We start from the raw sequence: 61,584 nt of genomic DNA, 5'->3' as shown, positions 1-61,584 counted from the left end.
TAGGATTTTACAAATATTAACTCATTTAGTAATCATAACCAACAACTATGTAGATACTGTTATCCTTCCCCACCTTTTTTCTTGAGATGGGGTCTTACTATGTTGTCCAGGCTGGTCACAAACTCCTGAGCTCAAGTGACCCTCCCACCTCAACCTCAGAAGTGCTGGGATTACAGGCTTATGCCACCATACCTGGCTGTATTTTTCTCATTTACAGATGAAGAAACTGAAATAAAGAAAAATTCAGTGACTTGTCCAAGGTCATTCAGCTAACAAGATTTTTTTAATTAAAGTCAAATTCATATAATATAAAATTAGCTACTTTAAAGTGTACAATTCAGTGGCATTTAGTACATTAACTACATTGTGCAAACACTACATCTAGTTACAAAATGTTTTACTCACCCCTAAAATGAAGTGATGAAGTGCCATACCTAGCTAGGCACAGTGGTGTACACCTGTAATCCCAGTTCCTCAGGAGGTTGAGGAAAGAGGATCACAAGTTTGAGGCCAGCCTCAGCAACTTAATGAGATACTATCTCAAAATTTAAAAAGAAAATAAAAATAAATGTCTGGGGATGTATTTCAATAGTGGACTACCCGTGGGTTTATCCCCAGTAACAAAAGAAAAAGAAGAAATCCCATACCTGCTAAACAATGGTTCCCCATTGCCCTCTTCCCAACCTCTGGCAATCACCTACCTGCTTTCTGTTTCTATGGATTTACCTCTTCTGGATATTTCATTTAAATAGAATCATATACTATGTGCCCTTTTGTGTCAGTCTTCTTTCACTTAACATAATGTTTTTGAGGTTCATTGATGTTGTAGCATGTATCAGTACTCCATTCTTTTTCATGGCTGAATAATATTCCATTGTATGGATGGACCACAGTTCTATCTATTCCTAGCCAGTAAGTTTCAAAATCAGAATTAGAATCCAGGGAGTCTGACTTCAGAGTCTGAGGCCTTAACCTCCTGTATTTGAAATACTTAGCTACTTAAGTATAATATTTCTCAAATAATAATTAATTATCCTTTTAAAATTTCATCAGATAGATATAAAACTGCCTCATAACTTCAGAACAGTCCAAGATTACCACATCGAGGTTATTTAATTCCAGCCAAAACAAAAAGAAAACACACACACACACACACACACACACACACTTGGTGTTGCTGCAGATTAATTTTATGAAATTATCTTTCACTTAATTTAGTGAATTATAAGAGAGATTTCATAGACTCTTCCAGAAATATTTATAGATTTGGAGATCCCAGTTTGGGATCCATTGACTGCAAATGTCTACAAGATAGCCAGTCAACAAAGAGAGATTTCAGGGGCTGGGGAGATAGCTCAGTTGGTAGAGTGCTCGCCTTACAAGCACAAGGCCCTGGGTTCAATCCCCAGCACCGCAAAAAAAAAAAAAAAAAAAAAAAAAAAAAGAGAGAGAGATTTCATCAAATTGCTCAGTAGACTGTACTAACAATCTAGAAAGTGGGCTCATGCATGTTAGAAAGATTTTCCATACCCAGTAGCTAAACAAAAGAGTTGATCTGAGTGCTGTGACACACTCCTGTAATCCCAGAGACTCAGAAGGCTGAAGCAGGAGGATCACAAGTTCAAGGCCAGCCTCAACAATTTAGCGAGGCCCTAAGCAACTTAGCAAGACCCTGCCTGTCTCAAAAGAAAAAATAAAAAGTACTGGGGATGTAGCTCAGTGGTTAAGTGCCCTTGGGTTCAATCCTCAACGCCAAAAAAAAAGGGGAGGGAGTCAGAGGTTAACCTTTAGTAATTAGAAGATTTTTAAATCCAGTAAGTCGGTTTGAGTGTTTTAGTTTAACTAGAACTTGACCATTAAGGATTTGCATGGCCATGTCCTGGGTGTCAATAAGACAACTCGTTGACTGCCCCCCTTTTTTGTGCTACTGTGGATTGGTCCCAGAAGTGCTTTACCTTTGAGCTACATCCCCACCCGTTTTTTTTTTTTTTTTTTTTGGTACTGGGGATTGAACCCAGAGGCACTTAATCACTGAGCCACACTCCAGCCCTTTTTATGCTTTCTTTTGAGACAGGGTTTTGCTAAGTTGCCTAGGGTCTTGCTAATTTGCCGAGGCTGGCTTTGAACTCTCAATCTTCCTGCCTCAGTTTCCCAAGTAGCTGGGATTACAGGCATGCGCAACCATGTCTGACCTTTGACACCCCTTGAAAGGTAGGCGACAGCCTATGCTAGACTTACCAGAGAGGCCTTCCAGACCTGAAGTGTTACTCTGATGGAGTTGAGGTGGGAACGCTATTCCAATACAACACCGATCGCATGATTTTTCTCCTGAATTCTCAAGGTTGTGGACAAAATAATAATAATAACAACAAAAACAAGAGGCGTGCATCTTTTCTAGACATTTGTGGTACCCACGGCCCGTGTCTGAGAGCCCCATTTGATGTTCTGAGTATTACCCTCTCCTGAGGGATCCCTTGTTAACCCATCAGAGACAGAACAATTGAGCTCTATCAAAACCATTAGCCTCAACTTTGTTCAGCAGAATAAACTGAACATCAAGCCAGGAGTGGTGGTACATTCCTTTTAATCCCCGCTACTCTGGAGACTGAGGCAGGAGGATTACAATTTCAAGGCTAGCCTGAGCAATTTAGGCCCTAAGTAACTTAACGAGGCTCTGCCTCAAAAATTAAAAATAAAGAGGACTGAGGATAAAGTGTCCCTGAGTTCAAACCCCAGTATGAAGGAGAAGGAGAAGGAGAAGAAGATCAAGGAGAGCACTGAAGGGGAAAAGATACCTCAAAACATGTCTCCCAAGATGTGAGAGGTGAATGTGAGGCAAAGGTTTCTTCATCTCTGTAGCCCCAAGGACTAGTAGGACTGGCATTGATGGCAAAGTGCTCAGTACATGTTTGTTGATTGAATGACTGATGGAAAGTGAGCCTTCTTCTTGGTCTGGAGTCATTATGGAGGCATTGTGGAGCTGCTCTGTGGGGACAGAGAACGGAGAGGGGTTGGCATGGGCCTGGAGGGCCCTGCCAGGACCTACACAGATCATGTTTTTCTCTGCCTGAAAATTTCTCCCAGGCAAAGTTCTCAAAGCCTGAAAGTTCAGAAGTAGATTCTTCCAAGTTCACTGTGTACTTTATTCTACTGAACTCAACTCAGAGAGACTTAACAGTGGCATAGTGTTGTGGGGAGAATCCAATGAGAGCACCTATATAAAAGCATGTTGAAAGAGATAGACGGGCTGGGTGTGCTGGTGCACACCTATAATCCCAGTGGCTCGGGAGGCTGAGGCAGGAGGATCACAAGTTCAAAGCCAACCTCAGCAACTTAGCAAGGCCATAAGCAACTCAGCGAGACCCTGTCTCTAAATAAAATACAAAATAGGGCTGGGGATGTGGCTCAGTGGTTAAGTGCCCCCTTCAATCCCTGCTACCAAAATGAGAGAGGAGGGGTGGGACAGAGTTCTGGTTAACTCAACCAGTATTGGCTTTGCATGTTTTAAATGATTCCTCATACATGCCATTTGGCCAGGTTGTGTTCTATCTATTGGCCTTAATAATAAACACACACATGTGCAGCAGATACTCATACACACACACATTTTATAATCCAAACTCTTCTGTTTGCCAAAATCCAAATAACCACAAACCCCAAAGAATCAGAATTCTCTCTCTTTTTTTTTTGGGGGGGGGGCGGTGCTGAGGATCGAACCCAGGGCCTTGTGCTTGCAAGGCAAGCACTCTACCAACTGAGCTATCTCCCCAGCCCTCTCTTTATTTTTGCAATATAATGCAATAATCTCTTACATTTATTTATATGTGACTTTGGATCACAAAATGCTTCCCCATCCATGACTCCCATATTTGTTGATTGATCACAATGGTCCCGAGGCTCCTGAAAGACCCTCTGAAGAATCAAAGAGCAGTGACATGTAGTGTGAGTGACCTTGACTGTGTGCTGGGCCTCTGAACACCAGGTCTCGTGTTGTGGCAGAGACTTCCAGAAGTATGGTGACTCTCAGGGATGCACCAGCACTTGGGGAACTGGGCTGTAGGACCCAACTCTTGAAGCTGAAAAGGCTCAAAGAAAAAGCGCATCTGCACAAAGTCAGTGTGGTAGCAGCAGAGGAGGCCAAGGATTGCTGTGCCCTTCCCAATTTCTTTCCATCAGTTATTCAGTCGACAAACACTGAGTGCTTGAGCTCCTTGCCCCAGCTTGTTCTGGGTGTTGCAGGTCAAACAACACAGGTTTCCTAGGTCCCTCTGGCTGTATGATTTGTGAGGTTTTCTCCCCCTCGAGTCTCTCCTTGTTCATTACCACCCTATTTTGCCAGGGGACAAATGTTGAGGGAAGGGGTTCCACCCAATCACCTCCTCCAATTTCTCTTTCTCACTTTCTCTTTCTCTTGTGCATGCACACACATACATATTGCTTCACTCAGGGTCCCCAAGTCCCAGGGCTCACCTGCTTCTGTCATTCTCCTCTATTAAGAAGAGTACTGAATAAACCAGATCTATGGGAGAAAATGAAAGTTTGCAATTCATAGTAATAATTATAACCCCTCAGTTCTGTACAGAACTTAGTAGTTTACAACACACTTCCATCCCTATTCCCTTGTTTGATCTTGTGTCCTATCATTGTCCTTCACATTCAAAGGCAACCTTCTGATTGTGATCTGCATCTGTGAGTGAAGCAAGACTAAGGTGGGACCAAGAGGCCCTCCTGCCCTCTGGTAACAGACATTAGGGTTTTTTTTCCCCCTTTGTTACCCTTTTCTTTCTTTTTAAATTTCTTTCTTGTGCCTCTTTCTCTTGCTGTGCTGTGCTGTTTGTAGTTACTTGTGACTCAGCTTCCCAGCCTCTGGGGGCCTTGGAACAACATTGTGGAAAAAGTTTGCTGGCTAGCTAGCCCCCCAAGCTTGAGTAAAAAGCCCTTGTCTCCTGTTGGGATGTGGCGATTGCAGAGGGAAGACCCTTTCCTTCTGGCAACTCTGAAGCAAGCCCTAGCTCACCTCAGCAAATTGGGTAGGCCAATTTGGGAGAAGGAAGCAGTTCCAATATAACAAGGAAGGGAGGGTGCCCTGAAATTTTTAGGAGCACATGAAATGAGGATCTGGCCACACACCTGTAATCCCAGCTACTTGGGAGGCTGAGGCAGAAGGATCACAAGTTGGAGGCCAGCCTCAGCAAATTAGTGAGACCCTGTCTCAAAATAAAATAAAAAGGGGTTGGGGAATGTGGCTCAGTGCCGGAGTGTTTGCCGACAATGCTCAAGGCCTTAGGTTCAAGTTCAATCCCCAATACTGAAAAAAAAAAAAAAAAGAAAGAATAAAAGGAAGAAAGAAATGAGTGTCTGAAGCTGGGAAGGCAGAGGTAAAGTTCAGGCTTTGCAGGGTGCAGACACACTCAAGGAACCTAGGCTTACAGAAGGTGCTTCTGAAAGGCAGAGGAGTCCCCATTGTATCCACTGGGCTTCTAGACTTTTCTTTTTAACCTAAATACTTCATTTATCCCCATTTCCTCACAGACTCACACCTTCTTTCATTGTCCAATTTCTTCATTGAGCTGCCTTCTACCTCTATTCCTCTAACATAGCCCGTTTTCTGAGCTAAAGATGCTTTCAGTGGATGCCCACCCCCAGAGAGTTGCAAACTATCTCAGCCAAACATTCTCAAACTCCACCAGCCATCCCTCCCTCTCCATGGTTCCTAGCCCATGGCTGTGGCCAGGCCAGTCCCACCCTCCACCTGGCCCACAGCCAGCCCCAGATGGGAAAGCCTAAGAAACAAGGGAGGAAGACGGATATATAAACCCACAGTGCCGTGATGGTTTGCAGTAGCAGAGGATCAAAGCCTGTCCCCTCCTAGTAGGAGGGATCAGAGCTGTCTGTCTTGGTAGTCTCTGAGAGCAGAGAACCCAAACAGCAGGGAGAAGCCCCTTTTAGCGAGTGATCAGGTTAAAAAGGGATGACGAGTGCCCAGTGACTGCTATGCTGGAGTAGCACAGAGACCCACGACCCCCTTCCTTCATCCTCGGATGTGACGATTTGTCAGTTGAGGCTTCCAGCCTCCCGCAGCCCTAGAAATTCCCTTCCCTTAGGAAAGGAGCTTCATTTCAGCCCAGGAACCCCCAACCAGGTCCTCTTCCAGCCCCTGCCTGGCGTTTGGGTCTGGCGGAGTTAGTATTGTCGCTCCGGTAGTGGCAGCCAGTGCGGGCCGGGAGTGTGTAATTGCAACCACTTCCTGCCCCAGCTTGCCCTAGGGCTGGCCCCGCCCCTAAGGACAGTCGGGGCGGGGCCCAGGTACAGTAAGAGAGTCCGGTTGGGGGTGGGGGGTGCTGCCTGGTAGAGCCAGCCCTCAAGGGAAATCAGCGGAGACTCACAAAAGGGAGAGGGGGGATGCCCTCAATTTTGAGCCCACCAGCACTGAAGAGGCCTGGGGCATTCTATTGACACAACCCTTCCCCGCAGGGAAGGATCTAGACCACAGTTCCTCTCCTATTAGTCTGTGACAAGTTCCAATATAAGTTTTATTCATGAGCTTTGAATACCCTAAACCCCAGAAGAGGGGAAGGAGGGATGAGCTCAGGTCTACAGGTAGACCTCTCTGCTCTCTGCTCAGATGCTGTCCCCCTGAGCAACTTAGGGCAGACCAGAGAGCTAAGGGGCGGGGATGCTAAAAAGACTCTGATGTGCAACACCATTAGTCTACCAGTGCCTCTGCTTTCATGGATTTTCCAGGATTCTCTGGCAGGTCGTATTCTCTGGCTGGCTGGCTACTCAGGCCTCAAAATACCCAGTGTGTACAGAGCCAGTCCTCCATCAGGCACCTGGGAGATACCAGAGAAGCAGAAAGACAGACAGCCCCCTCCTTTTGGGGAGCAGGACATCAACTGGGCATTAGAGTAGAGCAGTCAAAGCATGCACTTTGTAATCAAAGACGGAGACCACAGTCCTGCCCTACCCCCATGTATTAGTTGTGTGACCTTGGGCAGTTTCCTTATCATGTCTGAGCTTCAGTCTTCTGGTGGGTTAAATGAAGCTAGTAATACTTGCCTTACGAGGAGGTTGTGGTATAGGTGAAATAAGACATGTGCGGGAAAGCGATTTGAAAGCTGTAAAGCGCTATGGGAAGGCAAGGAGTAGATGGGGGTAGAAGTGGGACAGAACCCTAATGGGGAAACACCAGCGCGTGGGCATTAGTGATGGGGGTGCACTGAAGTGTCACACGAGTGCGCTGCAACAGGGCTATCAGAGATGGCCGGGCAGCAGGTCGGGTTAAGTCCACGTAGGTTTCCAGTTGGAGGTTGGTTTGAAAGAGATCCCCAAGAAAAGGGCTGACAGGCAAGGTGGAGAGAAAACCATAACCTCTTTCCTTTGGGGGAAAGGCTTGCCACCGTACTGGTTGCCTTAAACGTGCCCATGTGAAGAGACTGGCCATGGGTAATGAGTTCTGTAAGGGGGAGGGGGTGGCCTGTCAGCCCTCAAAGTGTAAGGCAGCAGCTGGAAGCACACCGCTTGCTCGCATACCACGCTTGCAGCATGCATGCGCTCGCTAGAATGAGCAGGGAATGTCTCCTCTCCTCGCCCTCTGCAGACAGAGGAGAGCTGAGCCGAGGGGAGCTGGAGGAGCTGAGCTTGTTAAATGACAGCTGCAAACCTGTAGGGTTTTTTATCCCCTTTGCACTCTGGCAAGGGGCTGCCTGGTCTGGCTGACCCCTGCTCTCCCTTCTCTGATCTGCAGGAGCCCTGCCTCCCCCCACTTGTAGATGGGACCATCCTCACTTGCTTTGGTGGGTATTGGGGGAAGGTGTGCCATATGTAGCAGTGGCACATATTCAGGATGCATGCTTGTCTGTGCATGTCAGAAGCCATGTGTGCAGGTCCAGGCAGGTGTTTGCACACAAATGTGTCATATATGTGCATGCTTCAAGTATGGAGAACACAGGATTGCCATTTGTGATCTTGCCTGACTTTGGACCAGGGACCTTCTCATCTGTAAAAGGAAGAGATTTATAACAGCATCTCAGAGGGCCCTTGCTGCTCAGATGTTCAGTGTTTCTATACATAGGGCTCTGGCTATTTAAAAAGTCAGGGCAGTGTGGGCGGGGGGGCCAGAATCAGCCAAACCAGTTGTGATGTTGCCTGTAGACACTTTAGATGTTTAGGTTTGGAGATTCAGCTTTCAAAAGGCCTGTTACTTGGCATCATGTAACATCTGCTTACTTTCCAAGGAGTGGTCTTAAACTGACATTGGGACTGTGGTCTGATGGCATTTGTGTATTTGCTCTGTGCATATATATGATTATGAGTGCAACCATGGATGCATGTTTAAGTTGCATCGCAGAATATGGGAACAGAACTAGATCCTGGAGGTTCCTTCCATTTCTACTTCATTTGTCCAGCAGTCGTTTTGTGAGCTAGGATCTGTGCAGGAAATTGCAGAGGTAAATAAGGTATAGTTTCTGCCCTCCAGGAGCTCACCTTCTATGGGGGAGAGAAACAAATAATTATAATACAAGGTAATAATAAATCCTGTGCTATGGGAGCACAGAGGAAAGACCAATTAATTCTGCCTGGGGGTGTCTGGCACAGAAACTATGCCCAGGACACAGTCTCACTGTACATTCATTCTACAGCCAATGAGTTTTTACCTTCACTTTTCCTACTTCCAAAACATTCGACCTTATTCTTCACCCTCACACACACACCTCCTCTCAGCAAATCAACGAAGATGCAGGGTGGAGGGTATCAAGAAGAACTTGGAAACCCCTAGTGAGCAGGGAGGGAAAAGTCCCTGGCTGGGAGTGTAAGGTTATGGGAAGAGTGTCCACACAAAGGGCCCTCTGCACAACCAGAAGAGAAGTGGCCAAATGGCATACTGGGATCAAAACAGCTCACTGAGAGCAACTGTGGCCCATACCCCTCTCAGCTATAGGCCTGGAGAGGCCCAAGTGGGGACAGTGGAAGTTGCCTGTGTCACTGGCTTGGCTAATGCTGAGGTAGGGGTGGGGACTGAGAGGAAGGCTAGGGAAGAACTGAGAATCCAGTCCTTCCTGCCTGTCCAACGGGTGTGAGGATGAAGATCACCTTCAACAGGGCATGTTTTTTGTGTTCTCTGCACTGGGGTTGGGAGTGCATGAGATATCTCCTCTCCTGGTGCCCCTGGTGAACAGCAGTGCACTGTTTGCTAGGTGATTGCTGAGGATAATGGGGCATCCCAAGTCTGTGTGGAGGGCAGATTAGAGGGAAGCCAACTGGCAGAGGGTAGGGAGGGACAGTGTCTGGACTCAGCACGAGTTTCTAACCATTACCCTACCCGCCCAAGAGATGGCCTTCGGAGGTGAATCTGCAGTCCCCACCCTCACCCCCACCGCAATCCAGTGTCTTTTCCCCCTTGGCCTCGCAGACTACCACCCCACCAGGACTGGAGCACGCCCTCCTCCTCCCACCCCTCGATCCCTAAAGCCAGGAGATGCTACCGCGAAGGGAACCCTGGGAGTGTGCCTTGAATGACCCCCAAACACATCTGGATTTTTGGAGTTCAGGCCAGCCCCCGAAACGGACCCCATGGAAGTGCGCCAGAGGGAGGGAGCGGGGGAAGGGAGAGGCAGCGCAGAGCGAAGGGCCTGCCTTTTAGGACTCCTGGCCCCACGACTAGGACCGTCCCAAACTTCCTGTTTCTTCCGGCCGCTCTGACCCCAGGGCTGCGGCTCCGAGATAGCTCAGGGCCTGGAAGTGCATGCTGGGTAAGCGCAGACGGACCGAGTAGGCGAGCTGCTCGCTGTCGCCCGGCGCAGGGCCGGTGTGGGCGCGCGCTGGGCTTCCTTCCCCGGCGGTCACGCTTTGCATGTGGGCTGGGCAGCGGGCAGGTGGCAGGGAGGCCCCCACGCTGAGGGCTCTGGGAGGAGCCTGAGCCTGGGCGGGGGCGGAGGGGGAAGGGGAGGAGGCGGCCCGAGGGGCGGGGGTGTAGGCTGGGAGTTTCTGCATTTTAAAGGGAAGCGGAGTTGCCTTCATCCGAGGCCGAAGTTCCAGCCGACCTCGCTGCGCTGAGTGCAGGAAATCCTGGAGGGGCAGCGCAGCCTGCTGGGCCCTGGCCCGGACCCGAGCTCTCGCGCCCCCCGGAAGCCCTAAAGGGGTAATTTAGAACAAGTAAAAGGAAGTCCTTCTTCACTCAGCGAGGAGAAAACTTAATGCAACTGGTAACCCCCTCCCCAGTGGTGGACCACGTTTGGGAATTTTTTTTTTTTAATGCAGGGAAATGCTCCACTCGACTTCAGAGAGAAACGGGGGCGATCCCCATGGTTGAGGGGTGGAGGTCGGAAAGGGCAGCCCATTGCTCAGTGCCTCGGTCCTCGATATGCACTGCATTAGGTGAGGGTGCCCTTGCTACTACTCAGCTCTCACTTGCACTGTAGGGGAGAGGAGGGGCTTTGGAAGGATGATTAAATGCATAAAGATGATGAGATCAGAATAGAAGTTTAACTCCCACCTCTACCCTCACCTTCCTTTGGGGACACACCCCCTTGATCCTAGTGACCAAATCTCACTTCCACTTCTACCATCTTTCAATTATCCGTCCTCTCCAACACGTTTGCTTGGTATCTTGAGGAAAATGGTTAGTAATGCCTTCACTCGGGGTACGATGTTGAATATAGGACCAGGCAAAGTGGGAGACAGGAGACACAAGACACACAAGGAACATTTTGAAAATGTCCCTGCAAAATGACAAACTGAGGTTGCCCAAAGAACTTTTAATTGTTTGCTGAGCTCACGCAGGGAGTTACTCATAGAGGTTAAACACAGCTTGGGAATGGGAGTGGGGTTGGTGCATAAGACTCCGATTAACAACCATATCTCTGGATCCCCACCTAACTACTTTAGCAATCCTCTCTAATCCTCTCTTGGATGGTGAATGGCACTATAGCTATTTGATTACGTTTCTGTCACCTGGGCTAGATTTTGAGTACCTCAATGGTGGAGATGGGGCCTTGATAGCTCAGTGCTTAATAAAGTGTCTGGCACATAGAAGACATTCAATACATGTTTTCTTTTTCTTAAATGACAGAAATTAAGTGTCCAGACTCCCAGGCATTTTCAAGTCAAAATGCTGCCTTATCTACCCATCCACCTACACACCTGGCTTAGAAGTACTCCCTTAGGGGCAAGATCTTTCTGTTGCCACATAGCCCTGGTGCTGGGCTTTGCACTTAGAGGGGTTTACAAAAACACACATAGAGGGTGAGGGGCCATATTTGGCTGACTAGTTAGCTCACTCAGCCAGGGGCAGGATCAAGCTGCCCAGTTACAAATCTGTTATGTATGTTCTGTGCCCTGATGCCCTTCTCCCAAACCAAAATATAGCAGGCACTGCAAACATTTATGCAAATGAGCCAAGAGTCCTGCTGCTTTCAAAAATAAATGATGGAGCCCATATCAGTAGTTGCAGTGTGTCTTGGCAGGGTTTGGAAGGGGCCCTGCCCACCCTTGCAAGTTCTCCCGGGAAGCCCAGCACAGTGAGGAGCAGTGTCCCCTACACTCCTCGTTTCCCCCTCCCCTACAAAACTACAAACAGCCACAAACCACATGGCCCACAAGCAACAGAGATTTGTGGCCTTTGGAACCTCCCAGGGCAGGGGTCAGTCAGGAGGTCAAAGGGGGTGTAGGCATCACACAGTCCAGAGTCATTACTCTAATGCCCTCTGGGAGAGTTTTGAATCAATGGGCCTATTTGTCCTCCCTCCAGGGAAGACTGGGGGTAGGGCAGTGGGGGTCCATTATCAAGCCCACCCCCACAACACTGCCTCGAAGAAGTTCACCCAAGGCCTGGCATTCTCCAAATCTTACCGCTATCCAGAAGAGACAGAAACCGGAAGTAGGATGTGGGGATAGGCAGATAGGATGTTTTCCCTGCTTTCTAGGTTAGGAATCTAGGAATCTGGGCTTTTATTAGGGAGTCTGCTGCATTTACAGAGCCAGCAGAATGACTTTGGGCCCCTGTTGACTCCTCCATATTTTGGCAGATAGCCAGTTTCCAGCAAGATTGTGCCCTAACCCATCATTGTTCCTTCTGGGAGAGGTTCAGAATCACTCCATATGGGACAGTGGTGGGATAGTATTGTGGTACAAGTCCTGAACTTGGGCACTGGCCCACTCTGGATTCCAAACCTAGCTAACTAGCTGTGTGACGTCTTCAAGAAGTTGCCTTCTCTGAGCCATAGCTTCCTTATTCTGAAAGGGGGATAATATAGTACCTCCCTATCATATGAAACTGTTACTGGGATTCAATATGGCATGTGTTCTGTACTTGGCACTTTGGCAAGCAAGACATTTTCTTGTTTTTCCTTTCACTACTGGGGATTGAACTGAGGGCCTTGCACATGTTAGGTAAGTGCTTTACCACTGAGCTATATCCCCAGCTCCTCCTTGGCACTTTGGAAGGGCTCCATAAATACTAGCCATGGTGGCTATTCTTAATAGTCTTTGTTGCAAACAAGCACTGTTCTGCCACATACCTGTCAGGTCTTAGCTCAAGTCCCTCCCAAGATCGTGGAGAGATGGAATTCCTTCTGGCCCCCGTCCCCTCCCAGCATTTGGGTCATTTGTTACTGGATTGGCCAGGGTCAGCTTAAGGTTCGGCAAGTGTGGCTGTGGCCAGAGGCAATATCCCTCCAGGGGACTTAGCTTTATTAACCAAAATGGTATTAAGCGGTCAGCTGGGGATCTCAGGGAAACAGTCACTCTATAGGCTCTAAAATGCATAATCATGGTATCTAGAGCCAGGTTAGTACCCTGGCTCTAGCCACCACTAGCTAAAGTGAATTTACAGAGAGGCAGCTTTGGAAATATTTTATCTGATTTGCTTGATAACTTTTCTCTTCAATGGCCTTTGTTTAAAAACATTTACTCTGGTACGGAATGAGGGGGAGTCTACTTTTAATTCCAAATTTTGGCGGGGGGCAGGGAGTTGGTAGGATGGGGACCGGCAGCTGGCTAAGTGCCGGCCAAGATGGCAGGGAAACAATCCGGTTCTGCCAGGCGTTCACGAATACGTAAGTCCAGCTCTGCTTTTGCAGGGCACTTTTCATCTCACTTTTGGATTCGCCCTTATTTATTGAATTTGGACTGCAAAGTGAAGAGAGACGGGCGGCTCCCATCAGACTCGGGGCTCCCCGAGGTCGGAGATCCCGTCACCCCACCGAGCTGGGAGCTTTCCGACGGCGGGGCCAGGGTCTCCTCCCTTAGGCTGGCCATTCTCCAGCCTGGGACCGAGGAAGCCACCTCCGCTCTCGGAGCGTCTCCCCGATCTGTGCCCGGTGCCTTCCTTGGTATCAGAAGTGCCTGGAGGTTCAGCACCCGCAGCGGAGCGATTGGCGCGAACCGCGCCGGAAAGGATGCCTCGGGGAGCCGAACTCCCCAGACCTCAGGCTAAGGAGGGGAGCCCGGAGCTGCCCGCAGCCGGAGCAGGGAGGGGCCACGTGGTGGGGAGCTGCAGAGGGGTGCCCCGAGTCTGTCCAGGCCTTTTGTTTGTCCCCCGCGCCGAAGCCCTCTCCCCAAAGAGGGCTGGCTGCTGGAGGTGGGGAGGGACGGCCAGCGCGGGGGAGGGGAGGGAGGGGAGAGGGCGCGAGCACTGTGGGGGCTGGGAGAGGCTGGAGGGGTGGGGGACCGCGGCCGAGCGAGCGCAGAGGAGCGGCCAGCGCCGCCCGAGAAGGCGCGGAGGAAGGAAACCCATCCTGCCCCCAACACCCGAGTGTCTCCTGTTACCAACCGAAAGGTGCTGCCTCAGGAAGAGGTGATCGGAGCCGTTGAGAGCAGACGGTCACGTGAACCGCGGAGAGAGAAAGGGAGAAGAGCGCCTAGAGCCAGCGCGACAGAAAGCCCACAGACAGACCCACAGACAAAGAGCCCAAGAGGGAGGCCGGCGTGGACCGCGAGAGAAAGGAGTAGCGGGAGGGAGGAGGAGAGCTTGGTCCCGGGCCTTCCCAGTCTCCTTCTCCTCCCCAGCCTCAACTCCCGGGTCTTATGCTTACGGAGCCCAATGACCGAATGGGGGCCGGGACCAGGAGGGCCTGTCCTCCCGCCTGTGAGCCCTCATTCCCTGCTATCTCATCGCACTAGCTTTGACGCTTCCCCACTCCTGAAACAACAAATGGGCTGTAATTGGGCCTGATAAATACTCATTTTTTAGCCTGCAAAATACAGGCAGTTCCCTGTTATCCGCAGGGGGACTTTCCCAGCACCCTTGCAATCTGAAATCTCCCGGACCTTAGAGTCCTTCTCAAGTCCGCTGGGACTTGGGACCCTGGGTAGACTGAGTCCGTTCCATCGGTCAACAATAAATGAGGCTTTGGTTAGGAGTCCACTGTGCCAGGGACTGTGCTAGGTCCAGAGGCCTGCTAAAATGGGCAAAACAGCTGAGCCTGCTTTCTAGAAGCTTTAATTCCAGAGGGAAAAGAGGTCACAGACTCAGAAAGGGCCAACTTTGAATGGGGCTATACTCAGGACTGGAGTGAGTATGGAGGAAGGAGAAATGACAGGAACAGGAAGGCTTCTTGGAGGAAGTAAGGTTTGAGCAAGACCTTGAAGGCTGAGGAGAGCTCTGGAGTCCAGGGGATGTAGGGGCAGGTGGAGGGATATGCTGACCAGAAGGGCTGGAGCACAGGCTAGCTCCATCTAGCCAGAGCCTGCACTGGTTCATAATTATAAAGGTAAATCTGTCGTTTTAAAGCAAATTGAATTGTAAGCATTGCTATTTTTCTTTATCTAATTGTAGGCCCTACTGCTGGCCCCTCTTGGTGCTGATTACTGGGAATTGGCTATAATTTTCCAAAGTGCTACCAATTCAATGAAAACTTCGCTTGACCTGCTTTTCCCATTGAGGAAGCATGGGCCAGGAGGAAATGAAGTCAGCATCCTGTCCCCTGTCCCCCTGCCCCATAAGGATAGGAGGTGGCCACCCACTCAGTGAGTATGACCCAGGGACACTGAGAGGTTTGCCTCAGCATTGCCCTCAGCTTGTACCACACTTAGCCTCACCATTGGAGTCAATGTGGTTGGACAGCAAGGGCAGAGTCTCTAAATCCAAATTCCAGGTCCCTATAAGTATGTCAGATGTTCCTTGGGCATCCTGGTCCTTTCTTATTGACATCTTTTTAAAATATATTTTTAGTCGTAGATGGACAAAATACCTTTATATTATTTATTTATTTTTATGTGGTGCTGAGGGCTGCACCCAGTGCCTCACACGTGTGAGGCAAGGACTCTACCACTGACCACAACCCCAGCCCTCTTATTGGCATCTTAATTGTGTGAATTGCTTTATCTGTTACCCCTTAGTTTAAAAAAAAAAAAAAAAACCTAAAAAACAGTCAATTCCCATTATCCACAGGGGGCTTCTCCCCACTCTTCCCTCTGACCTTAAACTCCTTCCTTTTCTGGGTGAGGCAAGGCGGGGCCTGAAAGTTGGTATTTCAGTGGAGGGAAGGACAACTACAAGCCTTGGGTGTCAGGCCCAGAACATGGGGACCCTGAAGTTGAAAAATGGGGACATCACTTGAAAAATGGTTTGCTCAGGACAAGGTGACCAAAGTCCAAAGAAGGCTGCAGATCTCACGGTAGCCATCTCAACATTCTAGTGAAAAGGCTCTGTCCTCACCAAACACCTTGAGTATACAAGGCATTAATAGCATCATAATCAACCTTTTTGTGATTATTACTCATTTATTCCTTCCTTCATTACTTTATTCCACAAATATCTATTCAGCATCACTGTGTGCCCAGCTATGCTCTGCACTAGGGACAGAGTCCCTCTCCACCAGGGTTTCTGCTCTACTGAAGAAGAGATCACAAATTCTAAGGAACAAGAGAGAATGCTTCCCTTTTTTCTTTTTTAAAATATTTTTTAGTTGTAGATGGACCCAATACCTTGATTTTATTTATTTATTTTTATGTGGTGCTGAGGATGGAACCCAGTGTCTCACGCATGCCAGGCAAGAACTCTACCACTGAACCACAACCCCAGCCCCTCCCTTTCTTCTTAATCCAAGAAGGCTTCATTAAATGAGGAAAGGTACAGCTGGGAAAAGGGAGAAAGTTCATGCTCATTGTCACAAATTTGGAAAATAGCTGGGCGCGATGGCACATGCCTGTTATCCCAATGACTCTGGTGACTGAGGCAGGAGGATCACTAGTTCAAAGCCAGCCTCAGCAAAAGTGAGGCCCTAGGCAACTCAGTGAGACCCTGTCTCTAAATAAAATACAAAAAAGGGCTGGGGATGTGACTCTGGTCGAGTGCCCCTGAGTTCAATCTCTGGTACCCAAAAAACATACAACCAAATTTGGAAAATGGAGATAAGCAGAAAAATATATTTTTTTTGTGGTGCTGGGGAGAAAAATAATTTTTAATCAATAATTTTACTTATGCCACTTCTTAGCTTTGTGGAATTTAGTTAGGAAGCCTCTGAGAACCTCAGTTTTCTCACCTGTAAAGTAGGAATAAATCATCTCACAGGGTCATTTATGTAAAGACAAGGTTATAATTTATGTAAAAACAATTGCCAAGAAGAGAATCTAGTTCTTAATGGCTCCTTACTATTTTGCAGGTATATTTGCTGCATTTCCTTCTAGTCTTTTTTTAAATACATATTTTAACCACATAGCTTGTTATTCAACTCAGCACGCAATTTTGTGACTTACTTTTTTTTTTTTTACTTAAAGTTATAACAAGAATTTCCTCATGTTATTAAAAAAGGTCTTTGTAAACATCGTTTTAGTGGTCACATAATAGTCCATTGTGTGGATTCCTGTTGCTTTTTAAAAGCTCCCAGGCCTACTGTCTCCTTTGTCCTTTACCCGTGACCATCCCAGCAATGCCCTTGAGGACAGGTCTTTGCCAAAGACAATTATGGAACCACCTATTCTCCATCCCCCACATTCAGATTCAATGGTTTCCCAAGACATTGATTGGGATCCTTACTTTCACTTAGGCATTTCTACAAGTGACTGTCCTTGCAGTTAGTGGCAGTTAAGACATTCTTGGGCTTCATGGTATGTGTTGTGAAAACACATCCCTGGCCTCAGAAGATCTTCTCTTCCTTCCCCTTGCCATCTTGCCACTCCTGAGACCCTAGCCTGCCCTCTGAGCCTGGGCTGGGAGGTTCCTCAAGGAGTCCTTGGAAACTACTCCTGTCTCCATCTTTCCAGCCAGAGATAGCACCTCCACTGCTCTATGAATTCAGTTTTGATGCCACCCAAACAGTAGACCAGGAGGTGAGTATGATAGCCATTGGCAGGCTTTAGGAGGGCCAGGTCAAGCTCCTGTGTCCAGGATAGTCTCTCCTGGGTGCTGGTGAGAATGAGAATGACAAGGACATAATGGGGAGCCAGTGAAGGCCTGGGCTGGGGTGGGAATGGGTCCTTTCCTTGGGTCATTTCTTTTTTCTTAGATAAACTTATGCCTTTGAGTATCTCCAGACTGGGGCTAGAATGGTCAATAGTTGGCTTGCTGTGGGGGACCTAAAGCTCAGCAGAGCTGGTGTTGTGGTACAGGCCTGTAATCTCAGCAATTTCGGAGGTTGAGGGAAGAGGATCTCAAGTTCAAGACCAGTCTCAGCAACTTAGTGAGACCCTAAGCAATTTAGCGAGAACATGTCATAAAATAAAATAAAATGTACTATCCATGTGGTTGAGTGATTAAGTGCCCCCAGGGTATGGAAAAAAAAAGTAAAGAAGAAAAGCTCAGCAGTCATGCTTCCAAATGGCAGTCCTCCAGCTTCAAGACAGGGAAATCCTTAAATATCCAGAGAGCTCAGGATCAATCAGGCAGGTCCGGAGTTCTAGAACATAAGACTTTCCTTATGGAGAATAGAACAAAAACCCACTGGGGTTCGAGACATGGAATTCTAGTCACAGGGACAATCCCAACGGCAAAAACTCAATTCAGTGAAAAATGTCACCTATTTCAAATCAGTGGGAAGAGAATGCATTATTTAGTGAATGGTTTGGGGATATGTGAATATGTGGGGATAGAAGGCACCCCATGCCATGGAAAAAGCAAATCCTGGAGAGGCTTAATCAATCTAGTTTTATTTTTTTTTTACTTATTTATTGGTGCTGGGAATTGAACCCAGGGCCTTGTGTATACTAAACACTCACTCTGCCACTGATCTACTCAGTCAGATTCTTAGTTGCAAACTACAAAATTTAATCCTAGTGTGAGCAAATAAAAGATTTTGCTGAAAGGCTGTTGGTGATTTCACTGTGACTAGAAACATGAAAAACCAGCCTCAGGAGAGGGGAAAAGAACCAGGGGAAGCAGGCACAGTCAGGATCATGCCACAGGCCCAGCTTGCTTAGGATGCCATGAAGGTACAGCCCTCCCTCCAGAGACTTGCCACTGCACTTCTGGACACCCAGCTGCAGAGACCTCCAGGAATAATTGCTGCTCTACCCTGCAACACTATAATGCTCAAGTCCCAAGGTCCAGAGAGAGAGAGAGAGAGAGAGAGAGAGAGAATCTGACTGGCAGACCCTGGGTCATATCCTCTCTCCCTAGCTGCCAGTGGAAAAGGGAAGGAAATATCTGCCTTCCATGTTTCTCAGGATTTGCTTCATATCATCAGGGTGTCTGGATACTGAACAATCAAAACCAAAAGTGTCAATTGCAGTTGCTGATATTTCTTGAGTGTTAGCTATATTCTAGGTGCCTGACTGACTGTGCTACATGTGTTATTTCATTTAAGCCTTAAAACAATGCTTTAAGTATAGGAAACTATTTGTACCACCAATCTATAGACAAAGAAGCTGAAGATGGCTTTGATCACACAGCTAGTAATAGGTGGCACTGAGACTGGGTTACAGCTTTATGTGACCAGAGCTGATGCTTGCTTTTATCTACTGTGTTCCAAAGTGGTCAAGATATGCTAAAAATAAAACCATAAACAATCTGGAAGACAATACGTGAGTATTCTTCCAGTCCTAGGAGTAGGGAAAGTCTTTTTAGGCATAAAGGTAAAAGAAAAAACAAAGAGTGAAATAGAGTTGCCTATGTAAAAATGTGAAACTTCTTATTTTAAAAACAATGACACCAACCAGGCATGGTAGTGCATGCCTGTAATCCCAGCAACTCCAAAGGCTGAGGCAGGAGGATCCCAAGTTCAAAGCCAGCCTCAGTGACTTAGTGAGGCCCTAAGTAACTTAGTGAAATCCTGTCTCAATAAATAAAATAAATAAATAAATAAATAGACAAACAAAAAGGGCTGGGGACATGGCTCAGTGTTAAGCGCCCCTGGGTTTAAACTCTAGTACAAAACAAACAAACAAACAAACAAAACAAAACAAACAAACAAACAAACAAACAAAAAACAACAACTAAGCAAAGGACAGGAATTTAAATTCACAAAATAAGAAACACTGCTGGGCGTGGGCACACGCTTGTAATCCCATCGGCTCAGGAGGCTGAGGCAGGAGGATCCTGAGTTCAAAGCCAGCCTCAGCAAAAGCGAGGCCCTAAGCAACTCAGTGAGACCCTGACTCTAAATAAAATACAAATAGGGCTAGGGATGTGACTCAGTGGTTGAGTGCCCCTGAGTTCAATCCCCAGTGCCTCCTGCAAAAGAAACACTAATGGTCAATAAACTACAGAAAACATTCAATATGACTAAAGAAGTGCAAATTTAAATATTGAGTTATCATCATACAATTTTTTACCTATTAAGTTGGAAAAATATATGTATACATTTTATTTTATTAGTATTTATTTATTTATTTTAGTAATACTCAGTGTCAGAGTTTAAGAAGCATATTTAAAAATCAACTTTATTGAGGGATAATTGAGTTGTAAGCAACTGAATTCATTTATTTTACTTTTTTTCATGGGCACTACAGATCGAACCCAGAGTGTTGAACATGCTGGGCAAGCACTCTATCACTGAACCATGTCTCCAGATCACCCCTGCCCAGCTGAGTCCAGATAAATTATAAAATCCAATGAGTCTCAAAATATATTTACAGCCATGAAACCACTGGCACACTCAAGTTATGGAACATATCCATCGCCCTCAGAACTTTATTCATGTCCCTTGATAGTTTATCTCTTCCTACACTTCTATCCCCAGATGATCATTGATCTGCTTTCTGTCACTGTAGTTTTGTTTGCATTTTCTAGAATTTTATGTAGTGGGGTTATACATGTTAAAAATACACATGCCAAAATTATATGATTTTGCTTTTAAAATAATTTGCTTTAAAGGAATTTGCTTCAAAAACAATTCACTGTGGGGCTAGGGGTATAGTGCACTGCAAAGCATGTTCAAGACCCTGGATTCAACCCTCAGCATATAAAAAAAGAATCCATCAGCAGGGGAAAATGGGTGAGGATGTATGTGAAACAAGATTGTTGTTTAACTATATAAGGTTAATATATGCTTGAAAATTTCTATTATAAAATTTTGATATTCATACTTCTTGATCCAGTGGTTCCTAAACTCAGATATGCACAAAGGATATTAATAGAAATTATGTTTATAATAAGAGGAAAGGGTAAACAATCTAAATACCCAACAAAGTAATGGGTAAATAAATTTTGGCATATTCATTTAATGGAACACATGGAGTATTTAAAAAATCATGTTTCTGAAGAAAATTAAATCCATTGAAAAATGAAATATACATTTTATATGAAAATGCAGGTTATAAAACTTATTTTCAGCATGATTTCATTTTATTTAAAATATATACTAAATACGAGTAAAATAAAATACTAGAATGCTGGCAGTGGTAATCTCTCTAGTAGGATTAAAGTTATCTCCCCACCCCACTGGGGATCAAATCCAGGGGCACTCTATCTGTGTACTATATCCCCAGCCATTTTTAATTTTTGAGACAGGGGTCTCACTAAGTTGCTGAGGCTTGCTTTGAATTTGCCATCCTCTTGCCTCAGCCTCCCAGATCACTGGGATTATAGGGGGTGCAATACTGCACCAGACTACAAGTGATATCAGGTGATTTTTATGATCATTATAATTTCTTATTTTTCCCAAAATTTCTACAATGAGTATGTGATACTTTTATAATATTCATATTTTTTTGGTACTGGGGATTGAACCCAGGGGTGCTTAACTACTGAACCACATCCCCAGCCCTTTTTATTTTTTTTATTTTGAGACAGAGTCTCACTAAGTTGTTTAGGACCTTGCTAAGTTGCTGAGGCTGGCCTTGAACTTGCCTCAGCCTCCCAAACCACTGGAATTACAGGCTTGGGCCACAGCATTCAGCTTCCAGATCCTTTTCTCTTATACCGTCTTATTTTTAACCCTACAAGACCTGTAGAACAGCTTTTACTATATTTCCATAGATCCCAAATAGTGTATTTTCAGCCCCAGCTGGGACCTTAGAAGTTAGGACTGATTCTCCTGTTATTTACATGAGGGCACCAAGGTTCAGAGAGGGGAAGTGACTGGCTTAACGTCAAAGAAAAAATTAGTGTGGGAGCCAGGACTAGAGTCCCCTGAGGCTGACTCCAGGGATCTTTCACTGCCTCATAGAACAAGGGATCCCAGTTAAACTCAGTTTCTGACAGGGACCATGACTAACCGCCTGGCAGCCCCTGAACCCCCCCCCCCTTCCCCCAACCCTGCGCCCTCCTGCTGGGGATCTAATGGTTGGGAATTGGGGGTGGGTAGGGGGTGTTTCATCCGTTCTGGATAAGCACTCCACCTCTGAGCTACACCCCCGGCCCTATGACTGACATCTTGAATTGAATGCCCCTAAGGTGGACAACCGCCCTGACTTCTAATCCTGGCTGTACCCTGGCCACTACTGAATCCTCACCTTAATCCAGGCCACAGTGGCTCCCTCAACTCCATACAGAGACCCGTCTTCCAACACGTCAGCATCTGACTCCAGATCTGTGTTGTACAATGAGCCCTTTATCCGTCCCCTTACCGCATCTTACAAATCTGTACAGGTCAAGGGTGGTGCTTTCTTATAGGCAGGCATGCACCTTTTAACTAGAAGGACAAGGACAAGTCCGGAGCTCCAACGGACAGACGATGCTCGGAGCTAGCGTCTGAACTTGGAGAAGTCTGGCTTCTCTTGAGAAAACTTCCCCTATCAGTTCATGTGGTTATCAAGAGCGGTCAGCCTGCTGGGTCAGAAAGGCCAGGCCCAGAGGACTTTCCCCAGATTCCCTGAGTTTGCTGAAGGAAGGGAGCAGCTCAGCTCAGGGCGGTTCTTGAAAGGCCTTTGGGAAGCAAGGGCGGGGCGCAGGGGCCGGGAGTGTTGAGAGAGCATCTGAAGAGATCGCGGGAAAAGAAGATGCGACCCGTGATTCCTGCTTAAAGGAACTGGAGTGACAGAAAGGAATGGACAATCCCATCTTCATCTCCATCCCCAGAAGCTCTGTCAAAACTCTTCAGTGCTAAGAACTCCTGAGGAGTTTGCGGGGACTCTCCAGGGTTAGGACGGTCCTAAAACGGGAAAGGAAGTTCCCTTCCAGCTAGGAAATTGGACCACTCATGCATCCCTAAGTGCCTAACTTCTCCCACCTGTACAATGGAGCTGCAATAGTCTTTCTGCTTTTGCGTCTTGTAGTGGGGGGCGGGGTGGGGGGTAAGAATGCATAAAACGAATCTGGGTACAATGTGCTTGAAAGCGTCTGTAGTTTAGCCCCAGCTGGGAGGTAAGGTAGCATTAAGAGAGAGTTAAAATTTGGATCCTTGACTGACAGGCACTGGAAGACTGGGCATTTGGCCTAGGCCTTTTTAAGGGCTTGGACACTCTCCCCACCATCCCCAGCTTAAAATTCCAGGGACTCTGGTTGGGGAAGGGGTTAAATCCCTGCCTCTCAATCCTCCCTGAGCTGATAGGGGAGTCCTATCCCTATTGTCATTGATCAAAGATTTTTTTTTTGTCCCAGAGGTTGAACCAGGGGTGCTAAATCACTGAGCCACATTCATAGCCCTTTTTATTTTTTACTTTGAGAAAGAGTCTAGCTAAGTTGCTTAGGGCTTCATTAAGTTGCTGAAGCTGGCTTTGAACTCATGATCCTTCTACTTCAGCCTCTGGAGATGCTGGGATTACAGGCATATGCCCCCACGGAAATGGGGCACCACCGCAATGGTTAGATTCCCAACCCCCCAGTATTATGGATTGAACCCGGGGGCGCGCTTCCAGGGAGCCCTTTAATTAATTAATTAATTATTTTAGCGACAGGTTCTCACTAAATTACCAGGGCTGACCTTGAATTTGGGATCCTCCTGCCTCAGCCTCCCAAGTAATTGGGATTACAGGCTTCTGTTACCAGACCTGACTTCATTGCTCAAAGATTGAGATGACTCCTCTGTGCTCAGCAATTTGCCAGATGGAAAGAAATTGTCTTTGAGTCTATGGAATATCGCCATCCAACACTTCTTGGTTTGAAGTTTCTGAAATCTAGAAAATGGGCCCTTTCTAGTTGTAATTGTGCATGTTTATGTTTATTTTGGGGGGAGGTTTGGGTGGTCAGAGGAGGTGAAGCAGATAAAGGGAAGTGAGGAGGGAGGTAGTATTGTAGGCATTAACATGCCAAGTAGATTTCATTCCCCCCTCCCACAAATGCTTAGAAAAAAAGACCCAAAAAGTCTCAGAGTAGCTTCAGGGTGAATTTTCTGTGGTTTAGGTTTTTTCAAGTCCTACTTAGACCTCTGCCCACCTGGGCAAATGAAAGACAAGAATGAAAGAATAAAAAGGAGAGATCAAGGTAACATGTGAATCTCCTTTTTACCTCATGGTCTTTGTAGAAAAGATAGTAGTAGCAGCAAAGATAGAAACCCAAGAGACAACATGGAGGAAACAAGAGGACCATGGGAAGAAAAAGGAAGCTGACCACATGTCTTTCCTGAAAGACTTTCCTTTATTTCTCTCTAGCTGAAACTGTGAGCACAAGGGGCTTAGAGTGTGGTAAAGGAAACAGCTTATAAGAAACAACTGGAAAACAAGGAAAGAGCAGAGCATTGAGATGAATCTTTTTAAAAAAAAATCGAGATGAATCTTTTTCAAAAAAAAAATCAGATCAGATTTTTTAAAAAGTTGAAGAGTATTCAGAATTGGGGAATGTTTCTGGAAGGAGGCGAGACTTGAACCAGGCCTTGGAGAATTTAGGTGTAGAGAGTGGTAGGGAATAACATCATTAGTGAATGGGGGGATGGTAGGAGGGATGGTGGTATAAAAAATCAAGGGCTGCAAAGAGCAAGGAGATAGTAGCCACCAAGGCTGAAATGGAGGGTAGAGGTTGCAAGGTCATTGTAAAGATCTGAAGAGAATGTACTGTACTTATGGGAGCAAGGGAAGAGTCTTTGAATCCCTTTTTAGAACAACAGGGACCCAGGAGACCATGGGGGAAGCTTTCTTTTTTCCCTCAACTCCTGGGTCTAGCCCCAAGCCCCCCACCCCCACACTTGCAGGGCCAAGAGGTGATTTGTAAGCTGAGGAGATTGATCCCAGAGACAAAACTCAGTGTTGTAACTATTTTACAATCATACTGTGAACATACAGGTCACTGCAAGGGCGTGCATGTGCATATATGTGTGCATACTACTCTGCCAAGGGCATATACAATGCGGGTCTTGTATGCTGTGAAATGGAAGTAGAGCAAGTGGCAGGCTTTTTGGCTCCCTTTGAGGCAGGCTGCAGGGCACAGTGAGAAGGGCACGGGTCTGGGATTGGAATCCCAGCTCTGCTATTGCCTGCCTGGATAAGTCACCTCTCTGAGCCTCATTTTCTCATCTGTAAAATGGATATAATAACAGTATCTGTTCCAAAGTTGTGGTGAGGAAGAAATGAGATAACATGTCAAGCGCTTGGCTCATTTATTTACATGTGGTGCTAAGGATTGAACCCAGTGCCTCACGCATACAAGGCAAGCGCTTTACCACACTGAGCCACAGCCCAGCCCACACCTGGCTCATAACAGGTACAGAAGCATGCTCAGCTTTTTATATCAGTTCCCCACTCCCTCATCCCATGTCACCCGCAGGGGCCTGCCCTGTGAGACTGAATGCCCTCCATTTCCCACCAAATCCTGGCTTCTTTGTTCATTGCTGTTCCAGATAGTGCTAGGCAACTTTTGGGTTGGAGTAGGATGGGGGTGGCACAAACACATGAAGCAGAAACAAATGTGGCAAAACCTCTGGAGGGGTTGTGGACTCTAGGTGATGGGGGTTGGTGGTGTACTTATTTGAGCAAGTTTGAAACAAACTACAAAAAGTAGCAGGAGCACATCTTGTCCTGAAGAAGGTTACATCTAGCTCCTAGGAGAAAAAAATTCTCCAGGTGGAATGTGCAAAGGGGGCCTCAAAGGGGGTACAGTCCTGTAAACCCATAAGGGATGGGGAGTTAACTTTAGGTGGGGGACTGTAGGCAGCTTCCTGGAGGTAGGTTCAGTTCAGTTGGTCCTTTGAGGATAATTTGATTTGCAGAGGACAAGATGGTGGGGGAGGTGGCATGGCTGCAGTGGTCCAGGCTGGGAAAACAGTTGCCAAAAGTATGGATCTGGGACAGAACTGCACTGGCAGAACTGCAGTGTGGTAGGGTGTGGCCAGAGGGAGAGCACATTAACCCTTTAGCTGAGGAGAAGGCTTTGGAGATCAGCTAACCACTGTTGGGCAGTGAAGTGCAGAGCCAGGAGGAGGCCTGTTTCAGGGTTCAGCTGAGAGGTGCAGCTGAAGGAGAATGGAGTTTGAAAACTAATCTGGTTGCTGAAGGGGTTGTGGGGGTGTGGGTCTGCTCAGGGACTCAGAGTTCAGGGTAAAATTTTACAAAGAGGCAAAACTAAGCATGATGGATCCTAAAGTCTTTCTCTGGTTCATGTCATCTCAACTTGTTCAGGCCAGAAATCCTCTCAAAATCTATTTTCATTCCTTTCTGGGAACTGTGATGACCCTTTTCTTTTCTGTTCTTTTTTTTTCTTTGTTTTTGCAGTACTGGGGATTGAACCCAGGGTCTTACACATTCTAGGTATGTATTACCACTGATTTATGTACACCCCAGTCCTTTTAAAAAATTTAAGACAAGGTATAAATAACTAAGTTGCCCATGCTGGCCTCGAACTGGGATCCTACTGCCTCAGCCTCCCAAGCAGCTGGGATTATAGGCCACCACACCCTGCTCCCTAAGGATTGTTTTTAAATTGAAAAGGCTAGTATGGCCTGGCACAGTGGTGCATGCCTGTAATCCCAGAAGCTTGGGAGGCTGAGACAGGAGGGTCTATACTTCGAAGCAATCCTCAGCAACTAAGTGAGGCCCTAACCAATTTAGCGAGATTCTGTCTCAAAATAAAAAAATTAAAAAGGCTGGGGATGTGGCTTAGTGGTTAAAATCCCCTGTGTTCAAACCCCAGTAACGCACACACACACACACAGACACATGCTAGTATGCAACTAATCCACCTGGGGATGGGGACAGGATGGCAGGTTGTCACCATCAACTTAACTCCTTAGTTATGCAGAAGGAATCCTCTAAACTTACCAACTTTTCAGAGAGAGAACAAGACTCTCCTGGATCTGGAAGAAAAAAGGAGAGAAGGGAGGAATGTCCATGAAGGAGCACCCAGCAGGCAAATGAAGAGGAAGAGGCTCTTTGGCAGGTGACTGGGCGAACAGTAGACTCCAAAGGGAGAGGGTGGGGCAAGGCAGCAAAGATCAACAACTTCTTCATCTAGGTCACAGTATTTCCTCCAGGGGTCCTAACCCTGTCCTCTCCCTAACCCAACATTCACAACACTCTCTACAGGATGGGGCCAGCCTGGCTGGGGAAGGATGCCCAGGATAGCTGGTCCCCACCTGGGGATCCTGCTTACCCCAAGCTTCTTGGCAGGTGTCAGGAGAGAGGATCCTAGAATTCAGCAACCCCAGGAGAACAGTGGGCCTTAAAGGGTTGGAGTGAATTCCAGGCTAAAGGGACAGCTTTAAGAAGTTAGAATTAACCAATCAAAAGCATCCCTTTGCCAACTGTATTTGGGGGATCTGGGGACACTAGACATCTGTGCCTGTGGGCTGTGTCCACCTTGTATGGCTAGCAACAATAAGTCAATTATTTTTCATCTCTTTTGGACTGTCCACTATGCACAAGGCACCTTATATTATCATTAATAGCCAACAAGATATGGAATGCTTACGTTATGGCAGGCCCAGTACCAAGAGCTTTACTTGTGTTAGTGAGCTCATCCCCACAGCCACCCTATGATGTAGATTGAGAAGTAGAGGCTCAGAGAAATGAAATAACTCACTGAAGGACATACAGATAACAACTAACTGGTACAGCAGGACTCAAACTCACCTCTTGTCAGCTCCAAGTCCCACATGCTATGCACTTGAGTTGCCCACTACACAGCCTCCAGCATGCTTTGCTGTCTTGTTCCTCACTACACGATGTCTTCTCCCAATTAGTAGATTAGTCATGTGTTGACACTTCTACTCTCAGTCTAATGGCTTGTTTATTTAACTGATGGATGCTGCTCCCCATTTGAGGCCATTAGCATTTAAACAAAACAAAACAAAACTGTTGAGCCTGGCAAAGTGACACTGTGTTTACTGTTTTTCTCCCAGTGTTAATTGTGAGCATTTTCCAAATATGTATTTTGATGTGCTAACAGCCCCTAAAGAGAACTGCAGAACAGTTTAATAATCTTCTCATGCAACTTCAGCCCCACTCCCCTTAATCTCCTTGGTGAGGGGGAGAAGTCTTGGCTAACAGGGGGAAGATGGATGGTGACACTCTCAATCTGAATAATCAGGGGCAGAAGAACTGGGCTGGGCAGGCGACTCTGACCTTGGGGGCTGAGCCCTCGAGTATCCCCCCTCTATGCTTGGGGAGGGAATTTGGTATTTCTTTTCAGGACAATGAGAACATCTGTGCCAAGGCAGAGGAGGAGGCCGGGCTCTCCGAGGCATCTCTGCTTGAGTCTCTTGACACTGTCTGATTGTTACTGTTTCAGTTTCTGCTTGGATAACTGACCATGTCCATTTAGAACAGGCTGGCTTGGGTGAAGACAGTTTAGGACTGAAGGACAGAAAAGACCTGTTGGGCTGGGAGTGGGGATATGAGGTGGGCAGAAAGCTTGACTAACTTTAAAGAGACCAGGTTGCAAAGGAACTCATGCAAAGTACAGGGTGAATTTTGCACCCATACGTGTGAGGAAGGAGGCCTTCCACTGTCTCGCCTCTGCAGGGGTAATTGCTACTAATGGAGGGGTCCAGTTTTCTTGAAGCCTCCTTTTTCTGACAGATTGAGGTTCAGCTTCACCTGGGGGTAAATAGATGAAGAGCTACTTATATGGGGCAGTCTGCTTCACACTGAAAAAAAAAAAAAAACCTAGCTACTTCCTTCCTCCAAGCTCCAGTTGCAAACCGGAGTTAAAGTCCAGAGTTTATGGCTCCCTGTAAACCCATTCCCAGCACTGGATAGTCACATCACCCACTATGTTCTGATGGTGACTGTAGCCATATCTGGCATCAGCATGTCAGCCTCCAGTTGGGGATGAGCTGAGGCAGCTCTTCAGTTTCTTCCTCATTCAGGACGTGCAGTCCTGGAACTGGGAGTTCTGGGGACCAAGAGGTAGGCATCTGCTTCCTGCATAATTAGTTGCATCAGTTTCAAAAAGCATTGATGGCCCATCCCCTTGGGCATCATGCTGTGCCTGGCACAAGCTAGTAATCTCGACCCAGTCCTGGCCCTCGCGAGTTTACATCCTTAAGTCACACAATAACTACACAGATCTCAAAGGCGGGTAGTTAACAAATACATCCACTTATCAGCCAATCACAAGGGGTCCATTGAGTGAGCCACGGTGACGAACAGGACCCCCCCTTCAAAGAGCTTCCAATCTGGAGAGTAAATAGGTAAGACTGAACGAGGACTTGGGGAAAGGAGGAGGTGCAGGCGAGGAAACACCGTCAGCGTGGGCATCACCGAACGGACTTTTGAAAAAAGTGCCTATTGGCATGTGGCTGGATTTTCTGCTTACTAGGGCCACCTCCCTAGTCGAGGGTTTAGTTTCCGCCCTTCATCGGCTGTAATACAAAGGGCCAGAGGCAAAGTCACTGCGTGGCGTGGTGGGAAGAATCCCGGGCAGGGAGGCGGGGGACTTAGGCGCTGGGCATAGGCTCACTCTCCCTGGGTGGCCAGGGCGTGTGACCGGCCCTTGCCACCCTAGGCCTGATGGTCCAAAGCTAAGGTCCCTTAAGGCTCGAACATTTTAGGGACCGTGTCTCAACCTCGCCCCGCTAGGCGGGAGTCCAGCTGCGCGCTGTGAGGTGATGGCACAGGTTTGGGGCGGAGACGGGAGGAGGCTCCCGGTAGTCATCCCTGGCGGTCCGGTCGCGGCGTTTCTCCAGGGCGCGCCAGCCAGGCCCGGGGTTGCGGGAGGAGCCGTGGCCGGCCCGTCCCCCAAACACTTCCGACGGGCGCCTGCGCCCCCGGCGGCTTCCGAGAGCCGGGCTGGGCGGGAGCGACCCGGCTGGGCCCGGGTTCGCGCTCTCGGGCCGGGCCGTGTGCCCGCCCGTGCGGTGCCCGGGGCCGTGAGGAGCGAGGCTCCCCGAGGGCGGGCCGTACGCTGCGCTGGGCCGGGCCGCTGCAGAGCCTGGGCAAGCGAGCGAACCAGGCGGGGCGGAGGGAGTGTGTGTGTGGGGAGAGCGCGCGGGAGCGCGAGCTGCCGGCCCGGGAAGGGTGGGTCGGGGAGCGGCGGCAGCAGCGGCGGGAGGAGCGAGAGGGGAATGAGGGAGGTCGGCCGGGCTGGCGGGCCGAGCCGCTGGGGGGAGGGCGGAGCGCCGAGGGCGGAGATGGGGCCGCGGGAGGGAGGGGGCCAGCGGGGCGCGGCCAGGGGGCGGGGCGCCGGGACCTGGGGAAGATAAGAGCGTGCTCGCAGGGAGCGAGGGCGGGAGTGAGGGAGGGGCGGGGGACTTAGAGACCAAAGAGGAGACAAAAGGACGGGGTGGGTGGGAGGGGCATAGACAAGCGGGGATAGGGGAGGGGCGCTGGGGGACGCCTCGGAGGGAGGGGTGTGTGTAGGGGGGGCATGGTGTGGGAGGGGCTTAGAGAGGGACGTGAAGGGACAACATAAGAAGGGAGCGCGGGGTACGGAGAAAGGAGGGGGCAGGAGTGCTCCACCACGCTGGCCACGAAGGGGAGGGGAGGCTGCGAAGGGGAGGCCGCTGGGCGTACCAGCCACACACAGGGAGGTGGGGTCCCAGGGATGGACAGTCCCCGAGAAATGAGGGTCAGGGCTTCGGCAGACTCGGGAGGGGAAGGGTGAGCAGACCCAGGGAATAGGAGTGCTGGGAGAACCTGAGGGTGGAGGCAGATGGGCGTGTGTGGAGCGCTGAGGACAGGGATTTAAGGCTGCTGTTCGGCATGACCAAAAGACCACAGTGGGGGCTGCACAGACGGGACGGGGCTACCAAGGCAGGACGAAAACGGCCCAGGGGAAAGTGGGACCTACTAGGGCTAGAGAAGGGTGGTGGGGGCGGCCTCGGGCTCGGCAGGAAGGCGCCACCACCGCCCTCTGCCCGTCCCCAGCGTGCCCCGCCCCGTCCGGGGGCCCTAAGGGCAGCGGCCTGGGCCGTGGGGGAGCCGAGCCAGGGCGGTACCATTCGGAGCAGAGAGGGGGGCTGGGGGGGGAGGAGGAGCCAGGGGTCAGAACCCTGTTGGGGGCGGGGGGGTGGCGCCACACCCTGGGAAAAAGGCTTGGGCACATCCAGAATGGACCAATCAGTGAGCAAGGCCAGGGTGGCGTCAAGGGGCAGCTCCGGCCAATGGGAAAGGAGAACACTTCGGAGGTTCGGAGGAAGAAAAGAAAAAAAAAAAAAAAAAGCCCCACGAAACAACAATCGAATCCGTTTGGGGGCTTGGAAGGCTAGCGGTGGGCGTCGTTTATAGCACTTTCCAGAGCCTGCCCTCCCTTTTGAAGCATGGGGTCGCTTGCATCACTTCTGGGCTTTGGGGCGCAATGGAACTGAGGAGGGTCCCCGGAAAGTATACAGGGGATTGGCTGTTTACTGGGGGCACTTGATTAGGCACTTCAGTTTGTGCGATGGAGGTGACAGCTTTGTACTCAAGGAAGAGTGAGAAGGGAATACTGAGACATGTAAAACGGAGTCTGGAGTGGCCAGGGTTCCCTCATTCCCCTACACTGGCTACAGTCTTAAGTGTCAACTAGCAAGCAGAACATGGATAATCTCAAGCCAGTGGATAACTTAAAAATGCCCTTTGGGCACTGAACACTGCTCAACATACTACTCATTTCCCTTGCCAGTCAGTCCTAGGTAGTTCCTGAGAATGAGCATGTTAGGGACTCACACAGCTGGGAAGTTCATATGGCTTTTGGCTTCAGAGTTAGCCTAGAGTCCTAGTCCCTACTTGCTAATTCATTGTGAATGCTGGCTACATCAGTGCCTATAAAATCAAGGCACTGGGGCTAGCTACCTTTGAGGTCTGAACGTTTTGGAATTGATTTGGAGAATGGTGTACTTGGCAAAGAGGGCTTTATGGGGAGGAGGAATTGTAGCAAACTTGGAATGGTAACGTTAGGTCGAGATTCAAAATGTCTCTAAAGCTTCTGAAACTATATGTAATACAGTATATAGATTGTACATTTTTCCTGGGGAGGGCTCATAATTTTCAACAAATACTGAGGGGTCCAAAACACAAAAGTTAACCCGTTTGGGTCTAAAAAGGCTGTGTGTGTGTCTGTCTCCAAGGAAGTAAGAAGCATTGTATGTGCTTTTGGAATCAAAGTTTCCCCAATCCCTTAAGACATCTGGCTATAGAGGCTCTGTTTCTTGTCATGCAAAGGAAGGCAAGTTCCTCTGAGCTGAGAAGCCCACAGGAACTACCATGTAGCCAAGTACTGCTCAAATAAAATGTACTTTGAATCAATGGTGAGACGAAGGAAAGGGAATAGAAGTTTACATCTGAAATGACATCTACAGTATCTGTAAAGGGTAAAACTTCAGTCTTCTTATGAGTAATGAATACAAAATTACTAGAGTAATCCACATGAGCTGGGAAGCTCACAAAGAAATGACAGTAGCTAAACTTGGGATAGATTGTAACTTCAGCATCATTCTGGTTCCAGGGCAGAATCCAACTGTACGGTTTATGCATCTTGCTTCTAGATTGAAAGATTAAGTTTATCATTATCCCCAACTCTTCAAATGTGTGTTTATGGTGGAGCATACATAGCATGTGATACATGTAAGATTACAGACTAGGGAAAATTTTCTTCATTCTGAGATAGGACCAACTCTATGTCGTCATAAGGAAATGAGGTCCCCATGATAAGTTCAGCTGGAGAAATGTGAAGCTGGGGCATCTAAAGGTGTCTGAGTAGAAAAGGATTCCATTGGGAGATGACACAGAATATAGTCCAGTAAAATAGATAAAAATGCCTTTATTTATAACAGGTGGCCTATGTTATACCCATAGTGTGCGAAACTGGTTTTGGAATTCATCCTGCAGCACAGCAACCAAAGGAGGAACTGTCGGGGCCCCTGGTCCTGGGCACCAAGGTGTTACTCCTCTGACGACTCAATTTGTAGAGCTTTTCTTCAGCTGTTTTTTGTGATGTCCAGAGAGTCGTTTTTGATTGCTCTGTATGACAGAGATGTCCGACCTTGAGGAAGAGCGATAACCCACATCCTCTGCTTTTATCGGCTTAATGATATGACCTGGCTTGGTGACAACCTTGGGAGTGGTCAGCTTTTGGAAGGCCCTCTGGGTGTTCCATGTGGATCCTATAGGGGTCTGGATGGTCCTTTCAAATTGCTGATGGTGGGTGAATGGATATGGAAGCACTCGCACCTGGTAAGGAAGGAAGAGTGATTTGGTGAGTCAGGCCTCTAATGGCAGCTCATTAGGAAGTGAAGCCACCAAGAGGCCAGGGAATCCCAGTGTTCCTATCTAACCTTAGGAGTCACAATCTGCTTGAGGATATTTGGGAGATGTTACCTTGTGGAGTAAGGTAGGTAGGTCAGGACCTCCCTGGCCCTCAAAGATTTACCCAACAGTTTAAGGATTGAGAAATTCTGGAGACCACTCCTGTCTAGCTATAGTTCTTCCAAGGCTGCTGTCCCAGGGAAGTTATTCCTATACTACACTGTGACTGCAAGAAACACTGGAGCATCTGTGTAATCTCTATAGATTTTAGGACCCTTCTACCCTTCTCAAGTTTGCTATTCCCTTCTTTTCTTTCTTGATACTGGGGGCTGAACATAGATGCACTTTATATAAACACTGAGCAACATCCCACCTTTTATTTTTTATTTTGAGACAGGGTCCCCACTAAGTTGGTGAGGCTGGCCTTGAACTTGTGATCATCTTGCCATCACACCCAGCTCTTTTCCTTTCCTTTTTTGCAGTGCTGGGGACTGATCCCTAGGCTATACACATGCCAGGCAAGCACTTATTCTACTACTGAGCTATACCCCCAACCCTCTTTTCCTTTTGATTGACTGAAAAATGCAAAGTTGGGGATTGAGGACTGAACCTAAGGATGTTTTACCACTAAGCTACATCTCCAGTACTTTTTATCTTGAGACAGGGTCTCACTAAGTTACTGAGGATTTCACTAAATTGTTGAGTCTGGCCTTGAACTTGTGATTCTCCTGTCTTGGCCTCCTGAGTTGCTGGAATTGCAGGCATGCACCATTCACTGCCCCTGGCTCCTTTTCTTGACTGATGTTTTAAGGAACCCAAAGATATACTTCTGAGTCCTGAACTCCACCAGGCTACTGTGCTCAGCTTCACCCCTATTGGCATCATAGAATGCAGAGTTGGAAGGTCCTAGATTATGGCATTGGTAATATTCCTTGGCCTCAAGATTCGGCTTAGACAGGTGAAGTGATTTACCTAAGTAAATGAGGAACAGTGTGGGAGAACACAACCCAGGGCTCCTATTTCCTTGCCTGGTGTTCTTCTCTACTCCATCATATTGCTATCTTTAGACATGTAAATAATTTGTATATATTCCCCTAATGGCTCAAACAGGAAAAACAATAAGCAGAAAAAAGGGAAAGTAGGACTGGGGATGTAGTTAGCAGCTGAGGACTGCCTGGTGGTCCTGGCAATAATGAACTGAACAGATCCTCCTTAGATTAAGGTAATGTCTTATTTGGGTTGATGCTTTATCTGTGCATGTCACCAAGGGCAAGGGGGGAAAAAGTTCAGCCTCAGGAGTCTCCCCTTCCCAACCCTGAAGCACTTTATTCTAATTGTACACTGAAACCTGCAGTGTATAGCTTACTGGAGAGGTCATGGTGGCACACTCCTGTAATCCCACTGACTTGGGAGGTTGAGGCAGGAGGACGGTAAGTTTGAGGTCAGCCTTAGCAACTTAGGTGAGACCATGACCCAAAATAAATTTAAAAAGGACTGGGGATGTGCCTCAGTAGTATAGCACCTTTGTATTCAATCCCCAGTACTGAGAAAAAAATAAAAAATAAAAAGGTGAGGGAAATTCTTTGAGAACTATTTGGCAGTCTGTTGTGAACATATTAAAAAAAATAGGTAAGAGCCCTGGAAGGGAAGATCATCTTTATTCAGGTCAATGCTCTGTCACCTGGAATCCTGTCCCACTGAAGCACCCTTTATCCTTTCCTTTATCCCTGTCTGTTTAAGTGCCTATTTCCTAGATACATATCCTAATTGGGATGACAGTGGCTAAAATTTCTGCAGTGATTAGTTCACAAAATAAGATTAAATAGAGTATTATTGAAATGTATATTTTCTCACCTCTGTACCTATCAAATAGTTCCTTTTTTTCTTTCAGTAGGGCAAATGTAACTCATTTCAGTATTGTACTGTCTGGGAACAGATCTCAGAACTGAAGGGAACAAATGTCATCTAGCCCAATCTCATTCATGTCCCTTTTACACATGCTCATATACCAGAGCAGCCCATCTTATCTCTGGATCAGAATGTTTTCCCTTGAATTCTGCTTCTCATCTAACTTTTACTTTATGGATTCTACACAAAAGCCTTTAATATTCTTTTTGTTTTTAAGGCAGGGTCTCTCTATTTGCCCACTATGGTCTTGAACTCATGGATTCAAGCAATCTTCCCACTTCAGTCTCCTGAGTAGCTGGGAGTATAGGTATGTGTTACCACTCCCAGTTTGTCTCCAATATTCTTGAAGACTATGATCATACTCATATTCTTCTAACCTATAAATATCCCTTGGTTATTATCATATGACACAATTTAGAATCCCTTCACTATCCTTAACAGGTACCCACTTGTCTTTATCCATCTTTATTTTTTGGTACTGGGGATATAACCCAAGGGTGCTTAACCACTGAGCCATATCCCCTTTTAATATTTAACAATATTTTAATATTTTTAATTAATATTTAATATTTTCAATATTTTATTTAGAAACAGCGTCTCACTAAGTTGCTTAGGGCCTTGCTAAGCTGCTGAAGCTGGCTTTGAACTTGCAAACCTCCTGCCTCAGTCTCCCAAGTCACTGGGATTACAGGAGTGTGCCACCATGCCCAGCTGTCTTCATTTTTCTTGATACGTGGATCAATCCTTAAGGTCTCTGAACATTACCTTGACTATAAATACAAGCCTATAGAATGACAATTCTTACTTTGGGGAGCTTCACCATTGCTTGCAAAGATTCTCCTTTTGGTAAAAAGCTTGCCGGTCAGTAATTAGAACAACAGTCTATATGGAATTATTAATCCCACAGCCAGTCATTGAAAACAACAGATTCGATTCTGTGGTCCAGATTCACACATCTCTTGAGCACAGATCACCAGAATGCTCCTCTGAAGCAAGAGATCCAGGCAGTCAAGAGAGCAGGTAGCTAGAGAGCTCTTTTAGCCTCACCTGATGAGCTGCTGCATGGATGTTGCGCTTCTCGTTGATAATCACATTTGGCAAATTCTTGTCTTTTCTTGGAGGACCTTCAGGGGCTTTAATGAGAAACCTGGAAAGCAAAACAGTAGGACTAGGCATATGAGTCAAAAGGCACGAAGGACACTTAGGGGTGAGGTGGGAGAATTTGGTGCTCTTCTGACAGGGTTTCTTCCTTATTGCCCACTCTCTCCCCATTCCCCCAGAACCAGGGATAGAACCCAGGGTCTCATACATGCTAGGCAAGCAGTGCTACCTCTGAGTTACATTTCCAGCCCCTTTCTTCTTTAGTCTTACCTGCGTCTTTTCTTGGCACTGGGCTTCAGACCCAAACCACCCCACTCGCCCCAGCCAGGCAGTGTCAGGTCCACATCCTTTGGCTTATTTGCCTCCACAGCTTCTCTCTTCTCTTTCAAGAAATCTCTGATGACATCATCCCCAGCAAAAGCTTCCTTTATCATTTGCTTTTGGACTTTTGCTTCTTCATCTTCCTGGGAAGAAACAGAGTGAGAACTAGAGTTTGCCTTAAGAGCTGTAGTTCCCCGCAAGGTTTGAATTTTGGGTCGTGACATTTTAGCGCCCCCTAGGGGGAAGTGCTGAACAAAGACTGTCTTGCAGTACAAACCAATCAGTAGCCAATCATGCTCCAATTTCCTTCTCTCTAGGGTAAATAGCCATAGCTCATTATCATATGACATAATTTTAAACCTTCTGTAAGGAGGCTGCAGGGTGGAAGAAGGAATGGCCTGTGTAGGTAGCAGAAGCTCCAACTACCCTGGTCAGAGTGGGCTTCCTCCAGCTTACATTCCTAAAGAGCAGGCTTCAGGGTGCCTCACTTTAGCAGTTTCAATTATTTAATCAGGGAGTACTGAACCATTCAAGATAGCATAGAGTGTAGTTAAAACTTTGGCAACAACTCTGTGACTCACTTGGAGTTGTATTGCCTGGGATTTGGTCAGAACTTCGAGTGAATTAATTCCCTTTTTCCTCTGAGGGCAGTTTTAGAGTACTTTAGGGAGGTTTTGGTGGCTGAGGATTAAGGATGTGGGGGTCTCTGCAGTGCCCACATATTTGCATCTACTAAACTGCCACTGGAACCAGCCTGGTCCCATAATATTCTGGACCTCTCATCTACTGAAATGTGCAAGGACACTTTCTGTACCAGCTGTGATCCTCCACAATGGCCTGTGACCCTGGCTCTACTCACCAATTCCTCTATTGTGGGAACTTCCAAAGACTTCACAGAAGGAGTTTTTGTAGTTAGGAGGTTCTGTAGATTAATCATTTGCTCCTTTTTCTTCCCCTTAGAGGCATCTGGCTGATTATTTGGGTTCCTCTCTGTCCACTCCCTTTGTAATATAGGTCTGGGAAGCTCCTTCTTTTGAGAACATTCTTCTTTGCCCAGCTTTTCTAGTTTTTCCAGAGTCTGTACTCGCTCTGGCCTCTGCAGCAAAAGGGGCTCTTCTTCCTCTGGGGCAGGTTCCTTTCTCTGGACTTGGAGAACAGTTCCCGTGGAAGTCACTCTTTGCTTCCTGGACTGAAGGTTTCCTTTGTTGAGTCTCTGAGCCAATGCCCTTACTTCAGATAGTACCTCCTGGCTGCTAGAATCTAGGGGGAAATAAAAGCTGTCAGGAAAGGTTTGGACATTGCCTGGTCAATGAGCATTTGTTGTACCATGTATGAATTCTAACAAGAACAAACAGGGAAGAGAAGATTCTATATGCTGGATGTCTTGGAGAGTTCACCAATCACTACATGTCAAGCAGGAGGCAATGGAATTTAGTAGTTAAAAGCAGCATGTTGGGGAGCAGACACCCTGGGTTCTATTCCCATGCAACTACTATATAATTGGAACAGGGGTTTAATTTACCTGCATAGTAAACCCTGCTTGGGAAGACTGTCCAAAGCTTTGTTTTTTTCTTTTTTAAATGGTGCTGGTGATTGAACCCAAGGCCTAGCACATACTAAGCAGGTACTCTACTATTGGGTTATTGTCCCAGTTCCCAAATTTTAAAAAAAAAAGGAGCCATTTTAACAGGTGGCCCCTGAAGCCAACTTGTAATTCATTGTAATTTATGCTTTACTGCTTTGTAAAAACCTCCAGGACGGTTTTGTCTTGACTCTACAAGCCTCATTTAATATGTTTATTTTTTTGGTACTGGGGATTGAACTCAGGGGCACTCGACCACTGAATCACATCCCCAGCCCTAGTTTATATTTTTTATTTAGAGACAGGGTCTCACTGAGTTGCTTAGGGCCTCACTTTTGCTAAGGCTGGCTTTGAACTCTTGATCCTCCTGCCTCAGCCTCCTGAGCCGCTGGGATTACAAGCATGCACCACGGTGCTCAGCCTCATTCCATATCTTAAAGTGGTATTTCATAATCTGCTATGGTCCAGTCAAGAAGAGAGGAAGTAGCTATTTTCTATAGTTGATGTAGCTCACACTTTCCAGTTACCCAAAAAATCTGAGTAAATCTCTCTAGTTTCAAGAGCCCTAAGGGAAACAGGGTAGCAACACAGAGTACTTCTAAACTGCTCCTTGCAACAACTCAAGTTGTCCCTATTCCCAAACGGATCCTGCTTTAGCTTGAAGCCACTGTAGCTCCCCAGATCTGGCCTTTGGACACCAGCCTCTCAAACAGCCGAGATTATAGGTGCATGCTACCATGCCCAGCTAAATAACCAATTTTAATGGGGTTCAGGGAGATGTTGCCAGTGTCCTGTGTTCATATAGAGACTGCCCCACATTTTCAGTGCACACTGCTGCTTTCCAAAATCCTCTCAGAAGTGACTACTTGTAACTACTAATCCCAGAAATCTCCAGCTGAGAATCCTTAAGCAAAAGGTTCTCACAACACATTTTAAATGAAGCACTTTAAAATAAAAACTTTACCACGTAAGAACAGATTTTTGTTCTTATCTAAATGTACTGTTCCTATATGAAATCAAATCAGACCTGAGAATCTGTGCAGACAGCCAGGGAATTTCACAATGTAGGCAGTTTCCTAAGCGGGCTTTATGATGTCTGATTTATGTCCAGAATGAGGCCTCTGACCAACCACAAGGGTGCTGCATTGTTCATATACAATCTCTTTGAAATAACAGGTAGAAAGCATACACATAAACTGAAGTCAGGCATGGTGGTACACACCTGTAATCCTAGTAACTCAGGGGACTGATGCAGGAGGATCACAAGTTCTAGGTCAGCCTCAGCCATAGAGGGACCTTGTCTCAAAATAAAAAAATAAGGAGGGCTGGGGATTTAGCTCAGTGGTAAAGTGCTCCTGGGTTCAATCCCTAGTAAGAACAACATCAACAATAAAACCTAAGCACTGAATCATAATTCTAAAGTACATGTAGCTCATGGAGCCATTCATGCCTGTATGAAGTGCTAAAGATGCCACTCTTACTTTACAGACAATATAAATTCTAGCAATTTGAAGATGTTTCCTATGTCTCAACATCCACTTATGTACACCTGTAAGTGTGAATGGCCTTTCAGATTTACCATCCCATCAGATGCACCTCCTGGTATTTATAGGTACCAGGAATGCTAAGCCACCCCTTTATTTCAGGGATGGTCTGATTATGTCCTTCTGAAGACTGTAAGCCCCCAAGAGCAGAAAATGTGTCTAAGCACATTGCACAACCATGCAGATGACTGCTTATTAAATGCTTTTGAAGAAAAATGGTTATTATGAATCTAATTTGACTTCAGGGACCCAGTGTACTCACTCTTGAAAGTCCCCAGAGCCTAATCACTACACGTGTGTGGGTGGACGCTTATTCTTTCCCTCAGTTCATCCCTAGCAACATGAAGTTGGCCCTTCCATTTCATCACACCTCACCTTGTGTTTCTTGGCTGCCCATGGGCTCAGCATCCTGACTGAACTCGGATCTTTTTCTAAGGGCTCTCCTTTCCTCAAATTCTTTCAACAAAGTTTCTTCCTCTGCCACCGGTCTCTCGTCTTCCTCACTTTCAGAAAACTGGTGGGCCACAGGCTCAGGCAGGTGTTCGGAGTCCATCTGTTTTTCATCCTCTTTTGCATCGGGGTTGCAACTTCTGAGCATCCAGGGATTGGGTCCATTTGCATCCATCTGTACTTCATTCACTACATCAGGGACAAGGGTTTCTTCCTCTTCTGTGTTTCCCTCCTCCTCACTCTCTGAGACTACTTGGAGTTTTTGTGTCAGTTCTTTATTCTTAGCCAACTGTTCTTGCATAGCTTGTCGAGCCTAGAGGAAGGAGTCACAGCAGGAGACAGACTTGTCATTAGTGGCCACAATTATATCTTTCCTGATCCATTTCTCAAAGCTGTCTATTCTCCTTTTAACTTGGTAAGTATTTCTTACTGATATCTACTGTTTAAACTGCACATACATCACTATGTACCTATGGGATAAAATGGAAGACAAATTATTTGTCCTTAAGGAATCAACATATGAAACACAATTTACAAAATGCTCCTCTCCCTTTACTGGACTTGCCTTCAATGCTGTTTCTCTTTTCCACTTTGTTCCTGGTCATTTTCCTCTCTGCCTTAGAGATTTTTCTGATGGCTTTTTAGATTCCTAGTTTTCCATCCATCCTCATGGCTCTTGCCCAAATCTGCTTCTGCTAGCATCCTTATGGACTGAGTTTCCTTTCTTTCCTCCAATTCCATCTCTTCTGTCACCCTGATGGTCTCTTACCTCCAGGTCATATTTGGCCATAATTGCCTTTGACTTGGCCCATTTTCCACTGTTCTGGTGCTTAAGGCTCATTCGCTCCTAGAAAGGAAGGACAGAGGGAGATCTTTAGTGCACTCCAGAGAAAGTTGGGTTCAAAGAGGTGGAAAGTTAAAAGGCAGCCTCACCATCATTCTAGCCTTTTCAATTTTTTCCAGTTCTTCCAATGCAGCAGTTGGATTGATGTTCCGTAACTGCTCAAACTCTTTTAGGGCTTTCTTGGCCTTTCCTTTCTTCACAATTTTGTGATACCTATAGGGTAAAGAGGGTTAGGGAAGGAAGAGTTGAGAGATTTAGTTGATGTCACACACATAAGTGCCTATGCTTTATGTCCAAGGGGTTTCCCTATGCAGAGACCAGAATGGATGTCAGAGTCAGCTAACTACAGGGAGCCAGTTTGGGACCTGAGAGGACTAGCAGGACTCTTGGTCCCTGCAGCTAGCCCCTAGGAGCTGGCTTCTGCACAGTGGAGTCCCCTCTGCTTCTATAGCTCAAGGGAGGAACAGAATAAATTTCCAAGAGGCAAAAAGGCAGGAAGGAAGCTCTACTGGCGCCACCAGTTATGGAATTCAGAACTCATTCTGCAGAATCACTCTGTGATGCTTTTGAAGGAAGAGAAAGTTACTTAACAGTTCTCTTTGGCAAAGTCACACATAAAAGCCAAAACAAGAGAAAAGGTTGTTACCAAAGCAGCAAATTATACAAGGTTGGTTTGGGAAAAAAAAAAGGCTAGTCATTACTATTTGGGAACTCTCTTATATGACCCTACTTGTCACATCAAAGGTTCTCTACAAAGAATTCATGATCGGCTATATCATTTTCTTCCATGGGACCCCAAGGCCTCCTTACTTTTTACTTTTGATTTTCTTCTCTCTTCGAGCCCTGGCTTCATAGTAGGACTGCAGAGCCCGGGCTCTCTGAAGCTCTGCTCGGCGCATCTTAGCCTAAGATGAATGACATTTACAGTGACTCCTGGACTTGAGGGCAAATGTTGGGAGAAGCATAGTGTGCTTGGGTGTTCAAAGGGCCTAAGATGCTTACCTCTTCCAGGCTCATGGCTTTCAGAGAGGCTTTTTCCACAGGAGTCAGTAAAGGGTCTGTCACTGGCTGCTTGTTCTTATGGAGGAGGTTAAAAATTTCATGCTCCAGGGGAGTTCTTGCCTTAAGGATATAACAAAAAGACATTCTAAGTCTTAAGCCATGCTCTTATGCCTCTCTCCCTATACATTCCTATGACTTTCTAATTTACAACACTACAACTGAAATCACGAAATGGACAGGACTGGGTACTACAGCAAGAGAAGAAGGTTCCAATCTGGCTGTTCAGTGTTGTAGGTAAAGCCTTATTTTATTCTGAGTTTAAAAAATTCTGTTTGAGGACAACTTCAGCAAGGGGAATCTGGGGCTCTCTAAAATTACTGAGGGGCATCACTCTGTGTTAGGTTATCAGTATATGTAAATCAGAATTCCATTTCCTTAAGAATCTATGCAGGATCCCCTTAAGTCAGGACAGAGAAATCAGTTTTGACAGTCAAAACGAAAACAGCCTCTGTAATGTTATGTATTAGAAACATATAACTATTATCAGGTAGGAATCTCAGATTTTTTTAATCATAAGTCTTCTTTAAAGACTATTTCTAGAGGGGAGGGGAGGTCAGATCATAACCATTATTTGCCACCAATGGTATGACAGGAAATATATCTACAAAATGGCTGAGGGGAACCCCAACTTTCTAAAACCACAGTGAACCACTACGAATCCCATATGCATGTGTTCTTGGTATCATTAATTACCAATGAAAGGAAATGAGAAAAACATGGCATTCTTTGGCATACTCTACAAATTTAGTTTATGGCAGGGTGTGTGTTTTAATTTCCTGAGCAAAAAAGGACACTGCCTTAAAAAATATGGCCTTCATGTAATTAGCCTGTTTCCTGACAGTTCAAATTTAACTCATTCCCTAACTTTGGCTCCAATTCCTCAGTTTCCACTTAATTTTGCTAAGTAGTATGTATATGTAGGAAATGAGTAAACTGTAAGCATGTCAACAAAAGACTCCATTTGCTGCTTGACTGATACTGTGAGGTTGGCTAAAATAATCAGGCTAGTCATGCTATGGTCTACCCTGACAAGGCACAAAGACAGCCCTAGGCAACAGAGCCAGTTGCAAACCTCACACACATATTATGTGTGGTTTTCTTCAATGGCTGTATACATCATGGTTCAGTATTAAATTCACAACTATCTAGACAAACGCATAAACACGTCATCACATTACATGGTGCTATTGATTTAATCATAAACCTATTCTGCTGAATAGTAAAGGTATATGTTCTTCCATTTTTCAGTATTTACAGGAATGATTAATTGGACTATGAAGTGATTTATATCTCAATGTAATACTCTCCCTTCAACTCACTTCAGTTTACCAACATTTATCAATTGAAGCAACAACATTCCAGGTACTTGTGTGCAGTGCTAGGAATACATGATTGATTAGGATAGTTCTTGTCCTCATAGAGTGCACGGCCTTTCAGAGCAGAGAAACAACACAATGAGTTAACTGTTACTCTCTAGGGGTAAGCACCACAGAAGGAACCACTGCTTCTGGTTAGGAGGCAGGTGGGAAAGGAAGTGACTCTTTAAGTTAGGCTTTGAGGCTTAAGTACAATTCTTTTAGAAGGAGGGGAAAATCCACAGATGAACATAAATAAAAACACGGATATCTGAAAATTAGTGGTACGTAAGAGAACCATGTGTTGTCCGTTGTAACTAAAATGTTGGGTGCTTTTATTTTGTTCTCTAAGTGGAGACTCTGATGGATTTTAAGTAGGAGAGTGACAACCAGTTTTGTTTCAGAAAGAAAATCCTGATGATTGTGTAGAGGAAATGGCAAAGTTTCAAATGAAAGGAGAAGAGGTCTCAATTAGGGTAGTGAAAATATAAATAAAAAAAAAAGAAAACAGGGATTTGGTTGCCACAAAAGACAGAATTTATAGGACTAGCACACTGTATGGGTGGGGTGGGGGGGGGAACAGCTAAGGGAGACAATTAGGAATCAGATAACCAAGATTTTCAAACCCCAAGTGCCCATGGTAGGGAGTTAAGCTTTGAACTGAGTTACAGAATGAAGGTGGTGCTAAATGTCTGGGGAAAGAAAATGTGAAGCTCACTTTGGACCATGCTAAGTTTAAGGTACATGTGGAAGACCCAGGTAATGCCAGTTTGTCATATAGACTATGAAACTGGAGCTTAGAAATGATCAAGAGTGACACCTAGAAGTCACGGAGTTTAGACAGCAAGAACAAAAAGGCAAGGGTTGGGGATTTAGCTCAATGGTGGAGTGCTTACCAAGCCTGTGTGGGGGCCATAGTTCAATTCCTAGTATGGGGGACAAAAAGCCTTAAGAAAAGTTAGAGAAAAGTACCACAGGTGTGACACAGAAGCCAAGGAAGGAGAGATTTTAAGAACATGATGTGCCAACTGTTGACAAGCATGTTGAAGATTAACAGGGCATGTAGCAATTTGGAGGCCTGTCACTAAAGCCTTTTTTTGTAGCATTGGGAACTGAACCCAGGGCCTCGTTCATACTAGGCAAGCACGGTATCTATGAACCACATCCCCAGCCCACTAATGTCCTTTGAGAAAGCTTTCAGAAGGGGAAGCAAGTGAGAGAATAGGCCCAGCACTGGAGATCAGCTTTTTCCAAAGCACATTCCTCATTAGATAGTAAGATTTACTTCACTTTTTTAAAAGCTGAAAATTCAGCTGGGCATGGTGGCACATGTCTGTAATTTCAGTGATTTAGGAAGCTGAGGCAAGTTTGAGGCCAGTGTCAACAACTTAGCAAGACCCCATCTCAAAATAAAAAGGGCTAGGGATGTGGCTCAGTGGATAAGTACCCCTGGCTGGTACCGAAAAAAAAAAAAAAAAAAAAAAAAAAGGCTGAAAATGTAATCTTTTATTACCCAGAGTCTCAGTTGGTATACCCTGGATTATATTAAGTCCAACAGGTGTCTTCAACATCTGTTTATAGTGTGTAAGATGCGGGTGTATGTCATATGTCAGGAATCTGCATCCTCCAGTGAGAACATGCACCATTTCTAATAATGGATCCTCCCTCCCCACTACCTCCTGCTTTGAGGGCATACTGAGATTCTAAGATTTTCAGAACACTCTGGGAAGTGCTAGTGTCAACTGAATGCAGGGAAGGAAAGAGAAGGTGGAAGAACTTACATCATTTCTAGCATTTTGCAGTTTATAAATGCTTACTTGTACATTATCACATTTAACTCTTCTCAGCTAGAAGCTGGACCCAAGTTACAGTGCAGACTTTTGGTACTCAATCTATGGAAACCCCAGTATATACCAGTCCTTGGTACTTTGCACTCTAAGGTGTGAGAGAACTGGGAGTTTTTGGCTAAAATACACACACTGAACTAAGCATTACTTTATCCCTCTGTACCACACTGGCATAGTTTCTCAAAAATACATTTTAGAGTGAATGAATGGCACAGTATACTCAATGTATATAGCCTTTGGGCCAACTCTGTCTTAAAGAGGTTGTGTCATTCTTAGTGTAATCTCCTTCACCACCATCTTGTCTTTAATAATCATTAGATTACACTGTCATTTGGAAAAAGTGCAGAAGAATGTATAGTAGCATACTACTACTTTTCTGATTAAAAAAGGAGGTAAACATGAATATATAAATAAAACTCTAAGTCAACAACAACAACAATAAAAAACTTATGAAAGTAGTTACTTCTGGCTGGGCATGAGAGTAAAACTGAGTAGATGGAGGATGGAGTGAAGTCAGGTTCATCACTATATATCTTCTGTACTTTTTAATTTTTTAATCCTACAAATTATATTACCTTTGAACATTTTTTTCCCTAAAGTTTCCCTTCATTTTGCAGCCACATGTTATACCTGAACTCTTTTTCATGTGGGAAAGGAAACATCCTAGAAAGGGAATGGTACAGACTTAAAAAACAGCATCAGAAAACAGAGCTTATCCTTTTAATAAGCAACTATTTGCTCAATTTTTAGCTATTGTGGCAAGTAATGTACACTTTGATTAGCTTTAATTAGCTCATCTTCCTGACACATAAGATACTATCATTCCTGGATTTTTAGAAAGCATAGAAGAGAAGCATAAAAAGGTATCTATTCATGGTTCAGACACGCCGTTTTTGACTATTTTTCTTTAAGACAGATCATCCCTTTATAGACTCCATACCAATGGTACCAGAAAAGTAGGCTAGCTGTTTTAAAGCAGTTGCTCACAGACTAAAAATGGAGACTTTAGGGACCAACACAGGATAACTAAGTTTTAATTTTGCCAAGAGCATAATTACCATTCCACCCCATCATTTATTGCAACCATCATTTCATTTAAAAGATATTTCAACACGATTAATGCGAAAAGAATAACCTCATAATAAAGAAGAGCTGGCAACATCACACCCAATCAAACACACATGCTCATGACTATCCTCTTGCTTCAGATGGATAAAAAACTGTTAAAGAGTTCAGTGTTTGGGAAACTCAGCTCTAAAATATCTTTTCCCCACATAGCTCAGAGCCATGAGTAACTTGCTCAAGTTCTAGACAAACACCAACAATATGTTATATTATAATGTGATATTCCTTTATAAGCAAATTTTGGGTTCACCTGCTCATATATCCTAAGGCATCATTAATGCTACTAAGTTCCTGATTTCCCTAGGATGAATATGTGGTTTTAAAATTCTTTTTTAAGAACCAGTGGATAAGAGGGCTTGGGGTGTAGCTCTGTGGTACAGCATGTGCCTAGCATGTGTGAGACCCTGGGTTTTATCCCTGGCACTGCAATAAAACAAAATGAAACTAGGTGATAAGAAAGAAAAAAGTATGTTCCCTTTTCCTTGGCAGTAAGATGTTTCAACACAAAAACAAATAACCAAGTGCTATATACCATAAGCTAATGAAAAATGACTAGAGCTATTGTATGATTGGCTATTGCATAACTGACAATAAAGATATGCCACCTCCTTTCTCCCTTTCTAACCACTAAACTAAAATGGCTCCAACTGGCATTTAGGCTTAACATATTCATTCAAAATAGTTGCAGGCATGGAAATCTCCAATCTGTGCAATCTCACCTATCAAGGTTAAGGTTCATCTTGTCTCACTCACCTTCCAGTCACTGAACACATGTTCAATGGGAACAAAGGCTGACTGCTCCTTCTCCAGGGGAAAAACAAGCTGCTCTGCTTCCCGGTTCTTCAGAACGATAGGATCCCATTTGGACAGGGTTTGTGAAGTTTTATTGAATGCTACTTCTCTGTGGATCTGAAGCAGGCAAAGCACATAAAAGAAAAGAGCCACAAGATTATACATCAAACCCATAGGACTATTAAGAAATTAGGAGGCAATGTTTCTTAGCTCAAGGAAAAAATCAGGTTACTTTTCAGGATTTCAACTGCCCCTACTTACTTGCTTATTTGTTTAGGTACTAAGAACTGAATCCAGGGGTGCTTTACCACTGAGTTATATTCCGTCTTTTTATTTTTTGAGATAGGGCCTCACTAAATTGCTGAGACTGGCCTTGAACTTGTGACCCTCCTGCCTCAGCCTCCTGAGTCTCTGGGATTACAGGTGTGTGCCACTGTGCCCAGCCCTTAGCTTATTTTTAATCTTGTCCATGGTAAGGAAATCATAATTCCTTTCCTTCCATTTTTAGCCCTTTCCCTCCTTCTATTGCCCCATTTTCCCTTGTTAAGTCAATTTCTTCCTCTTAATGGATCACATTCTCTGCAACTTACCCGTTCAACCTCTTCTTTGTTAAGGGGTAATTCCAGAGTCTTCTTTGATTTGACTCTGTTCAATTGCTTTTTCACAGTAGCCAATGAGGATGAAGTTTTAACAGGCTCAAGCAGATCTGCAAGGATCAGCTTTTCTCCTGATCCTGTGGAAAGGCCAAACTTTCTGGTCAGACTGAGAAGTGAGCCAAAATCTTACTATAACATAGGGCGTGGCCTTAGTAGAAAATATGGGTAGACTGCAGGGAAGCAGGGATAATTCTCTTAAATCAACCCCTTACCTAGGTATAGTGACACCACCACTCTCCTATATTTCCAAACATGTTGGGGGGTGAAAGAGAAGAAAAACATTTAATCAAAAAATAGTCATTTTACCAGGCATGCCAGTGCATGCCTATAATCCCAGTAACTTGGGAGGCTGAGGCAGGATTACCAGTTTGAGGCCATTCTCAGCAACTTACCAAGATGCTGTCTCTAAATGAAAAATAAAAAAGGGCTGCAGATATGGCTCAGTGCTTAAGTACCTCTGGGTGCACTCCCCAATATCAAGAAAACAAACAAACAACAAGAAGCTTCATTTGCTTTTCTCCTGGTCTTTCTGCTTCCTTGCATAGTTGCCAGTTATCTTTTGAAAATGTATGTTACTTTGGGCATGGTGGCACATATCTGCCTCAGCAATTTTGTGAGGTCCTAAGTAAGACCCTGTCTCAAGATTAAAAAAAAAAAATAAAAAGGGCTGGGGATGTGGCTCAGTGTTGGACCACTGCTAGGTCAAACCCTCAGCACCAAAAAAAAAAAAAAAAAAAAAAAAAGAAAGTTACATATCAAGATCTTGCCAAAAATCCTCCAATGGCTTCCCATTATACTCAGAATCTTATCAATCTAAAAGCTATAGCCCTTGGAATTTCGTCCCCATCTGCTTCTTCAGCCTCATGTCACACCACTATGCTCTAGTCATGCTATCCTCCCTAGTCTTCCAACACGCGGTGTGTGTTTCTTCCTTAAAGTCTTCCCGTCAGCTGTTCCTTTGCCTGGAACCACTTTCTCCCATTTTGCATGGCTGACTTTTCTTGTCATTCAGATCTCAGCTTCGATTTTGCTTCTTCAAGGACCTTTCATGACTACCCAGTCTAACGTGGACACCCTCATCACTGATTCCATCATTCTGTTGTAATTCACAATGCTGTGATCATGTTTTATTCTTCACTGTAGTCTTAGTATCTACAACTGCACCTGCTAGCAATATATAATGCAATAAATATCTGCTGAATGAATCAACTTGGAATACATTGTTACTTGATCTGTGAGGTTACACTGGTGGTTACTACAAATGCAAAACTCATCATTCAAACTGCCTAAATTATGAATATTATGGAAAAAAAAGGCATCCATAATCAACATAAGGTCAAAATTCCAACTCTGATACTTACTAATTCAAGTACTTTATGTTTTCTTTTTTTTTTTCAACCAGGGGTTGAACTCAGGGGCACTTGACCACTGAGCCACATACCCAGTCCTATTTTGTATTTTATTTAGAGATGGTTTCTCTGAGATGCTTAGTGCCTGACTTTGCTGAGGCTGGCTTTGAACTTGTGAACCTCCTGCCTTAGTCTCCTAAGCCTGCTAGGATTACAGTTGTGCACCACCATGCCCAACACTTCATGTACTTTCAAAATGGGTATTATTGTTCCTTTATTCCCACCCAGGGGTGAAAATTGGTTGGGGGGGGCGTGTAAAAAAAGTCTCAAGATATTACAAAGATTTGTGTTTCTCCAAGTTTCAATTGTATCCACAAAATCTTACTCCTTAGTATTTGATTTCACAGAGTAGAAGGCAGTAAGGTTAAAAAAAAGTCTAAAGGGCTCCTAAGGGGAGCAATAAAGAAAAAAGCTGAAGTGGACATGGTGGCAGACACCTGTAATCCCAGTGACTTGGGAGGCTGAGGCAGGAGGATTTCAAGTTCGAGGTAAGCCTCAGCAACATAGTGAGACCCTGTCTCAAAATAAAAAAGGTAGATTATGTAACTGAGAGGTAAAGTGCCCCTGCACTCAATCCCTAGGCCCTTGGGTATGTAACTTGACTTCTCTGACCTCCTCAAGTTATTAAGGGAAATCTAAAACAAAAATGAAATTGTGAACATTAAAGAGCTACACAAACAGTAAGAATGATCAAATTAATAAGTGGCAGCTGTCTTCATTCATGACCCTTTATCCCATCAAGCTTCAGAGAAGATCTTGACCCTAGACTTACAGGCTTTTTCTAGAAATGAAAGAAACTCAAGGGTATATGACCACCATTCTTAGCCGACTCACAGGTAAGCATTTATGGTATTAATATTAATCACATCAAAGAGAGTTCCTAAGGGGTGAGGTGACCATCATGCTTTCAGAACCCCACAAGCTCCATGCATAGGTATCTTACCTTCAGAACTGACATTGAACTCTGACACCTTCAGACTAGCCTCAGATCTCTCAGTCAACTTATACCTATGCAAAACAATATAACAGAAATGGATGCATTTTAGGGGGAATAAATACTTTTTCTTCTTCAAAGCAAGCTTTGGTTTCATTATTTTTCTTCTAGGGTTAGCTTTATTCACAAAACAGTCAGTAAATCTGCTCCTAACCTAGACTTGATAGTCTAAACCTCATATCTCCTCTTTGACTTAACCCCTCAAAAACACAAAGTAATACACAGTATGCATAATGGAAACACATTGGATTTGGATTCAAACACCTGGATTTGAATCCTGGATCTTCCATTCATTAGTGGGGTGATCTTGGGGATAATTCAACTAACTTCTCTAATGGGGATAAGAAATGTCTACTCAATACTTCAAAAGATAATTAGTGTTGATTAATTAAGGATTCCAATGTGTGAAAGCCTAACACAATAATAGCAATAGGATAATAATAGCTAAGAACACTTACATAATACTATATGTTAGGCACTGGTGTTAAGATCTTTACAATAGGCACTTGATAAATGTTAGTTACAGAGAAGTCTCATGGAATCAGCTAGTTATAACCCTACAAAAATGTTACCTGTTCTTTCCATCAAGAGAATTGATTGCTTCCAGAAGCTTTTCATGTTTTCTCTCTCCATCACTGTCCCCCTAGACACAGTAAAGGACACAGTAAATGATAAAGGAAGGGAAAAGATGATGTGGAAATAAGGCCCATATAAAATCTGTGGTTCTTCTGATCACTGGAGAACTAGGGACAGATGAGGTTTCTTTAAGCCCCAGCTGAAAGAATTACCTCAAAATTCAAATTCTCTCCTAAGGAACACAGATCCTTAGTAACTTGGGAGGTAATGTTATGCCCCTATCCTAACTTGTTTTGAGAAAAAAGGGGCTTAGAATGACTTTTTAAACAATAAATAGTGCAATCTGACACAGAAACATATAGTGCAAGTCACAGAGAAAATTACCAAGGTGGCTTTTCTCAAGAGGAAAACAACCATCAGAAAAAACAAGCCAACATCAAAAACTCTTCTTATTAAAATAGGTATTCTGAGTACACCCCCCCCAAAAAAAATTAAGTACTTTTATCAGGGCAATAGATTAAAAAATTCCTGTATCATCTGTAGATCTGTTGGAGATTCAGCTTAAATACACACACACATTTCAGTCCAGTAATTAAATAACACTACAGAAATTGTGTAATGAGAACCATGTGTTTTGGTCTTATAAACTACAATTAAGCAACTTGAAGACAGTGACTGTAACCTACATAGTCTTACAACTCCCAGGGCACTCCCTAGGGTATTTTATACATGAAATATGAAGTTACTGTAATATATTTTGAGAGAACCAGAAGGTATATAATGTTGCCAATGCTTTCCTTTCCAGAAGTGGTGTTGCATAACATAATTCTGAGGGCAGTTCAACAACTGTCACTCACCTCATCTTCACTGGCACTCAAGTGGTAGTTTGGTAAATCCACTAGTTCATCCTGCTGGCTCAAAGTCAGTAGACTGTTAAAAAGAAGCAACAGAGAAATATTGACATTTGAAATAACAGTAGGGACTGAACGTAGGGATACTCTACCATTGAGCCATAGTCCCATCCCCAGTCTTTTAAATTTTGAGTCAGGGTCTAGTTAAGTTGCCCAGGCTGGCCTTGAACTTGTGATCCTTCTGCTCCAGACTTCTATGTCTCTGAGATTACAGGACCACACCACTGCACCGGGCTTGAAATAACTTTTATTCTATTAAAACAGTCTCTTGGGCTGGGGATGTAGCTCAGTGGTAGAGCATTTGCCCAGTGTGCAGGAGGTCCTGTATTTGTTTCCTTGGAAGAGGTACAAACAAAGCAGTGTGAATGCTTTTGGAAAATTTCAAGAAAGTCAATGTAGATGGAAGTCAGGCATCATCTCCACTTAAGCAGTGTTTGGTGATAGTCATACAAAACTGCATGAAAATGTCTAACGATCTTCTGTGCTTAGGACTGCATTTCCCACTGACCTCTGGGAAGCTGTAAAAACCCTGTGTAAAGTGGTACAAGACACTGGTCCTAGCCCTGGAGAGAAGGCAGTTTCACAATATTTATATGCATCAGCCTACACATTAGACATCTTGATAGGTGTAACCTAGCCAGAAGTGTCATTTTGATCATTTGTCCCCAGGAATGGAAAAATAGGGGACTGAAATCAGCGGAGTAAGCCATTTTCCTTGGGGCTTGCTCAGTCAAGTAAGTTCTTAACTAAGGAGATGGGTACCCAGAAACAAATTAGTCTACCAATATCTAACTACACATCGGTATTTGCAAGGCCAACATTACCAAAGTGTCATTTGGTCTTTCTATATGTGTGTGTGGAGAACACATGTAACTTCAATGTAAGTGCTACACCGCCAGTTCCAAAGGCTGAAGCGGGCCGCAGCAGCAGAAAAGGGGGTCACGTGACGAGGAAAGTAAAACATATTAACTTAGTTGCAAAGGAAGAGCCTGCATCAGGACCAACGGGGAGGCTGTTAAAAAGCCGAAGAGTGGAAGAAGCAAACTAAATCGAATTTAAAGGACTTTAAAGGATGGATCGCAGAACTGCAACTGGTGGCGGGGTCTTAGGAGGAGAACAACTGCTGTTTGTTAAAAGGTCGGTCCACTTCCTAAAAGCCGGGGAACTCGGCTCCCCACGAGACGCCAAACCCTCCTCTTCTTCACCCCTTACCCCTCCGCAGCCCGGATCGCTTTCATCTCAGCAGCCTGCTTCTCACATGGACCAAGAGCGGAAGCCGAAAGGACAGCAATTTCCGTGCCGGCCGCAAAGCAATTTCTGTTTCCGCCGATCGCGCGACAAGATACGTCACTTCCGCTCCCCACTAGGCGTGTGAGAAACGAGTCGCTATGGGAGGGGCCTGCGGAAAACGGGGTGACTGGGGGATGAAAGGCCTGTCGGGGGCGGGGCTTTGCTTTCCCCACCCATCCCATGGATCTATTGCGCGCAGGCATGGGTCCTTCCCATGCCAGAATTTCTAGGCGGTGCATGGTGAGCCCTCTGAGGGCGACACTGCTCCTCTGTCAGGGATGGAGCCTGAGCCTTCGTTGTCTCTGCCTAATCTAAAAGCAGACTCCGGTGCCCATCCTAGTTCTACAGCGTCTCACAAACCCAAAGCCCATCACTGGCCAGCCAGAGGCTTTAGTGAACACTGGCAAAATCAACAGCATCGTGCCGGACGGGCCCAGGCGACTGGACGGTGAACAAAGCAAATTTCCTCCCATCTTGAGGGAAAACTCCTTTTGATCCCGGGCCCCTTGTGATTGAAGCTACGTGTTCCTCTTCCTATGAAAGTTTCATCCCAAAACGGGCTGTGTCAGTGGATATACTTCTGCACCTCCCATAAACTTTTTAAGATTTTTTTTTTTTTAGTGCTGGGGATCAAACCCATGGCCTGATACCTGCTGGGCAAAGATACCCCTGAGCTACACCCCCAGCCCAAGAATTTTTTTTAATTAAAAAAGGCAGAAAATAATGCATGAAAACATTCTTCTCATTTATTCCTTAAGTCATTCGCATTTCGTTTCACCCCACCTTTCCACTGAAATTGCTCTGGACAGGATCATCAGTGACATACAAGGTTGTTGAATGAAACGGATACTTCTCAGTCTTTGTCTTCTCAGATTTTTGTGTGGTATTTGATAGTTCGTTTTATTATTTGTTCAGGAAATGTTTTTGACTGTTTACCATGGACCAATCCTCTAACCATTGGGGATGCACAGGTGAACAAAGCAGATAGGTCCCATGGCCTTTTCGGAGAGCTACTTTCTAGTGGAACTAAAGACAATTTTGGCATTGTTAAAACTCCACGCTGAGGTTCCATGACCACTCTCTCCTGGTATCTTAGTTTTATAACCATTTTCCTCAATCTTTTCTGCTGAATACTTTAATATACTTACTACCTACATTATGATGTTTCCTAGAATTCTGTCCCCAGTCCTCTGTTTATTCCACATTCTCTTCCTAAGTGAATTTGCCTTTAACATCTGTATGGGAACTACAAAATCTACACTTTTAGCCAAGATTATTTGAGCCCCTAGTATCTCTGATTGCCTCCAGACTGTTCTTTTTGTCCCACAGGCATATCAAACATTAAGTAACCAGTAATTTCTATCTTTTCCAACACAATTCTCCCACATTTCCCATTTCAATGTTTGGCTCATCAACTATCCAGTAAGTCAGAAGTCTGAGAGACATCTAGTTCTCCTCTCCCTTGTGTTCTCTGGTTGTTCCCCCACAGCATTACTTTTTCTTCCTAGATTTCTCTCAAGTATCTCTCATATTTCCATCATTGTTGCCATTGTATTAGTTCAGACCCTTGCAATTTCAAGCATGTGATATTACAGTAATCTTAATGTAAAGGGTAACATTATACATATTAAGGAATGGCATAGGTTTTGAGGCTAGAATCTCTGGGTTTGAATCTTAGCTCTCTCACTTACTGAATTTGTAATTTTTGAGTAAATCACTTCTCTTTCTTTCTTTGTTTCCTCATCTTTAAGTTGGGGATGATAATAATACAATGCAGAGTTGTGAGGACTAAATGAATATATATATATATATATATACACACACACACACATTCAAGTGGAAAACCCTTAGAATAGAATATGTCAAATACTCAATAAATGTTAGCAAAAAAATAATTTAAAACTGGTCTTTTGGTCTTTAGTATGTCTTTATCCAATCATGTAATTGGACCACATTATGCCCCTACTTAAAAGATCTAAATAGACTCTTACCACTAAGATAAAATGAAAAACTCTTTAGTCCACCTTCCATCCTCTTTGAATCACTGGTTACTTCCTTCGAGACACTCCAAATTATATTTTTATAGACAGATGATGTTTTCTTATATAAAATATGAATACATGCATTTTAGAAAACATTGACATTTTTATTGATCTATACTTAATCTAAGTAAAGGCAGTGTGTTTGCTATACAGATGCAGCTCTGAGACAGATTTTCGAGGAACTCCACAGCTTTAACCAGATTGCTACCCCATTTCTCTCTTACATAGAATTATGGGATAGTCAATGTAATATTTCAGCTGAGATATAAAGGATGAGAAGGAGTCAGTCTTGCAAAGAACTGGGGAAGAGGGTTCAGGGCATAGACCCTCCTGGTTGGGAAGAGCTTGTGCTATTTTAGTAATGGAAAGGATAGTGCGGCCTATGGTGAATAAGAAGGAAAATAACAGATAAGGATGAAGAGATAGTAGGGTTCAGATCATGTAAGGTCTAAAAGGCCGTGGCAGAATTTGAATTTTACTGTAAGTAAAATGGGCCACAAGTAAGGAGTTATGTAGAGGAATGACAATCTATGTTACATGAACATAACTTTGGCTGTTGTGTGGATAACGGATTCAAGTTGGGCAAGAATGGAAGTGGGGAGACCAGTCAGGAAGCTTTTGTGTAGTTCATTAAGAGATGGTGATGGCTTGGAATAAGATGGTGTCCATTCATAGAGAGAGTCATTGGTATGCCCATCAGAGGAATGTGGAACATAGGGAAAAGAGAACGATCATTCCTAAATTGCTGGCTTGAACAAGTGAGTGAGTGGTAGACTGTTTACTGAGATGGAGAAAACTCTAGTGGAGGAGGGCAGATTTTGGGAATAAGACCCACAAGTTGGTTTTGTACTTTTGAGGTTTGAGAGTGAAATACTCAGTTGGAGTGATCAAGTATATAGTTGAGTATAGGAATTGTGAAAGATACATAATTAGTTAAGAACTCTTGATCTTGATTAGAACTATTAATGATTATCAGAAAATAAAGACATATATATCCCCACCTACAAGTATGTCTCTTTCACCTGATTTATGTTTCACATAAAGAACCCATGATTAGCCAAAATTTGCAACATGACAACAGCTGTGATGAAAACATAAATTCATAACTTTGTATGCCCCTCAACCTCTAACTTAGTCCTTAATAAATTCACAATAGTTCCATGTTATTCATTCTCATAAAAGACTCATAACAATAATTATTTGTACACAATTTTCTAATTTAGAGTGTTTTTACATTCATTATGCCATTTTTGTGGTACTGAGGGTTAAACTCAGGGGCACTCTATCACTGAGATATACCCCAAGCCTTTTTTAAAATTTTTATTTTGAGATGGTGTCTTGCTAAATTACTCAGGCTTGCCTGGAACTCATGATCCTTCTGCCTCAACATTCTGAGTCACTGGTATTGCAGGGGTGTATCACCCTGCCAGGCTCTCATTATAGTATTTAAGTCCTTTTTGTTAACATTTTTATTTTGAGATATTTGTAGATTCATGTACAACTATAAGCAATAATTCAGAGATATTATGTATCCTTTACCCAGTTTTTGCTAATCATAGCAAAATTCTAATACAATATTACAAGAAGAATATTAATTCTAATACAGTCAAGATACAGAAAACTTTCCTCACTACAAAGATCTCTCATGTTGCTTTTTTGTAGCATGTCTTTATCCCTACCACCGCTGCTTCCTTCTTAATTCCTGGCAACCAATAATCTGTTCTCCATTTCTACAATTTTGTCATTTCAAGAATGTTGAAATTGATTGAGTTTTTTTCCACTGGCAATTTATTCAGATTATTTTGTATGTCAATGGTTCATTGTGGTTTTTTTTTTTGTCTTAAGCTTAAAACTCATTTTTTTTTTGTATATTCACAGAGTTGTACTACACCAGTATGGCAAATTATAGAATATTTTCACCATTCTAAAAAGAATATACACTGTTAGTGGGAATATAAATTAGTACAGCCACTATGGAAATCAGTGTGAAGGCTCCACAAAAGGCTAAAATTGAAGCTACCATATGAGCCAACTATACCACTCCTCTGTATTTAGTCAAAAGAATTAAAGTCAGCATACTTTAGAGATATGTGCATACTCATGTTTATTGCAGCACAATTCATAATAGCCAAGTTATGGAATCAGCCAAGATGTCCATCAACAAATTAATGGATAAAATGTGATATAGATGCACAATGAAGTTTTATTGAATCATAAAGAATAACGAAGTTATGCCATTTGCAGGAAAATGGATGAATCAAGACAGCGTTGTATTAAGTGAAATAAGCCAGTGTCAGAAAGACAAGTGTCATGTTTTCTCCCATATGTGGTCTTAGTGTTTGGATAGGAGGTATTCCCCCCAAACCCATGTGGGAGACCACGCAAAAATGCTCAGAGATGAAATGATTAGATTATGAGAGCTGTACTCTGCAAGCAGGCAAATTGTGACTGGAGGAAGTAGGTCACTGGGGTTGTGCTACTGGGTTTATATTTTGTCCTTGACACTTCATGTGCCCTCTCCCTCTCTTCTTCACGGTTATCTTGAACTAACCAGCTCCCTCTGCCACACCCTTCTGCCATGATGTGCTGCCTCACCTGGGACCCAGAGCTATGGAGTTGTCTGACCAAAGACTAAATCTCTAAAACTGTAAGCCAAAATAAAACTTTTCTTACTATAAGTTGTTCTTGTCAGGTCTTTTGGTCACAGGAATGGAAATCTGACTAAAACGTGTGAAAGCTAGAGAGAAAGGAAAAAAATAGAGATGTCATAAAAGCAGAAGGGAGACTATTGGGGTAGAGAAAGATAAATAGGAGGGAAGAAGGGAGGTCAAGGGGAGGTCATGGGGTCAAACTGATGAAATTATGTTATGTGCATGTATGAATATGCCATAATAAAACTTACCACCCTGGATAATTAATAAGCACCAATAAAGAAAGAAAACTTACCCTTTAAACCATCATCCCACACTCTGCTCTCTCCTAGCTTTTTGGCAACCACTCATCTATTTTTCTATCTCTATAGATTTCTACTCTGGGCATTTCATATGAATGGAATCATAGTATTTTGAGACTAACTGCTTCATATAATTTTCAAGGTTAGTCTATGTTATAACATGCTTTAGCACTTCATTACTTAGTACTGAATGATCTTCCAATGTATGAATAGACCACATTTTATTTATCCATTCATTAGTTGATAGATATTGGGTTATTTCCACATTTTAGCTGCTATAAACAATACTGCTACGAATATTCATGTACAAGTTGTTGTGTGGACATATCTTTTCATGTTTAATTTTTACTGTAATGTGAGCATGACAAGAATAATTATTCTTATTTTATAAATGAGGAAGCTGAGATCAAAAGGGAAAGATTCGTCCAAAGCAGCATAGCTAGTAAGTGGCATGTCCAAACAGAGCTTGAATGCTTAACTTTTGATTCTGACTAGAGTGTGTTTTCTTTTATATGATACCTGATTCAAGCTAAATAATCTGTATGATTTTAATTTTTTTTATACCTCTGTCACCCAAAACCTTAAGAAAATGTTAAGCAAGGGGATTAGAGTCAGCACTGTGCTGGAACTGGCTCACATCAGTTTGAAAAAGCTTATTATGAAAATTTGAGAAACTTCATGAGCTGGTTGACTTCATGATGGTAACTTGAAATTGGCCCTGGTAGGAGTGTTTGCACTATGGAAACCAGCATGCTGCAAATCAACATTACCTTCTGTGTTAGTCAGCTCTTCATTATTGTAATGAAATACCTGAGGTAATCAACTTAAAAAGAGGCAAAGTTTTATTTTTGGCTCATAGTTTTGGAGTAGCCCATTGTTAGTTGACCCTGTTGGGTGACCCTGTTGGTTTGGGCCTGTGGTGAGGAAGTACATCATGGCAGGAGTATGTGTGGTGGAGTAAGCAGCTCACTTCATTGTGGTTCACAAGTGAAAGAGAGATAGGAAGGAGCCAGATTCCTATTATCTACTTTTGGAGATTCCACCAATGACCTATGACTTTCCATTAGACCCAATCTCTTAAATATTCCACTACTTCCTTCCTAATAGTGCCAAGCTGGGGACCAAGTGTTTATTTAACACATGGGCCTTTGGGGGATATTCTAGATCCAAACTATAGCACCTACCCTCAGCCTGTAAACATTTGTCAGTACATCACTGCTTGGAAGAAATGATTTGCAATGTTGTTTGAGCTGTAAAATGGTGGTCATATATGTAATTCATACAACTTTGGCTAAACAGATACATCCTATGTTCACTGAGAGTGATGGAAGGTAATAATGATTAGCATACAACAGTATTTAGAAATACAGGGGGTCAATGTGTTGGTCAACAACTTCCATTGAAGGCTTTTGGGAATGAGGTAGACACATAGTCCCCACAGTGACTTCATAGTTGCTGACTTTTACATAATTCAATTGTTAAGATGACAAAGACAGGAAAAAATGAATGATTATAACCATACATACAACTTTAACCTAAGTTATAAAACTAAAACTTCTGCTCACCATAATGATAAACATTATGGTATAAAAGGAAACATTTGACTATCATCAATTCTTACCTAGGCACAAAAGATCATCAAAAGATTATGTTATGGTTTAGATAGGAGGGGTCCCTCAAAAGCTCATGTGTGAGACAATGCAAAAAAGTTTAGAGGTGAAAAGATTGGATTATTAGAGCCTTAACCTAATCAGTGCATTAATCCTCTAATACAGATTAAATGGGTGATAACTGTAGTCAGGTAGGGTGTGACTGTAGGAAATGAGTCATTGGGGGCATGCCTTTGGGGTATATATTTTGTGAGCTGAGCTTAGTCTCTCTTCTTCCTGGCGGCCATACTGAGTTGCTTTACTCTGCCATGCCCTTTCACCATGATGCTCTTCCTCACCTCATGCCCAGTGCACTTGAGCTAGCCATCTTACGGACCCAGACCTCTGAAATCATGAACACCAACTAAACTTTTCCTCCTCTAAAATTGTTCTTTCCAGGTCTTTTGGTCACAGCAGTGAAAAAACTAACTAAAACATTGCACACAATTGTTTCTAATCAAAGTACTCACATTCTATTCAAGTTTGTTGTTTTAGTTCCTAAACTCAGGGGAAAAAGTCTTCATATTCTAAGATTTAATAGCATCAGTAAATTTAGAAGTATCTTCCTTCATCAAGTCTTTATGCTGTACTGTTGCTATATGTACTATATATACATTTCTCTGTGTGTGGTACTGGGAATTAAACCCAGGGATGCTCTACCACTGAGCTATGTTCCCAGTCATTTTTTTCTCATTTATTTTGAGACAGGGCCTCACTAAGTTGCCCAGGCTGGCCCTGAACTTGGGATCCTCCTGCCTCAATTTCCTGAGTAGCTGGGATTATAGGCATACACCACCATGCCTGTCAGCTTTGTTCTTATTTTTCAAAAAATTTTCTGGCTACTGTGGATATTTTTCCATTCCATATACATTTTAGAACCAGGTTGTCAATTTCTATAAAAAACCTGCTGGGATTTTGATTGGAATTAATTAACTCTATAAATAAATTTGAAGAGAATTACCATCTTCCAACCCATAAACACAGTATAGTTCTTCACTTATTTAAATCTTCTTTAGTTTCTCTCTAAAATGTTTTGTAGAATTCAATGTAATGCACGTTTCTTTTAACTTAACCTTAAGAATTTACAATTTTTATTAGTGCATTATAGTTACCCATAATATTGGGGTTCATTTTGACATAATTATACAAGCATGGAATATTTATCCTTAAGGATTTTATGTTTTTTGATGTTGTTGCAAATGGAATTTTGTAAGATTTTATTTCCACTTTTTTGCTTGTGTATAGAGATACACTTAATTTTTGCACATTGACTTTGTATCCTGTGGTATCACTAGATTCACTAATTAGTTCTGGTGTTTGGTTTTTCAACTCTCCTGAAGATTTTCCTTGTAAACAATCATGCCATGTATAAGTAAAGACAGTTTTATTTCTTCCTTTCCAATCTGGATGGTTTTCATTTCTTTTCCTTGCCTTATTCACTAGTTTGGAGTTCCTGGTGAATGTTGAACTGAAATAGTAGAAGCAGACATCCTTGCCTTGTTTCCATGCTCATGGGGACAGCCTCAATATTTCACCATTAAATATGTTAGCTTTTTCATATTTCATCATTAAATGTTAGATTTTTATAGATTATTATTATCAGATTAAGGAAATTTAAAAAAAACTCCTAGCTTCTTCAAATTTGAAAAATATCACTGGGCATGGATTTTTAAACTGTTTTTCTGCATTTAATAAAATGAATATATAATTTTTTACTTTACTGTTAAAGTGGTCAATTACATTGATGTATGTGTGTGTGTGTGTGTGTGTGTGTGTGTGTGTGTGTGTGTGCGCACGTGCGCGCGCACACCCACACGCGCAACACAGTGCTGGGTATGGAACCTAAGACATCATGCACACTAGGCAAGCACTCTACCACTGAGCCACAACGCTGGCACCATTGATTGTTTTTTTTTTTTTTTTTTCTTTTTGCAGTATTGGGGATTGAACTCAGGGGCTCTCTACTACAGAGTTATGTCACCAGCCCTTTTTATTTTTTGTTTTGGGGCAGGTCAGAGACTGACCTCAACCTTATAATCCTCCTGCTTCAGCCACCTGAGTCGCTGGAATTACAGGTGCACCATCACTCCTGGCCATTTATTTATTTATTTATTTGTATCCAGGATTGAACCTAGGGGCACTGAGTCACATCATCAGTCCCTATTTAAGACAGGGTCTCGCTGAGTTGCTTAGGGCCTTGCTAAATTGCTGAGGCTTCAATCCTCTTGTCTCAGCGTCTGGAGTCACTGGGATTACAGGCGTG

General features: G+C 44.3%; 1 protein-coding gene across 2 annotated transcripts; it reads right to left on the bottom strand.

Moving 5' to 3' along the window:
- Positions 1–32,416: 32,416 nt before the first annotated feature.
- Utp14a (UTP14A small subunit processome component) lies at positions 32,417–52,697 on the bottom strand. Of its 2 annotated transcripts, XM_047535974.1 has the most exons (15): positions 52,600–52,697; positions 51,334–51,406; positions 50,473–50,543; positions 49,850–49,914; positions 47,432–47,574; positions 46,803–46,958; positions 41,663–41,782; positions 41,471–41,565; positions 40,750–40,873; positions 40,586–40,663; positions 39,742–40,129; positions 37,100–37,500; positions 36,190–36,383; positions 35,866–35,965; positions 32,417–32,835 (listed from the first exon to the last, which is right to left on the bottom strand). In XM_047535974.1, exons 1-15 carry the CDS (start codon positions 52,623–52,625, stop codon positions 32,563–32,565), a joined length of 2,307 nt encoding a protein of 768 aa, XP_047391930.1. In that variant the 5' UTR covers positions 52,626–52,697; the 3' UTR covers positions 32,417–32,562. The 2 variants fall into 2 exon arrangements, with proteins under 2 accessions (XP_047391930.1, XP_047391931.1); XM_047535975.1 differs by lacking the exons at positions 47,432–47,574; positions 52,600–52,697 and having other exon boundaries at positions 51,334–51,403.
- Positions 52,698–61,584: the final 8,887 nt, after the last annotated feature.

Source organism: Sciurus carolinensis, chromosome X (assembly GCF_902686445.1).
Source record: "Sciurus carolinensis chromosome X, mSciCar1.2, whole genome shotgun sequence".
Lineage (NCBI taxonomy): Eukaryota > Metazoa > Chordata > Mammalia > Rodentia > Sciuridae > Sciurus > Sciurus carolinensis.
Note: the sequence above shows the minus strand (reverse complement) of the source record. Positions and strands in the feature narration are given on the sequence as shown.

Excerpts from the sequence above, each read along its gene's own strand:
- Utp14a (XM_047535974.1), bottom strand. The coding sequence starts at position 52,625 with ATGAAAGCGATCCGGGCTGCGGAGGG. Across the intron at positions 50,544-51,333 it reads TGAGTGCCAGTGAAGATGAG|GGGGACAGTGATGGAGAGAG; the intron begins GTGAGTGACAGT and ends TACTGTGTCTAG. Across the intron at positions 37,501-39,741 it reads GGGCAGCCAAGAAACACAAG|ATTCTAGCAGCCAGGAGGTA; the intron begins GTGAGGTGTGAT and ends ATTTCCCCCTAG.